This window comes from Trachypithecus francoisi, unplaced genomic scaffold (assembly GCF_009764315.1).
Source record: "Trachypithecus francoisi isolate TF-2019V2 unplaced genomic scaffold, Tfra_2.0 Lachesis_group8, whole genome shotgun sequence".
Classification (NCBI taxonomy): Eukaryota; Metazoa; Chordata; class Mammalia; order Primates; family Cercopithecidae; genus Trachypithecus; species Trachypithecus francoisi.
The window spans coordinates 86,378,227-86,450,315 of NW_022681473.1; the positions used below are offsets into that span (position 1 = coordinate 86,378,227).

A 72,089-nucleotide genomic window follows, 5' to 3' on the forward strand; every position below is an offset into this window, starting at 1 on the left:
TTTCCTCCACATGACATCAGAGAAAAGATAATCTCTGAAGCCAGAGATGACATGGAACCACTTATCTACTCATCCTAGCAATACAATCTATGCAACAGAAAAAGAGCTTGTCTCAGGCAAAAGGGAAAGATTAATAATGTACCACAGAAGCTCTAAACCTTACTGTTCCATGGACCAGCAATTATTCAGTTTTACAGTTCATTCAAAGATTCAAACATACTTCGCCAGAAAATGAGTTAGTGCCTAAAGTCTGCTCCAAGTGGTTAGAAATGCAGATCTGCTCAAAGCCCTATAATCCGGGCCCTCTGAAAGGCCCTGTTCCTGCAGTCTCTGCAGCACTGGGGCTTCCCCTGAACTTGTACTTGAGCTAAATGAAGAAACTGGCTGAGTAAGGGCTGTAGAATTAGGCTCTCAATGTGGACAGAATTAGAACTGGCTTGGAGGTTATTCTTGCATTGTTTTTGAAACTTAAGGCTATTGAAAGGATTCAGACATTACATATTCCTTGCTGTATAACACCCATGAAAGTCAACATTATCCCACCAAACAGAAGTTGTCCTTTCACCTTCATTCAACAAATATTACCCACTGTCTTCAAGGCATTGTACTAAAAAGTATGCAGGATACAAAGCTTTCATCTGAGGACACAGCACATATTTGATTTTAGATGATCAATATTCTCTCCCTTTCTCCAAAGGACATTTATGGCCACTTATGGCATACGAATTAACTATTAAAGTTACACATTCAACACACCCAAGCCACATAAATCTGGTTATAGACACAGTAGCAATAAAATTAAGAAAAAATTCTGACACCCTGAACAAAGGCCCTTTTAAAATTAATAGCATATCTGAAAATAAGAGGAGCCCGAGTAAAGTAAGACCTGCCGATGTAATGGGCTTGGTGAATCACTTCCAAATGCCCAGGCCTCCCTTTGGACACAATGTTATCAGGTTAATACAGCACTTGCATCACCATCTCTGAGTACCGTGCTGAGTAACAACGGGCCAAATTTAGAAGCTAAAATGGAGAGGGAATTTCCAAAAATCAGTGCAATGCCACATATTTTCAATGAAAAGCAACTACTAGAAATATACTATCTATCCCTTGCCCTCCTAACTTACACTGTGCCTCTCTGCATTATCACTACACCTGGAAATGGAGTTCCTCTAAGGGAATGTCTCAGGAGATGGCTGGTGGTTAGAAGAGAGAAAGATTCCCTCCTAGGCCAGGGGTAGCACAGCAGCCAGCTCTGGCTTCTGCAGCAGTAAGCTTTCAGTCGGGAAGGGCCAGACACTGCTCCCTTACTTCCCTCCCAGCATGGGTATTGCTACTGTAAAGTTACAATGACCACTAAAGTTGGTTTCATTTCCCATCATGAAACACCCTAGAAAAAAAAAGGCTGCCTTAGCTTACTTCCAAGTTGGACAAAAGCAGAAGCTCAAAGAACAAGGCCAGAGGCAAACATGCCACCTTTCCTTCAGAGGCTGGGCTGTGAAGGCCACAAGGGAAGCCCACTCTGGCTTTTATGGCCCCCTCCGGTCTTGGCACCCAGGCCAGAGATCAGTCTTCTCCACTCAGGGTTGGGCTGGGTGCCTCACTCGCGGTTCCATCCCCAGAAACACTTACCAGGAGACTGTGAAGCACACAAAGCCGCATTATTGGGAGACTTGCAGACAGATTATAAATTTACTGGGGACAATCAAGGCATTTAGATACTTTTGGCTGCAGATGCTGGTGACACACACATACATACAAACCTCATTCTTCTCTCCATTTGAGCAATTCTTTACCCCCTCCTTTACCCTAACATCTTTTTTTCACAGAACAACCTCCCACTGCTTTCCTAGGGAATTCCAGGGACAAGTAGGAATAGAGCAGGTGGTAGAAAAGGATATTAGGCTTTGAAGCTTTAATATAACCCCACAAGCTAATGCTATTCAAAGGTAAAACTGTAAACCTTGTGCAGTTGAACTGTTGGTAGTTATTTTTCATCTGGAGCTGACGTCAAGGAGTCCCATTTCTAGGTAGCCCTAGTAAATGTGTTTATGGTTGGGGAGAAAAGCACCATTCTACTCCCCAGAGGTTCCCAGAGCCTTCATCACCATGGACCCAGGCCAGGGATTAAGGGAAGCCAGAAAGAGCCATCCTGAGCGCCTGGCCAGAGGATGTCCTCTCCCAAGAGCTCAATATCAGGCTCCTTTGGAGGAGCAGTTAGACACAATAGCACCATCTCCTTTGGGCTTTCTGAGTACTTTGGGGCTTGCATGGCCATTTCCTGTTGCTTTTGCTAGGGCTGACCTAGGTAAACTGGAGCAGACATAGAATCCAGAAGCCTCATGGAGCTCCAAAAGGGAGGAAACCTGCAGGGCCACAGGGCAGGGTTCCACCTTCCACGAGAGGCTACTGGCCCAGCAGCTTCGGGGGAAGCCTGAAAACAGCAGGCAGTCACCTGACCAGGACTGGCACTGAGAATCAATGATCCAAGGGATACTCCTCTGGGATGGGGTGTGTCTGCACCTCTGGGGAAGAACTTCCATCCAGAAACTTAATCAGAACTTTTGGGTTTGATATCCTTTCACTAGGAGTGGCTGAAGACAGGTATTTCCTAGGATGATGATCTGTGTAAATAGCTGCTTCGTGCCTGTCCACTTAACGAATGCTGGAAGTGAGCGTTACTGGATTGGACTGGAGTGCTTGGGAAAAGAATCAAGATGTCACTCAGGGGTGAGGGAGTCTAGAGGGCATCAGAGAGTAGGCCTCTTAAGAAACAGTGCCTCCCTAGTTTCTCTTTGGGATATTTTCCGCAAATTTTGTTTTTGACTGAGGGGACATTTGGGGAATTTGCTCTTTGTTACAGCTTACCATTTATGTTCTCTTAAGTGAAGAAGAAGGGGTCACTTCAAAAGGGAGAGGGGAAATGGGGCAAGGAGAAAAAGGCTTTGATAAAGGCCAGCTGGGCTGATAAATGCTTTGGGGCTGAAAAATGGCTAGGGGGCCTAATCAGGGTTGGCTGGCCAAAGCCGGAGGATCCATGAGATAGAACCTTCCTCAGTGGCTCAGATCTTGCCAGCTGGTAGCCTCTTCTTTTACAAGTTGTGGACCCCAGAGAGCCTCTGGAAAACTTGGGCGTCTTACCAGTTAAGGAATAGCCTATAAGTGAAGGAAAACTCAGGGGTGAGCACCAACAGAACATGATGAGTAGGCGCATGAAACCACCCAAACAACACACCCAATGGCCTTTGAGGTAGTCAGGTGACATCTTGGCCTTCTTCACTGCCATCCACTCTACCTTAGGCCAAAGCAACCTCTACCCTCACAAAAGGCCACAGGACCACAGCCAGAACCATGAGAAAGCCAGGTGCTTACCGCAATCAGGGCTGAGTTCCTCTGGTCCCCTGGGGTTGAAGCAGGTGGCTGCTGCTCTCCGTTTATCCCACCACTGCCACCATTATTGCTACTGTTCAGCAGGTGCTGCTGGTGGTGATGGTGATAGTCTGGTGGGGGCGGTGGGGCTGCTGTTGCTGCTGCTTGGGAGGCCGCAGGAGGGGCAGCAGGGGGCGGTGGAGGGGCTGTAGTGGTGGCAGCAGTGGCGGTGGCCTTGGTGTGTTTGCCAGCCTTCCTTGCCCCCTGGCCATGCTGTACAAGGCTCAGGAGTTGCAAGGTGCTCTCTCTTTCCCGGTCTGAGCTCTCGGCCCTACCTCGTTCATAGCGTCCTTCACAGCTCAGGTGGTGTTGGCGGCAGACAGCGATCCGAGCCCGGAGGCGCTCCACGATAGCACTGTGCACTCTCGGGGTGACTGAGCCCCCTCCAAGGAGCCCCGCCCCAGAGGCCCCCCCTAGCCCTCCTGCGGGGGCCTGCGGGGGCGCTGTGTCCCCCATCTTAGTGGACACAATGATTGCTGCCTCTGGGATGGTGAGGTGGAAAGAGGCTACTGCTGGCTATTGCAGGCAAGTCTGTTTTTGACAATGTGAGCTCAGTGTTCAGGGCCACATGAATAGAGGTCTTCAGAGGTTGTGGGGGAGCCGTGGAGAAGGTGTGGGGGAGGGGAGTTAGTAAAAAGAGGGTGGGGAGAAAGAATAGAAATCAATTGGGGGGAGGATAAGTTGGAAACAAACCCTGATTAACTTACTCTAATTGCATTTGACAGCTCTGGAGAAGTTGGACAGAGTTGGTGGATTTTTTTCCCCCCACCAAGCTGATAAGAGCCACTAGGTACTTCGTAAACACACGATCTGGGGGTTAGATCAAGAATTCAGGGATTGTCCAGCAAGAGACAGAAACACACAGCAAAAGGAATTGAGAGAGGTATTAATAGAGAGGACTCCCCCTCACCTAGTTGTTTCCGACAATTCTTTATGGAGATGTTTCTGCAGAGAAACACATTTCTACCATGTCTATGTAACCGGCAGCCTTGACTTTTCCTCAGGTTAAATAAAAAACCAAAACAAAACAAAACAGTGCTGTTTCAGAAGATGTTTAAGTCACTGTTCAAAATGTGCAAAAATCAAGGGAGACTGTCTTTTGGCTTTTAATTTTTCCTCCCTTTCCTTTCGCTCCGGTGTTTTCTCCTCTTTGGGGGTACTGTAGGATGTTGTCTTCTCCCAAAAGAGGGAGACAGCTTTTCAACTGTTAACAATGTCAGTAATTGGACTTTTGGACCATGCTTTTTTCTTCAGCTAATCCAATCACTGGTAAAAGCCTCACTCCCTCTAAGGTTTCCTAGCCTCAAATGAAAAGCAATCTTAAGTCGCTAGCCACTGAGAGAGATCCTTCAACACATTTTTTTCTTTCCCGCTTACGTTTCTATTCCTCACTCCCGGCTCTATTCTAATACAGTATCAAGAGAGACAAACTCTTCCGAGAGTAATTTACAAACGATGGTCAAACTTACAAACTTCCAGCAAATTGCACCGAGTCATGTCCAGCCACTTTTCTGTCCACTTTTGTACATTCCATCCCCGGCCAGTGGATCTGAGGGTCTGGACTCGCAATAAGCAATGTGGTTCTATCTCCTGTATTCGCTCCGCTTTATGGATTAAAAAAAAAAAAAAAAAAAGTAGCTTGTATTTTCCTTTCTCTTTCTTGTCTGTTGTTAGCCGCTTTGCTGACACTGGCTCCCGCCCGGAGTCACGGCGATACACAGGCTTTCATTGTGCTCCGATAGGAGAGGGAGAGAAAGAGAGAGAGTGAGACAGAGAGGGAGAAAGAGAGAGCCAGCAAGCTGCAGATGGGGGTGGGGGGGCGGGGAGAGGGCGGGAGAGCTCGTTCGAGGCTCCCTGGTGGAAGGCTGGTGCCACTGCGCGAGTGAGTAATCGCAGCCAGGCACCGGGGAAAGGGGAACGCAGAGGGCCTCCCAGTGGCTGAAGAGGTAAATCCCAAGGCCTGCGCGTCTCAGCTGCCTTCGCTCAGCTCAGCCTCAGACTCCGTTAAGTGGGGAAGGCTGGGGAAATTCCCCAGCCTCTACACAACCATTTCACCAGCTCTAAATGTTTAAGAAATTCCGGGCCAGGAATGTGTTTTCCCTTTCAGCTCTACATTACGCCCTCCTGAGGATGTAATTTTCATTTTTCAATATATTGTAAATGACACCACTGAGCAACCTAGCACGAGTTGTGTGAGCACCGAGGAAATGTTCATTAATAGAATAAGGAAGATATGAATGTGTGTGTTGATGGCGGAAGGGATTGCGAGTGGAGAGGAGAGGTAATCACACTGTTAGCTCCTAAAAGCCAGGCAGGTGTGGCGTTTGTCTACCTGCTTGCCCATTTGTGTGTCTCTGGATAAGTGAGTCTGGGTGATCACAGGCAAATCAGTTGGAATAAATAAAATATTTTATGACAATGATACCATTAGCGATACCAGTTCTAGAAAAAAAGGTTTTTATTTGACAATGCATGACTGCCTATGAAAAACCAAATATAAGACCTGAGGTATCCTTATCTACCTGGTGCACATATATAATGAGGAAAGTCAATGTGTAGCAGCTGAGTTTCAAAAAGTTTTCTTTGTTTTTTTAAATGGAGTCTTATGTTGCCCAGGCTGGAATTGAACTCCTGGGCTCAAGTGTTCCTCCCACTTGAGCCTCCTGAGTAGCTGGAACTACAGGTACTCACCACTACTGCACCTGGCTCTGAGTTTCAAGAAATTTAATAATAGAAACCAAATAGATCTCACACAGATCATTGTCCCCTCATTTTCAAGTGATCCAACCTTTAAAATATCCAATCTTGGCCAGGCACGGTGGCTCAAGCCTGTAATCCCAGCACTTTGGGAGGCTGAGGCAGGCGGATTACCTGAGGTCAAGAGTTCAAGACCAGCCTGGCCAACATGGTGAAACCCCGTCTCTACTAAAACTACAAAAATGAGCTGGGTGTGATGTCACATGCCTGTAATCCCAGCTACTTGGGAGGCTGAGATGTGAGAATTGCTTGAACCCAGGAGGCAGAGGTTGCAGTGAGCTGAGATCACGCCGCTGCACTCCAACCTGGGCGGCAGGGCAAGTCTCTGTCTCAAAATAAAAAAAAGCCCAATCTTATTCTGGATTGTGCTTGTTGTTTTCAGTTATGAAGATTAAATTAAGGTGAGCACAATACTGCAACAGTTAGGACGAAAAATATTCTGGGTATCCTAATTTGGAAGTCATTTAGATTTGAGGTCTCAAATAATACATCTTCAATAATCTAAGTGCACTCTGGCATTTCATTAATATGGTCCTGTTTCAAACTGAGCTATGGATAGAAATAGGCAAAATCAAGGCAAACATCTCAGTACTGGATTTATTTGCAATTTAGTTCCCTATAGGTTAGCCTACTTTAGTCCATTTTATTTTCACCAATCCTGTTAGCTTGGAAATAAGGACAAATACAGTCAGAATTTTTTTTTTTTTTTTAAGACCTAGTCTCGCTCTGTCACCCAGGCTAGAGTGCAGTGGCGCGATCTCAACTCACTGCAACCTCCACCTCCCAGGTTCAAGTGATTCTCCTGCCTCACCGTCCCAAATAGCTGGGATTACAGGCGTGCACCACCACGCCTGGCTAATTCTTTGTAGTTTTAGTAGAGAGGGGGTTTCACTATGTTAGCCAGGATGGTCTCAATCTCCTGATCTTGTGATCCACCCGCCCGGGCCTCCCAAAGTGCTGGGATCACAGGCGTGAGCCACTGTACCCAGCCTTCATTGGAACATACTTCTATCTCTATCTGTTCCTTCCAAGGCTAAGTTCCTCACTATTCAAGAGAAAAGCAGAAATATATATTTGTTAGATAAGGAAAATTTGAATGGAGAACTGTCATGAGGTGTCATTAAAGAGGACAAAAATAAAAAACTTTTATTTTTAAAAGTTTAGTTTTAAAAAGTTGTCTTCATCAGACAATATTTTCTTTATACTATAATGAATATTTTACATTTGGCATGAAAGAAACATGTAATAATTAAACTGAAACCATTCCATTCACTCTGTAGCCCTTCAATAACATGGGATTTGATTAATAACATGCAGTCCTTAGTCAAATCAGCTATTACTAAATGATGTAACTTAACTTTGCTAGACATGGACATATCTTAAATTGTGAAGCAGGAATTTAATATTCATACTATATTCCAGTGGTGTAGGACACTTCTTTGGAGGGTCTTTTCTTGTACACATTTACCCTTAAATAGACATTTAATTTCAAGTTGACATTATCATCAACATCTTCATTTCTGTTCTCGTCAGTTACAATTAAAAAATTACTTTTAATTCACAATAGCAAAGACCTGGAATCAACCCAAATGTCCATCTGTGACAGACTGGATTAAGAAAATGTGGCACATATACACCATGGAATACTATGCAGCCATAAAAAAGGATGAGTTTGCGTCCTTTGTAGGGACATGGATGCAGCTGGAAACCATCATTCTTAGCAAACTATCACAAGAACAGAAAACCAAACACCGCATGTTCTCACTCTTAGGTGGGAACTGAACAATGAGATCACTTGGACTCGGGAAGGGGAACATCACACACTGGGGCCTATCATGGGGAGGGGGAGGAGGGAGGGATTGCATTGGGGAGTTATACATGATATAAATGATGAATTGATGGGTGCTGACGAGTTGATGGGTGCAGCACACCAACATGGCATAAGTATACATATGTAACAAACCTGCACGTTATGCACATGTACCCTAGAACTTAAAGTATAATAAATAAATAAATAAATAAATAAGTGATCAAATTAAAAAAAAATTACTTTTATAGCCACAGCACGTCTCATATATTATCCCTCTTAATCCACAAACAATCCTGAAAGATACTATAAGCCCATTTATAAATGAGAAAAACTAAGCCTCATGAAAATTAAAGTACTTGCTCTGGTTCACATAACTAGAAAGTAACAGATGAGAACTCTAATTCAAGACTGACTTCATGGTGTAATGAAGGTGTCCAGTTTCACTTTTCTGCATATGGCTAGCCAATTCTCCCAGCATAATTATTTAGTAGGGAATCCTTTCTCATTTGGGTGTGTTTGTCAGGTTTGTCGAAGATCAGATGGTTGTAGGTGGGTGGTCATATTTCTGAGTTCTCTATTGTTTGATTGATCTATGTGTCTGTTCTTATATCAGTACCATGCTGTTTTGGTTACTGTGCCTTGTAGTATAGTTTGAAGTTGGGTAGCATGAGGCCTCTAGCCTTTTTCTTTTTGCTTAGGATTGTCTTGGCTATTCAGGCTCTTTTTTGGTTCCATATGAATTTTAAAATAGTTTTTTCTAATTCTGTGAAGAATGTTAATGGTGGTTTAATGGGAATAGCATTGAATCTATAAGTTACTTTGGGCAGTATGGCCATTTTCACGATATTGATCCTTTCTATCCATGAGCATGGATTCCATTTGTGTCCTCTGATTTCTTTGAGCAGTAGTTTGTAGTTCTCCTTGAAGAGGTCTTACACTTCCCTTGTTAGCCGTATTCCTAAGTATTTTATTCTTTTTGTAGCAATTGTGAATGGGAGTTCATTCATGATTTGGCTCTCTGCTTGCCTGTTGTTGGTGTATAGGAATGCCAGCAATCTTTGCACTTTTATTTTGTATTCTGAGACTTTGCTTAAGTGGCTTATCAGCTTAAGAAGCTTTGGGGCTGAGACAGTAGGGTTTTCTAGACATAGAATCATATCATCTGCAAACAAAGATAATTTGACTTTTCTTTTCCTATTTGAATACCCTTTATTTCTTTCTCTTGCCTGATTGCCCTGGGCAGAACTTCCAATACTATATTGAACAGGAGTGGTGAACTCTAGATGGATTAAAGACTTAAATGTAAAATCCCAAACTATAAAAACCCTAGAAGAAAATCTAGGCAATACTATTCAGGACATAGGCATGGGCAAAGAGTTCATGATGAAAACACCAAAAGCAATTGCAAAAAAGCAAAACTTGAAAAATGAGATCTAATTAACTAAAGAGCTTCTGCATAGCAAAAGAAACTGTCATCAGAGTAAGCAGACAACCTACAGAACGGGAGAAAATTTTTGTAATCTATCCATCTGACAAAGGTCTAAAAACCAGAGTCTACAAGGAACTTAAACAAATTTATAAGAATAAAACAAACAACCCCATTAAAAAGTGGGCAAAGGACATGAACAGACACTCCTCAAAAGAAGACATTTATGCAGCCAACAAACATACAAAAAAAACCCAACATCGGTGATCATTACAGAAATGCAAATCCAGACCACAATGAGATACTATCTCATGCCAATCAGAATGGCTATTACGTAAAAGTAAAAACAAAATAAACAAGCAAACAAAAAAAACCCAAAACAAAAATGACAGATGCTGGCGAGGTTGTGGAGAAAAAAGGAATGCTTTTTACAATGTTGGTGTAAATTAGTTCAATCATTGTGGAAGACAGTGTGGTGATTCCTCAAAGACCTAGAGGCAGAAATACCATTTGACCCAGCTATCTCATAACTGGTTATATACCCAAAGGAATAGAAACCATTCTGTTATACAGATATGTGCACATGTATGTTCACTGCAGCACTATTCACAATAGCAAAGACATGAAATCAACCTAAATGCCCATCAATGATAGACTGGATAAAGAAAATGTGGTACACATACACCAGGGAATACTGTGCAGCCATAAAAAGAAATTAGATCATGGCCTTTTCAGGGGCATGGATGGAGTTGGAAACCATTTCCTTCAGCAAACTAATGCAGGAATAGAAAACCAAACATCACACCATCTCACTTATAAGTGGGAGCTGAATGATGAGAACATATGGACACATGGTGGGGAACAACACACACTGGAGCCTGTTGGTGGTTGGGTTGGGAAATGGGGAGCATTAGGAAGAATAGCTAATGGATGCTGGGCTTAAAACCTAGGTGATGGGATGATCTGTGCAGCAAACCACCATGGCACACATTTACCTATGTAACAAACCTACACATCCTACACATGTACCCCGGAAGTTAAAATAAAAGTTGAAGAAAAAAAGACTGACTTCAACCTTAATTACTAGTCTGGCTGCCTCAATAGCAAGTATGAAAGGAGTTATGGGGGAGCCAAACTATCTTCAAAGTAGCTCAAAGCTGCTCAAAGGCTGCAGTTTAATTATCCCTCAGTGAACACTCTGGAGTCTAAGTAAGCCCTATTATACCTCCTAGGAATGAGTACTACGTAGATCTACTCATCTGAGTATGAGCAGACAAGTCAGGAAATACGGCCAATTGCATCCAACTGCCTGTACAATAGACATTTCTTTTCCCTTGTGTTTTCTGGTCTTACGGTTTTGTTCCCTGTCTTCATAACCCTAAAGCTTCTGTATAGCCCTGTGATTTTCTTCTAGAATTTCTTCCCTTTTACTTGTCCATTTCTGTCTTCCTCATCATCTCTGCTATCAATAGCTACCTAAAACGAAAGCACCTAACACTGTAGTAATAAATGCCCAAATCTAAAAAGTTTATAGTCATGTGAAATATGTGAAATAAATGAGCTTAAAAACTGTTTTTGTAATTAGCTGGGCGTGGTGGTGCACGCCTGTAGTCCCAGCTACTCGGGACGCTGAAGCAGGGGAATCAGTTAACCGCGGGAGGTGGAGGTTGCAGTGAGTGAGATCGCGCCACTGCATTCCAGCCTGGCGGCAGAGTGAGGCTGCGTCACAAAAAAAACAAAAACAAAAACAAAAACCTGTTTTTGTGTTGTTATTGAATCAATGATATTGATGGTGATGATAATGATAAAATAATATGTCCTAATACCTGTAAAGGTTAATTCTATTTTTCAACATTTCCATTTTCTTATGAACTACTTGCTTTTTACCCCCTAATACATGTTAATTCTCACAATAGCTTTTTTGCCAGTCTTTTGATGTTACCACAACCTAAAAGCCTCTTGTATTTTCCAGATTCCTACAAAGTAGCATGCTTGGTTGCAATGACCTTAGACATCAGACAAACTACCTATAAGCATTTTATGATCAACAGGGATCTGTTCCAATAGGAAAAGTGCTTCAAGCCAACAAGATAGTTGATCCAGGTAAGTCCTTGGAATTATTAGTACCTTAATTTACAAATTAACTGCATGCTGTTAAAAGTAAGAGATATATTTTAAGATTACTCTTCAGTCATCTCAAGCTTGTTTGTAATGTCCCATATGATAACTGATGCTTCTAGGTAATTGGAGATACTTTAGAGATCATTTTTTTTTTTTTTCATTTCTTCTGGCCTTCCTTTTTATAAATCATTTGTGATCTTTTACCATTCCTCCTTGACTATCACTTCTAACTCTGCCTTGCTTTTTTTGGGGGGACACTGTCCCTTCATCTTCACCTTTCAATAATGGCTTTATTTTTATTCCCTGGAATTTAGTTAAGAATTATTTTGCCATATGCCAGGGAAATACGAATGAGAATACAGCTATGTAGGGATGTAGGGCAGGCATGGTGGCTCATGCCTGTAATCACATCACTCTGAGAAGCCGAGATGGGTGGATCACCTGAAGTCAGGAGTTCAAGACCAGCCTGGACAACATGGTGAAACCCCATCTCCACTAAAAAATACAAAATTAGCCAGGTGTGGTGACGCATGCCTGTAATCCCAGCTACTCAGGAGGCTGAGGTGGGAGAATCACTTGAACCCAGGAGGCAGAGGTTGCAGTGAGTAGAGATCATGCCATTGCACGCCAGCCTGGGTGAAACTCCATCTCAAAAAAAAAAAAAAAAAAAAAAATACAGATATGTGAAATTTCCATTTCACAATGTTTGAAAGGTATGCACTCCTCATTAAACATCAACATCAGTACTTTCAACACATTGTGAGTTTTTTCCACCTCGTTTACAATAATAATATGGATAATTTCAGGAAATGAATTGTAGAAAATATTAACTAATTTCTATATATGAGCTTAACGTAGCTTTTTATGGATACGTACATTACGGTCCGTGCCATGAGTCACATAATAGATGAATCCAAGTTCAACCAATACTTCCATTAAGAAAAAAGTATCTAAAGTTCCACAGCAGAATAGATCCTACTAGAGTATCACTTTTAAGAATTAAAAACACACAACAGACAGGGTTCATTTGTTCACTCTGCAACCATTTTACTTCATTACTTTATGGGAAAATTTAGATGTGCAAAGCAATGCAGATACCAAAATATGCTTTCCAAGTGCTTCTGGCTGAGTTTGTCTCTTTTAGCAGTTCTGACCCTAAGATATATATTTATATGGAAAAAGCTATGGATAAAAATAAATAAAATACATCTTAATCATCCACATATAGACAAAATTGAATAAAAAAGTAAGAACATTATAAAGCATGAAAATGTATATAAAATTATTCCTGAATGTGAGCGTTGAAAGACTCTGGAGGCCTGAAATCTATTTGAAAGAGAAACTTTCAAGAAAAGGAAAAAAGCATTCCTCTACTTCGAATAGATATGCTATGATCTGATTCTGAAGCAAGGGGACTAAAGTGAATGATATATTGAGGTTTCTTCCACAGTCCACTGATTTAGATGATAGCAGTAAAAAATATATCAATGGAAATCATTTAATACTGTAAAAGGACAGGAATTCAGTAAAAGTACATGTAGATGTTAGTCTAAATACATTTTTAAAATACAATATATTTTGACTAACCTGACAGGATATGAACAGCTCATTCACTTGATAGTCATCTGTTACAAAGCCATTATTATGTAACTTTAAAACATATTTACAGACTTAAAAATTAAGACAATGCTTTTATGTACATCAGATAAAAGTTTAATTAGAGTGTAGAGTGCCATTTCACAGGAATTAAGATAATTATGTTTTAAACAAAATATTTTGCCACAAAGATATAGATAAAATGTATAAATACATCACATGATACAGAAAAACAAGAATCATGATCTTCACATTTACAGGAATTTAAAAAATCTTCTCTGATGGAAATGTGTTACAATTCAGTCAAACTTCTCTCCTTGAAAGTAATCCGCAGAATTGAGATATTCTTCAAGTTGACCATATTTCTGCATATACAATAGAAAAGCTAGTTATTTTTACTCAAAGCAATGAAAATAAACTGGGCCTTTGCAAACTACAGACACAATTAGGGTAAGTTCATTTCATGGTAATCATGAACAAAAATCTTTTTATGATAAACAGGAACTTAATTTCAAATAAGCATTTCTAACTCATAGAAAGCACTGGAAAGAGATCAAAGTGAATATTATTAATTTTGTAACTATGCTTTAAATCATAATTTTTCTTTCTTTCTTTCTTTTTTTTTTTGAGATGGAGTATCGCTCTGTCGCCCAGGCTGGAGTACAGTGGCCAGATTTCAGCTCACTGCAAGCTCGGTCTCCTGGGTTTACGCCATTCTCCTGCCTCAGCCTCCCGAGTAGCCGGCACTACAGGCGCCCGCCAACTCGCCCGGCTAGTTTTTTTGTATTTTTTAGTAGAGATGGGGTTTCACTGTGTTAGCCAGGATGGTTTCGATCTCCTGACCTCGTGATCTGCCCATCTCGGCCTCCCAAAGTGCTGGGATTACAGGCTTGAGCCACCGTGCCCGGCCATAATTTTTCTATTATTATGCTTAGAGTAGAAATGTAGTAACCTCAATAACTTAATAAAAAGTTTGTTGAACATACATATCAAAGGCTCTGCTAATGACTGTCTGGGTACAATATTTTAAAAAGATACTTTCCCTGCCCCTAAGGAGAATAGAGTTCAGTAGTAATACACCAATAATAATCAGTAATAAGTGCCAAAGGAGGTACAGACACTGTCATGAGGGTTCAGAAGAGAGGTCATGGTTAGTTGAGGTAAGCAGCAAAGAGTGGCATTTAAATGGTCCTGGAAAAAGAGATTTGGTAGGCAAAGAGTTGGTGGCAAGAGTTTTCAGTAAGAGACAATAGTCCATCAAAGTGACTCGACAAGAAAACATGGGATTTGACTACAACCCGGGTATTTTTAGGAGAACAGAGAGAGCTACGACTGAACCAAAGAGACTGAGTTCAGAGAATAAAAATTATAAAATACTGGTTAAAGAATTGAACTCATCATTTGACAGGAAATGGAAAGTTGCTAAAGGTTTTGGAGCAGGGGACTGAACTGATCTAAGGTGTATTTTAGGAAAATTGGTAAAACATTCATTCTAGAATAGTTCAGTAACTAGTTATGGGTCTATGACAACAATTTAGGTCATGAGGGCTCAAATTTGAGTGATAGCAATGAAGATGAAGAGTAAAGAACAAAGTAGAACAAGTTAAGAGAGGAGTCAAGAATGATTTAGAGATATCAAAGTTGACAGAGTAGAATAATGGCAGAGTTATTCTGCAGGCTGTGGGAGGGAAGGAGATACATGATTTCAGTTTCAGACATATAGAGTTCAAAGTATTTACTTCAGTGAGGGGATTAATGACATACTAGTTTCTTGACTCTGTTTATGAACTCTGTTTCTATCTTCAGTGAAATGAGAGAGGATCCTGGTGACCCTGATTTTTGTGGTGACAGGGACCTACAGAAGGGAATGTGAGAAGTGCATTTTCATTCTAGACATTGAAAGCCATGAAACTCTTTTTTACAACCCTATGATATCTCACTGGATCTCCTTCTAAGGGAAGATGGAAGCACATTAACACAAGGGGAAATATCCTAGGGACTACTTAGGAATTTTCTTTGACCTAGTACTTAGGTAGGTTTTATTAGATACAAGTAAAGTACTCTAGGATTAGAAACCTATACTTGAAAAGTTTGACTGTTTTTATGCTTTTCATATTGCCTTTCTTCATATCCTCTTTATTATTTATTAAATTACTTTTGGAAAATTAAAAATTAAAAAAAATTATTTTAAGAGGCAGGGCCTCACTATCTTGCTCAGGCTGGCCTTGAATTCCTGGGTTCAGGCAATTCTACCACCTCAGCCTCCCAAGTAGCTGCAACTATAGCTGTGTACCACCACACACACCTAGGACACAATTAAAATCTATCTCAGTTATACTAAGATAGGAGGAAGGAAACCCTCTCCTTGCTTTCATTGCAAATAACAGCTAAGATTAATCAATCACTTACTAATTGCTAGGTCCTATACTAAATGCTTAAAACGTGTTATACATCTAATCTCCACAATCAAAACCCAATTATTATTACTGCTTTAGTTCCTACTTTCCAGATGAGAAAACTTAGGCTTAGAGAAATAAAATAGTTAGCTCCCAAATTCTACTGCTAGTAAGTGGCAAAGCAAATACTTAAGCCTATACTTCTAAGCAGTATAGAGTATGCTGTTTCTGAGATTTAAATCGTGTGACTAGGACACAGCTTTGGCAAGAAAAAAATAAATAAAAACTTGAAAAGGAAAGTGAAACTCACAGACATTGCAGTTAGTATTACTCTCCCATCCTCTCCACCTAAAGATGCTGCCCTCATAATTCTTTACTAAAAATTTGGAGGGTTTTAATACTGAAGACTACTTACTTTAATAGTGAAGACTATTCTCTTATAACACCTGATGAACCTACTGATGAAAACAGTTGGAACTGTGGAAATGAAGTGTGGGAAAGAGGTCAGAATATAAGAGAAGTTTGGAATCTTCTACTCAGAAGTAGCAACTAGAACTCAGAAGGTAATTGATTTGCCAAGGAAACTTTGAAAGGATGAGGACAGAATTCAGTGTTAACAGGTACTTTTTAGCAGTGATCCTCAAACTTTTATTTACTTAAGAATCACCAATGCTAAAAATATTGGATGTTTAACATTCCAAGGATTGTCATTCAATATATCTGGGATGAGGCTAGGGCATTATATAGTTTTTCAAAAACTTCTAGGTGATTCTGACATAGGTAGATTAGAGCCATGTTTTGAGAAACATCAGTTTAAGGGGTGGGGGAAAAAAAGGGCAAGGGAAAAAGTTAAAAAGGAGGGGAAAGAGAAGAAATGAGAAGCGTTTAAGGAAGGCAAGGAATACCTAATTACAATTTTAAATTATTATGTATATGACAATATTTATCAATACATTTAAAATGTACTTTACATATAACTGTCACTTGTAACAGTTTTACATACAGTATTTACAGTATGAATGGGCCCTTGATACTTCTATTGACATGCTTTCTTTAGTACCTGGTGTTCATGCATCCACCAGCCAATCCCAACAATCCTATCTTCAACTTTCCAGGAAATCCCATCATCATATACACTTTCTTCTTAATGAACAAATATTCATTGGAATTTTGCCAGTGTCATATTAGAGTATGTTATTGAACTCTTCTTTAGAATAAGACATAATTATCTTTATCAAATATTTTGGTTTTATTATAATTTTCCTATTATTTGTCCTTTTCTTAAACTCAAATTGCTCCTACACCCCTTTAGTATCATTACATTAAAAACAGATCACCCTAGTTCAACCTTTAGAAGGAAGAACAAGAATGAAGTCAGTCTAGTTGGCATGTCTTTGGGAAGACATGCTGAGACATCCTGAGATAATTAAAGTAAAATGGCTGAAGAAGCAGGTAAGGGAAAAAGTAAGGTGTGGAATACAAGCTGGAGGCAGAAAGACAGGAACAAATAGTACGTGTAAGGCAAAAAAAGGGGTTGACATAATTGGGAAATATGAGCGGAAAGTGCCATGGAGATGGCATTCAAGTAACACTGAGCCCCAGGCATTCTAAAGGGTTAGAATAACTGTGACTACCAGACTGTAGCTAAAGGCAGCACACATCACAAAGCACATGCAGTGCTATCACTCAAAGGCACACAGTGAGAGGGACAGACAGAGTGAGGATGGGAAATGTCAGAGCACTTGACAAATTTTGAAATTTCATCACAGCACAAAAAGCTGCAAATGGGTTTATATTGGCTATAAACTTCCGTGGTTTCTAGGAAATCTTTTGAGAAAACCTAGGAACAAATTTTGTAACTGGAGAAATCTCAAATAAAATGAAGGTCTTTGGTATTTTCATGTGGAAAAAATGTGCATATTGTCCTAGACATGTACAATCTTGAAATATTATTTCAATGCTTAATGCTAAATATTATTCTTGATGTATAACATGATACTTGGTTTTCTTGAAAAGAAAGCCTAAGCTCCTTTCTTTTCCTAAGAAAAGAAAGCCAAGTGTTATATTATGCATAAAGAATAACGTTTTTTAAAATTCCAGGTCCTTCTGGTGTCCTAAACCTTGTTCAGCTTTTTCTAGGATACATGATTTGGAAATGCTTTTTTCTTCAAGAAGTTTAATGTTCTTCCCCACATATGATAGTATTATATAACATATATAGTATATGCACAGTGATTTTTCTGTACCTAGTATCCATTTCTTTATAACTGTGCTATCCCAATAGGTTTTGCAATTCCACTAGAGGATTGGCAACACTTAAAGGCATCAATAAAAGCATTTAAGAATTTAATGTCGTCTAGGAAAATGAAGACGAGAAGTTACTGAGTAAGTGATTCCTCTCCGCTAAGGCAAATGAAAAAGTATGGATAAGGGGAGAGAAACATTTGGAGTAGGAGAAGTAGAAGCAAAGTAAATGGCAAAAAGCTGAAGAAAGTAAAATGAGAGAAAGAAGATTTAAGGATCAAGATGTGGGAGGCAGGCAAGATCACTGGGTGGTGGTTTGTGGTGGGAGAGTAATTGTCAAAGGGAAACCAATAATGATGTCATTCTCTAGACTGGGAGACCTCCACTAAACATGACATGTGCTAAAAAAGTTTCTTTCCCTCTGCCTAAGCTCTCTTGCCTTATTTTTTATACTCCTCTTTCACAAATTTCCCTATGATACAATCCAGACAATGGATCTCCAGTCAGGCTTTTTTTTCTTTTCTTTTAAAGATTAACTGTTGATAAGAGTTGCCTGAAAATCTACTATTTGTTCTCTCTTATACATTCATGTAACTAGACTTGTTTTAGAAGACTGCAGTCATATTAGCATTCTTTCCATATACCATAAACAATTCTAAAAGCTCTGTGAGCAGACCAGAGCTTATGAGCTGCCAGCAGATCTTCGGGAATCCAGTGCACTCTTCAAAACCCCCACTTTACTCCTTGTATCAAATTTAGTGATCAATAGGATATGGGGGAATCAAAATCAGTGCCATGGCCTGAAACCTCTGCATTCCCCTCGACCTTCAGTTAGTGTTCACTGCTCAGTACCATGTCCTCAAGAAGAGGATGTGGGTGGTATTAGAACTGGCAGCCGAGATCCTTTCCTCAGACTGGCACCAGGTGCTTCTTCACTCTCAGGTCAAAAGAACTGTTCTAAAGAATAGGAAGCAGACAAGCAGAGGTAAGTCCTATACTCTGTCAAAGAAAAAATCAGGGGACTTAATATATATGTAAGCAATACATACATAAAAGCAAAAGGACAGAGGTCCTTCAATAAAGGACAGTATTAATGCTTATTAAAATTTATCTGATGGGCCGAGTGAATCCTTAGAACATCAGGGCATCTATTCAGAAGGACAATGATAAGCATGAAAGGAATGAGTGGAAGAAGAGAAAATACAAAGGAAAGAAAAAAAGAGATTACCTTAAATTTCGCTATCTTCTAATCATTTGTTTCCTTTTGCTGATCACAATTAGGCTTCAGAATGTACATGATGAGATTGTCATATATTCACCTTACCTTCTTAATCCAGCCTCTTTCTTTTGACTGCTTGAAAATTCTTTCCACTGTTTCTTTAACTTGTTCATCTTTAACTTCTCTCTTTGCAAGAGAGCAACATTCCTGGTATAGTTTGAATTTAAAATGTTTCAGTTTATGATAAATTCTGGTACGGTCGGCACAAATTCTGCCAACAGTGAACACCTAAATCAAGAAATAAAGATTATTATCTGACAAATGAAGTGAATAATATGGTAATGAATATATATCCTTCTTGTTTCTGGATTTTCTTTTTTTTTTTTTTTTTTTTTTTTTTTTTGAGACGGAGTCTCGCTCTGTCGCCCAGGCTGGAGTGCAGTGGCCAGATCTCAGCTCACTGCAAGCTCTGCCTCCCGGGTTTACGCCATTCTCCTGCCTCAGCCTCCCAAGTAGCTGGGACTACAGGCGCCAGCCACCTCGCCCGGCTAGCTTTTTGTATTTTTTTTAGTAGAGATGGGGTTTCACCATGTTAGCCAGGATGGTCTCGAACTCCTGACCGCGTGATCCACCCGTCTCGGCCTCCCAAAGTGCTGGGATTACAGGCTTGAGCCACCGCGCCCGGCCTTGGATTTTCTTTAGTAGTAGAATCAAAATGCATTGTTAACTTTAAATGTTTACACAATTATTCCTTTACTTTCTCTTACTTATACAACTAGTCAAACACTGAGCACCTGTGAAGTTTCAAATATTGGGCTAGGCACTAGAGATATATAAATAAAATACTTATTACCTGTATTAGGGAGATTACAGTTTGAGAGAAAGACAAATGTTACAAAACAACAGGAAAAATGCTATGTCCAAGATGCTATCAAAATGCTAGCGAGGAAGGGCACTTTGCCCAATCCAGAGAGGAGAAAAGTCCCCAAGCAGATCAAGCTTGAACTAAATCTTGAAAACACAAGAGTTTTCCAAGTTTTGGAAAAACAGAGAAATGGCTTTAATGTAAGGCAGAAGGATCGGCAAAGTAAAAAAAAAAAAAAAAAAAAAAAAAAAAAAAAAAAGGCATGAAAAGTATTATAAGTCCATATTTACGAAGTTAAAAATGCCTGGATTATAATAATTTTCTAGGTATAAGCAACATGTAAAACTGAAAGAAACTCTTATACCAAAATTAAGTATTGGCATTTTTTTACTAGATACTTTTCTTCTCCCCCCCCCAAAAAAAATGATGTAAAGTAAAAAAAAAACTGTGTTTAGGCATACTGGTTGCTTTACTTAAGGTGTTATATATGAATAAGACATTAATATTTTGCTGTCAGCCAGCTATAAGAATTTTAATTCCTACGTTTACATGGCCTTCTATAATTAAAATTCTTTTTTATGAAATCAAACAACCAGAACCTTTCTCTTTCAGAATGTTTTGAATGTTTCAAGTTTGTTATGCAAACCTACAGCTAAAATAGGAAGACAGTCTCACTGCACTGACCAAATTATTTACATATGTATATATATATATAATATATATAAAGAGCAAAACTCCATCTTGGGAGGAAAATATATAATATATACGATACATATTATATATAATATATAATATACATAAAATATATTATATAAAAGATATATTATATATAATATATATAAAACATAATGTTATATATAATATATATAAATAATTTGGTCAGTGCAGTGACCAAAATATATTTTTTAATATAAAATATATAATAGTATTATATATAATAGTATTATATATATTTTATATATTATATATATATATATTTTTTCCCCCAAGATGGAGTTTCGCTCTTTCACCCAGGCTGGAGTGCAGTGGCGCAAGCTTGGCTCACTGCAACCTCTGCATTCCGGTTTCCCTGCCTCAGCCTCCTGAGTAGCTGGGATTACAGGCGCCTATTACCATACCCAGCTAATTTTTTTTGTATTTTTAATAGAGATGGGGTTTCACCATGTTGGCCATGGTCTCGAACTCCTGACCTCATGATCTGCCTGCCTCGGCCTCCCGAAGTGCTGGCATTATAGGCGTGAGCCACCATGCCTGGTCAATATATTTTTACCTACATTATTTTACCTACTGTAGAAAATGCATCAGAAAGGGCTCCAAACATGATGATGTGGTCAATCTTACTCTCATGGAGTAACCTAAGGAAACAGTAAACTTCTTGCTGACTTATGTATTTGTGTCTGTACCTAAGTTCACTAATGGGTTATGCTTTCATGAGTACAAGTGGTATAGTTTTATATTTATCTGTGTAACCTGTGTTCTGTCTGACAGAAAAATACACTTGTTTCCTGAAGCCACACTGCAAGGAAACATACAAGTGATGATAGACAAAACAGGAGTGTGTTTCCAAAAATGAACAGAAGTTATATCACAACAATTGGCAACAATCCGGTTTAATGAGTTTTCTTGTGGAAAATTGTATTTCGGACATTTTACTACCCTTCTTTAAATCTCCAAAAGTTTAAGAAAATCATGTTCAGATTTCTGTTCATGGCTCCGTAAAAACCTCCCTGTTTTTCAGATCCTTAGAAGTAAACAGTTATTACTGTTCATGGCTTGCTTATTAAAATTAACTTTTCCAATTCAACCTTATCATCAAAGCAGTCCTGGTAGTAATGACATTTCAGCAATTCAGTTGCTAATACTTCCAACTTCATGTAAAAAGACAACACAAAAGTTGCAGTGACTATAAGGGTACCCTGTGTGTCTCCATTTCTGCCATCAAAGTAGACTGTGTGGGAGAACTCAGCTACAGCTATTCTATATGAAGTATAGGCATATGATAAAGTCATTTGTATTTCTATCACACATATTCTGTATTTCCACAAAACAAGAGGAATTTATCTGTATAGCATTTTTAAGTTGAAATGAGAGGGAAGGAGAGGTGTTTAAAAATCCTATTTTTTTTCCTGTATGAAAAACAAGTATCCTTTGAAAATATTTAACATCATGGTTTACTTCTTTCCACTACTAATTCCTACCCCTCTTGGCATCTACTTATCATCATATAGATCTATAAATTGAAAATTACCTTAAAATGTTCTTGTATTATTTTTTCCCAAAACATGATCACATTTTATACGGAAGAACCTATATGGAAGGGCACCACTGCTGTAAAGTTTCACAGAATACAGTAGATGCAAAGGATAGGTGTAATACTCCAAGTGAACTTAACCCCTCACCCATTCCTGTTTTTAGTATATTGTTACAGTCCATTGTATTTCTTTACCATATGAATTGCAGTATACAGTACAATACAGCTTACACTGTAGGAATCAATTTGTATAAAGTACTAAAACAGGTAACATTAATCTATGGTGTTAGAATAATTTCCTTAAATGTCCAGAAAAATATATTTAGAACAACTATAACTATCTAGTTCAATTTCCATACATTAAGGAAACTATTCTAACAAGAAAATTAGTATAAAAAATACCACAGATAGAAAAATAAGTGCTGTGGTGAGTGTTCACAAAGCAGATGAGGAAGATGACATATAAATGATGACTGGTCCACTATGCAGGGTTAAGCACGGTTATATGAACTGATAAATATGAGTCTGAGTCAGTTCAGTTATCAGTATGAACCAACTGATCATACATATGTAAAAATTGGAAATGGAGCTAAAAATTATCACTGAATTTTCCTAAAGCCGAAGAAAGAATCTCATTTCTAATTTAACAGCTATATCATATAGAGTGTAAATTAAATCTGGATAACAAACTGAGGCAAGGAAATATAATGAAACATGCACTATGCAGACTTGGTAATATTCAGCTAACTGTAGGTAGCTTTTTGAAGTATTTCTGTAAGCTCTTATTTATATGCAGAGGAGCCAGCTCCTTATGGAAGTATGAAGAACAAAGAAAAAAGATTCTCAAGGAAACAGTAAGTCTGGGGAAAAGTTTGTTTTCTGTTTCAGGGTCTTCAGAAACAGGTAGTACAATACCAATCCAAACAGTTCTATTTGCCCCTGTTTGGTTGGTTGGTTGTTTTTTGCACGGACATATTATACAATGCCATTTGCCTCAAAAATTATTGCTTCTTCCCACCTAATCCTAAGCATCTTAATGAGTCTGGATAGACTCTGGGCAAAACTAAACATAAATCCAAGATGCTTTTTAGTTCTCCCAAACTACCTTTCAGATTTCACAACTCTCTTTCATCCAGGTGATTTCCTTCTCATCTGTGTCCTTAAACTTTATCAAAATCTGGTGGTCCAAGGCCTCTCATCTCAGTACCCTATCAATACTGCTATAACCAAAATTACTCTTCCCTCAATAATTTCACTTTCCATCAAGACATCCTTTCTTTCAAAGAAGCTGCAGTAAGGAGAAAAGTTTTCTTATGAAACAAATTTGATGTTAAGTGAATTCCTTAAGAGTATTATTTGCACCCTCAAAAATAACTCTAGTTAATCCTAAAGAGTCTCAATTTTATGTAACTACAAGCAGCAACACAAAATAAAGAATTAGTTTTCAAAATAACTTGAAGATAGGTGTGGGGTTAGGAACAATCTCTTTAATGCTCTGGATCATAACTACGTTTATTTTCCCTCCCTCCCTCCCTCCCTCCCTTCCTTTCTTTCTTTCCATATATGCATTTACATTGTATTGAAGTAGGATGTAAAATAAATTTTAAGTCATTCTTCACTTTAAAGAAAAAATTACTGAAAAAACAATTTCATTTAAAAACAATCACACTCTCTTAACATACACAATAACTAACAATGTTCACATACAGTTATATACGTATACACACATTTTTATCAGATGCCAAGACAGTGCAAATACTAATTACTATTATACTTTCAAACTAGCATTATTTATCAACTTCATGATTATACCATTTGATTTTTACTGAACTGCTTTGCAAAAGATAAACTTATAGACATTGAGTATGTATATAACTTTGTGACTCTAGCTCTAAAAATCTAGTATTTTTAAAAGATATATATTACCCCTTTTTTTCTCTAGGAATCTTACTTTCCATGAACTTACTAGTTTCAATGCAACCTTGATAGCACTGCATTTTATCATTTGATTTGAAAATACTTTGCCACTTTAAGAGTTATCAACTGGCATCTTAAGGTAGTTTTAATTATATATCCTTACATGCAGAATAAGCATTTTCCCATATATTTGTTAACTTTTATAGTTCTCTCTTATGTGACTGGCAATATTGGTGTTCTTTGCTTCTAGTTCATGCTTTCAGTTTATTCTTTGTTTTTTAAATATTTGAATAACTATTTTATATAGAATCTTTACTACTTCACAGGAATGTCAGAGCTCTAGAAGTGATTTTCTTACTCTACTTTCCTCTTCAGGATTAGCTACAGACAGCAAAGACCATGAATGTACAGCAATGTATTTGATCTGCATAACAGAACATGGTCCCTAATGTATGAAATCACTTTTGCTAGGACTCCAAGTATCTTATGTCATAAAAAGTCATAGATCAGTTTTTAAACAATGGGGAAATGTGCATATGACTATTAAATATATATATATTTATATTTTTATAGTGACATATCAAACAAAACATTACCGACCAATTCTGAATTCATTATCCCCATAAAAACCTTCTAAGTCATTCTTGCAACCCAGATCTCTCAGAGGGATCTGGTCAACTACTGCTCAATAATACTGAGAAATCACTACCCAGTTTAATAGAAGAATTCAGATAAATATTATATTTCCATCTTAATAATTGACTGAGAGGATTCGGAGCCAACTTTGGGTCTCTACCTCTCTAAACATACACCTCCTGCATAAATATGTAGACTCACAAGAAAAAGCTCTCAGTATTTTTGCATTTATAAACGTAATTTTCGCATTTGTAAATGCAGCAATCTTATAAAGATTGAAAAAATAAATAGAAGTTGCCAGCATCTGTGCTTTTTATCATTTCACATTATACTGCTATGCTCTTGTCTAAAAAACACTTACTCTTCAATTTTTTCTATTCATACAGAATTAATAGCATCTTAACTATGTGGTGATTGCTCTAGACTCAGACATACTTCTAACAGAGTCTAGTTGAAGTACAGTGTTTTTTGAATTCTCTCATATTAGATGAACAGCTATCTTCCATTATTTACTTGTGGGTTGCCAATTTGGTGGACTATATGCCAAAAATGTTTCCACTTGGGTCAAATTCTCCTTAGGATACTTAGGGTTATCTGTGCAAGTTTATGAACGAAAAATTTCTAAATACTGAAAATTAAAATTAGAGGGAAGAAAATACCTGCTTATCATGGGACATGAAATTATCTATTTTCATGGTCCTGGTGTTATACAACTTTCCTGATAAATGCACTGAATATTTACAGTAGCGATGCAGTCCACAAGCCTGGCAGGAACAGTTTTCAGGATTCTTCAAACGAATACTTACATTACAATAATTCTCCACCCGCTCCTGAAAACAAAAAATATAAAAAACGTTTAAAAGATAAGGAATAAAAATAAAAATAAGAATCTAATCAAATTAAAACATCTTAGGAATCACAATATAAAGAGATATAAGAGCAAAACACCCTGGCATTTCTTACTTTAATATTCAGCACACAGTAGGTATTTTACAAGATACGTTTAAATAAAAAAATTTATAATCTTGGCTATTGCATGAAAATAAACCAGACTAGGAAAAAACTAGTTTCATATCTCTTACACTTATGTGGTTGCTACTTCTTTTCCATTTCTCATCTCTAATTAGTGTTAATGAGGTATCAGTTAAAAATAGAAGCAGCAACAATGTAGGATGATATAAGAAAAATAATTCAAGTAGGCTAGTTAAAACTTGAGAAAAAGAATCACACTCACTTTCCATTGTATGAATTATATATTTTCCACAAAAATATTCCAGAAATAATTCAATCCTCCTATGATAACTTACTACAGTCCTGTGGAAAAAAAAAGTTGGCACTAGGACTGCCATGTGTCTGGTATTCATATGGACAGTTTAATAGCTCAGTTATCCATGAGTAAACAAACTAAGAAAACACTTGGTATTCACAAATAAGCTTCATTATTAAGCTATGAAGTTACTTGTCCCTGAGTATTTCTGCTTACGTTCTAGGCCTGTGCTAGATACTACTATTCTAATTGGTAGCACAGATTAGGTTTAATACAGTATTTGAACTGCAAACAATGAGCATATTAGCACGGTTACTAAATCACATTCATATCCTCTACCAGCTGGATGGTAATTAAGTATCCAATATACTGACAGTTTACTTTTTATGTTATATGATTGAAAACTATATTTTCTGGTGGTCAGCTTTTCATATTTCTCATACTTCATGGCACTTTATGACATGTATTACTTACAGGCTGAAATTCAGGCTGAATAAATAACTAATCACCTTCCTTTCCTGCTTCTGCTGTACTCCATGGAAGCACATGTTAAGATGAAACCTTTATTGACCTCTATCAGCTCAGTTCTCTGAGTGACTACCATCAGCAGAGCACCCCGATGACTAACACTGGATATATAAGTGAAAATAAACTTTGTTGGGTTAAGCCATTGGGATTTTATTGTTGGTTTATTTTGTTTGTCATATTCTTTATCTTTTGTAGCATAACCCAGCTTATCCTAATTAAGATCTTACTGAATCATCTGTGTCTCAATTTTTCAGCTAATACTTCTTGGTATCTTACAGTTATTATTCCAACATCATATTATCCAAGTTCAGTATAACCCACCACAATATGGTATCATAAGAGGTAAACAGGTGTTTCATAAACAGAGCTTCATAGAGTAAAACACGAATTTAGGGAATATTGCATTACATATCCCCCTTTGAATATTTATAGTATAAATTCACATATAATGCTTGGGAAGAGTCTTCCAGTAAAGAAACCAGCTTACATTAAATCCACTGGTTCTCAAATTTCTTTGGCTATGGAACTCTCTTTTCTGACATAACAACACCCTGTGAGACAATCTCCTCATTTTAAAAGATGGGCTAAGCCCTGGATATATTCTAAAGTTATTCATCATTTGGAACCACTTAATTATTGGATAGATATAGTTAATGTGAACGATTAAAACAATAATAGCTTTTAGAAGATGTGAGAAATAATAAGCTGATTATTTAACAAAGAAATGCCAATATTTTAAAAGATTATTCAGTTTGGATTTTAAAATCCTGAGAGGTTTGCTGCCTCCACCCCCAAGAAGAGATTCAAAAACAAACCATATACCTTATATTGCTCTTTCCAACGACTTCTAGATACTAAACTCTCTAGACGAGGCTGAACAAAGCGGTTATCCAAATAATGAAGAGCTGTTAGCATATCTTTTGCATATGATTTTTGCCTTGTGCCATCTGTTCAGAGGATAAACAATACAAAAATCATTTTGTTAATAGGAAATATTTAAACAATTTAATACTTAAAAATTTCTTCCCAACTTGGTCGGAAGCATTTAAATTAGGACAAAAAAAATATGTAAAAAATCATTCCATCAGAACATTAAGAAAAAACAGGACAGGCCGGGCACAGTGGCTCACGCCTGTAATCCCAGCACTTCGGAGGCCGAGACGGGTGTATCACAAGGTCAGGAGCTCGAGACTATCCTGGCTAACACGGTGAAACCCCATCTCTACTAAAAATACAAAAAATTAGCCAGGCGTGGTGACGGGCGCCTGTAGTCCCAGCTACTAGGGAGGCTGAGGCAGGAGAATGACGTGAACCCAGGAGGCGGAACTTACAGTGAGCCGAGATCGCACCACTATACTGCAGCCTGGGTGACAGAGCAAGACTGTCTCAAAGTTCTCTTTGCAAGCATCAAGCTTTAACATTATTTTCTGATAACAAAAAAAGCCAGATGAAAAAGCTTACCAAATTATCTTTTATTCTCTTATACAAAACTGACATGAAATTAGCCCCTGAATTCCAGATAAAGTTCAAACTTCTGAATAGGCTTTCAAGGTCGTCTACAATTGACTCTATTCTACTGATCCCATGGTAACTCCTTGTATCAACAAATCAGAATACTCTTTTCTGTCTAGGCCTTTTCTCATTCTTCTTTAGCATGCTGCAATTGTTACTGCCTTCCTGATTTGGTTCATAGTATATTCTCTACATATATCTGTCATAGTATGAATTTAAGCCTTATTTTTCTGTTTTATTTGAAGTTTTGTTAATTTATTTAGCTAATGAATTTATCATGTTTCTTTAAATAATCACAAATTCAAAAACCTTACCATGGCTTACAAAGCCCTTCTGTCCCCAGCCTACTCCTCCAAGCTCCTCTCTTTTCCTTCTTTCCCGTCTCATTCCACTTCAGCCACACAGGCCTTCTAGTTGTTCTTGAACACACCAAACTTATTCTTTCCTAAATGCCTTAGCACCTCCTTTGCCCTCTGCTAAGCAAGTAGTCCAAGTATTACTTGTTCCCTTTGTTTCATTCAGGTTTCTATTTAAAAGTTACCCCAAGAATTTTTGACTAATCTAACTAGTATATAACATAAACTTTACCTTCCCTTATTCTCAATCTTCTTACCCTATTTTACTCTTTTTTTACAAGAACTAATTACTCATTGAAATCATATTATGTTATATTTTGTTTACTAATTTATTGTCTGTCTCTCCTATTAGGCTATAAGTAACATGAGTGCAGGAATCTAACATGTCTTAAGTCACTGTCATATCCCCAGCCCTCAAATAATGCCTAGCTTATAGTAAGCATTCAATAAATATGTGTTCAATATATTGTAAATGAAATCTTATTTGGCAATTAGTTATTCAATACAATATATTTATAGTCTATTAAATGCCAGATTCTGTGCTAGATGCAAGAGAAATGGGGATATATATATCCCCATATATATATATACACACACATAAATTTGCTCCTGCACTATGACAAGGGAAGAAAGCAAAAATACATTTTCAATACAAGATGAAAAGTGCATATAAATGAGCACTGAGTACTACCATACTCAGAATGATGGTGGCACAAATGAGAATGACAAATATTACGTGACTGGGTCATAGATAAAATTCATAGTAGAAATGTTTTTATACTCATCTAAAACATCTGGGACAAAAAGGGATTCTATTCTAAGAAGAAACAGCATGGACAAAGGCACAAAAACAGAAAACAGCAAGGAACTTTTAATGAAATTCAGAGCTCACGGAGGCTGGGTTTGGCACATGGGTATTAAGACACTCTGCTGTTTTAGGTGTTATACTGTCAAATTCACTGTTAACTCTCTAAGGGCAAGGACCTGTCACAAACTTACCTTCCACATATCTCAGATAATGAACACTAAGAAGCATTTTACATGAATGGAGTTTTGATGTAGTTGATCCTACAGGGAAAACATTGGAAGGTCTTACAAATGATCATCGATGGTTTTGTTTAATCTACATAGTTTTAAAAGTGAGGTTGTTTTAAAATTGGAAAAATAAATAAAAACCAATTGTTTCATTCATAGTATTAACTTACCATATAATGTTCCCAGAAAAGATTCATCTAAAGCATTGATCAGAAGAGCCTTCACAACTGTTTCAAAATGAGTATAGTGGTCACTAAAAGAATCTGAAATTAATTTTAAATATATATTAGAACAGAGAAGACAAAATAATTTCTTGAATACAATAGGTTCCATTCTCCAATGCTAAGAAATTAAAACTATAGATAGCAGAAACAGCTTAATCATCCTAATTTTATAGCCTCCTCGATGACTTGTCTAGTCACAGAGCAAATCTCCATTTTCCAAACTTACTGGCTTCCAATCCAAACTGTCTAGTTGTAATTTCAAATCTTCACTTCCTGAACTTAAGAAAACTGTTCAAAGAATATTAAAATATGTTGTAAAAAAATAAAAATTATCCCTTGAACACCTATATTTGTCAATTTGACACTTAGAAAGAACAAGAGAGAAAACCTCCAAAGACAGATTAATATGTCTTATTCTTTAAAACACGTTACATATGAAATTGTCCAGGGAACTGCTACCTTAGCCAGAACTCCAATGGCTACAAAAACTTCATTTCCCTTTTCATGCTGCCCCAGATTTAGGATTTTCTACATCAGTTTAGAAAACCTGTCTATATCCTTCCCCATACCACATATTTAAGCCCACTTTCTCACTAACCAAATCTCATACATGACATCATCTGTTGTGACAGGTCAGGCAGTGGTAAGAGAGAAGATTCCTACTGTTCTCATTACTTTTGGATCAGAGTTTATTATGACTGTGGAAATGTTCTCTATCAACCACGACCCCTTCCTTGATCCAACAGTAGAATATATGCCCTGCTCGGGGCACCTGTGAGGACATATTAAGGGCAGACTGAGTATTTCAAGAAATATAGAAGATGTCTGACAAGGGATTAAAGCAAAATAAGACCTATCATTAGCAACCATGGATAGATTTTGACTCTCCTTCCACTTGAAGTATAAAGAAAGATGGGATTCAACATGGAAAACCCTCTTCATTTATATTTTAGTTACACAAAGGGCCGTATAACTCTCTTTCAGACTTTAGGGTACATGAATATAATATTTCTTAAAAATCAGTAAAGCATAGTTAAAAAATGAAATAATACTTCAATAGAATTTAAATTTAAATGACCGATGCATTTTAATCACAAAATCATGCATGGGGAAATGATCTATTTAAACTGCAAGACAGACCAATGGCTGTAATGCAAGCACTAAAAGTTCATTTATATGGTTTTGAATTCCATATTACCTTTAAGAAAGCAGTATCATTTGTCAAATTTTGGCACAGTATCAAATAAGAATATCAACAATTATTTTTAAAATACTATTAAAATACTCCTCCCTTTTCCAGCTACCTGTGTGAGGCAAAATTGTTTTCACACACTTCAACGAAAACAACATGTTACAACAGACTGAATGTAAAAGCAGATAAAATAATCTAGCTGGCTTCTACAAGCTAGACATTAAAGATTTACAAGAATTTGTAAAACAATGTAATTTATTACATTTTGAGAAAAAACATAGTTACTTTTCATAAAACTGTTATTTACATTAATGTAATAAATTTACTAAGGGTTATTTTAAATGAATTAATAAATATATTTTAAATTTCTCAGTTTTGATTTCTACAATGGTAAATATTGACAGGCATAACTCATTGAAGTAAAGGTGTGTTGGGGGTTAGTAATTTTAAAAAATGTAAATGGCTCCTGAGACCACTGGAATAAACTATTAAACTGACAAGGTTATCTGAAAATGAAACCACAGTTCCTAGTCAATGATTCAGAACATAATATTAAAAGGCTAATTTGATACTTGATATAATATAATAAGAACAACTCATGAAACATTTTCTTAATATTGAACTTACAAAGAGAATTCTGTTTTACTAATTTCAGTTGTGATGTAGTTAATTTTTCTCCTTGTTGGTTTTTATTCTCTTCATCACCCTCCTCATCTTGCACTACAAAGTCATCGATACTATTATCATCTCCATCTTCATCAGGTTCATAATCATCCTCTTCTTCCTCCTCATCATCTTCATCACTGCTTGGGCAGGATTTCTTTTCAGAGCCCTAATTAATTTAAAATAAATGCTTCAGTAAATTGTGCCATTAAAATGGTAAGTTGGATATAAAATTAAAATACTAAATCTGACAGCAAAAAATGATCCATAGAAATTAATTCATATTTTAAAGTTAAAAATAATTTTGTCATATTAAATGGTGAACTTTTGAAATTATTAATAAGAAGAATATACCTTGGTTAAGTGATGTAAAATGTTTAAAATGGACATTAGAATTATAAGAAGTTAAAAACAGGAAAGATCATATAAAATAACAAATAGTCTTTCAATTTTAAAAAAGGATGGACTCAGGCTCATAAAATAGTATATTACATACAATAGTGTAATCAAACATGTTCAAGAATACTTATGATTAAAGAATAAATTCTACAATTATTGAGAAATGGAACAGACTCAGCACTTTGATTTATATATAAAATACTTTAAGAAAAAAACTGAAAAACAATAACAAATCCAACAAAATATAACACACCTCAAAATCTTTACCACTATTGCGTCTCAGACGAGATCTTTGTTTTGAGAGTTCTTTGAGCTTCTGAAGTTGTTCTCGCTTTCGTGCAGCTAATGTTTTTTCAGGAGTTTTTGGCTCCATTTCCACTGAAGAACCTTCATCTTCAACCACTCTACGTGGACGTTTAACACCTACTTTTCTAACTAGGATATCGCTGTCATCACTCTCATCACTGTCACACATCACAGAGGACAGCCTTTTTCTTCTTCCTCGCTTGATGTGTTCTTCTTCTAAATCATCCTCTATTATTTGTCCAGTTTGTTTGTTGAGATCATTATCCTCTTGACTTACAGGATTGTCCTGATCTTGTAAATCAATATTCCTATGTTTGGTTTTGTTCGTTTCTTCTTCATATGTTGAACTGTTGCCAGTGTTAACGAGACACTTACTGCTGTTTCCTTCACTTTCAATTTTACTTAAGTTAAGCTCTCTTTCACTTCCTGGTGTTTTATTACAATCAAGTCCCTTGTTACTATCAAGCTCTTCATCATTTTCAAAACTTTCGTAATTATCAACACTTTCACCACTATCAAGCTCTTCACTATCAAATTCTTCACTATCAAGCTCTTCATCACTATCAAATAATTGTGAGATACTAATTCTTTTAGTTCGCCTCCAATCAACTCGAGATTTCTGCTCAGGCACGTGACTTTTAGAATTTTTCCTTGTTTCATGTCTTCTAACACGTATCATTTTCACTTAAGCTTCTACAAAATAAAGTTGTTAGGAATATAACAGTGATAACCAGATTAGAGCAATGAATGCATTTATGGTACAAATTATATTTATTTGGCTTTATTTAATGGTCCACAAAGGTAAAATCACATGAAATACCTGAGTGAAGATGGTAGAACATTAATTTAACAAATAATTTACTGAATGCCTATGAAATAATTATATGAACATCTATTCTGAATTATGTTGTATGTTGTGCTGAAAGGGATACATAGAAAAATCATGGTCCTGTCCTTCAGAAGATTATAATCTATGTGTAGAACTAAAATATCTAAAACATATAATAAGTAAGAAAATTTCAAAGTAGTATTTGGTATCAAATGAATAACATAAATAACTGCAATAAAAGTGGAAAGATGCAGGGAGATCAGCAAGGCAAGTGCTTCACTTTATCTTGAACAGATGTGATCTGATAGCATTCTGAAGGATTCATTGTATTTGAACAGAAAGAATGAAAGAAAAAGGGATGTCAGGCAAGTAATCTGGTAAGGGCAAAACTCTGGCTTTAAGAAAGAAGATGGTATGTTCAGTAAATATGTGTGGCTTAAAAGGTATACAAAAAAGAGTTTTATGCTGGAAAAAAGGAGAAATGAATAGAAAACTGAATGGGATTACCAGGATGACTCACCCTGTAGGCAAAGGATTCTGAATAATGATATAAATTATAAAAGATCAATTTACACGAAGACAGTTATAAAGTAACAAATGACATAAAAAAGAGAGCAGTGCAAAATTGAGAGATAATCCACTAAGACTGCAGCCTCTTTATACCTTAGTAAAATGGGAGTGGCTTTCCCCTCAAAGTTAAAGATACAATATAACCAATAGAAAACTTAACTAGCAATCCAATAATGTAGTTAAGTGAATAAAACAAATAAGTTTCACGGCAAAGCAGAGCATGGTATTGGGAAGGAAAACAAAAGCTCTCAGTATATCATTTAGAAAAGAATGAACTCCATTAAAATTATCACAAGTATATATTAAAAGAACAATTAGTGACAGGTAAGATAACTAGAAAATAAAGTAACATATGTACTTCTGTGGTTGTCAAGGAATAGAAATATGACCATGTAATGAGACTGACCTCATAATACATGTGTTAGAGGTACACATTGAACTGACAGCTATCCCCACCAAAGAAATCACCTTATGAGGCTGATTATTCCAATATTTCCACCACAGCACAGAATATTCCTGGAGTCTTTCTACAAACCACACACTATAAAAAATCTAAAAATATGAAAATAATCATACTTCATTTTTTTATCCCAGTGACTTTAACACCCACTTAATTCACTTGTCTCGGTTATAAAGACCTGTTAGCAGCTTGCAGAAATGAAATTCAACTTAAGAAGATGAGAATTAACTATCATTAAAAATATTCAAAAATGTGCTGCAAATTCTGAAGGTAATTACAAAAATTCAATGCCAAAAATTTTTTGAGCAATGGGATGGTGTTTCTAGCTTTCCAAGAGGATTACTTTTTTCCTATAGATTGTGGAAGAGAGGATATAGCTCATTTAATTGTAGAAATTCTGGTACGTTTATACGGCAATAACATTTTCTGTATAATGGTTTAACACCTCATGTAAAACCAGAACGGGGCTGCCAAGATTATACAGCAGAAATTATAGGGTGTAGGATGAAATACAACTTTTATTTTTTTAAGAGATAGGTCTCGTTCTGTTGTCCAGGCTGGAGTGCAGTGGCATGATCACAGATTACTGCAGCCTTGAACTTCTGGGCTCAAGCGATCTTTCTGTTTCGATTTTTAAATTTTTTGTAGAGATGAAGGTCTCACTATGTCCTGATCTCCTGGCCTCAAGTGATCCTCCCACCTTGGCCTCAGTGCTGGGATTACAGGCATGAACCACTGCGCAAAGTATAACCTTATGACAGTAACTGCTATAAAATATAACCAACATTGTAATAGCAATCTAACAAATTCTGGTCAACTGGGCAGTCTGCTATTTGAAATTATCCTTGGGTTGCATCTTACAAAAGGTTTATATTAAAATCAGCAAAGATGAAAATTGTGTGTAGTCAAAATAACCTTTTAAAAAAACCTCTATATTACTCTTAAAGTATGGTTTTGTGTACACTATACTGCGTTACAATACGTGCACCCAGTTTCTCCTCCAGGTTTTAAACAGCTTACTGTTTCTTTGGTTAAGCACCACATGAACCAGGCATCTTATATTTTTAAGCCATATAGTACAAAAAAAGTATTTGTAAACACATAAATTTGCATAAGCTAAGTGTGCATATGTGCACGTGTAGTATATCACATTGTAATAATAAAGTATGGTTTTCTAATAAACATGTTTGAATTGGGAAAAACAATGAAAAAAATTTACGAAAACAATGACAAATATGGTTGCAGTAGATACACTAAAGCAAATATGGACAGTAAAGAACATTAAAGTGAAAGATGATTTTCATTAGTACCTAAAAGCAAATTCATATACAATAGATGATGATCTTACAAAACTATAACATGCCCAGAATGTCAGTTATTTATCATGAAACAGGTGATTCCTATGACAATGGTGGAAATGATTAAGAATGTCACACTATTAAAAACTTAATGACTGCACAGTTAAGCTGTAAAAGAAACTTTAAGTTTTTAGTGCATTTTCACATTGATTTTTAAATCCTGACAATGATCTTAGAAGGAAGATATCTATATTTATGTATAAATATCAAAGCCAAGGGCATACAGTTTAAATGACTTACCGAAGATCATGCAGCTTGTTGGTGACAGAGCAGGGATTAGAAACCGGGTCTCTTGATTCCCCGTCCAGTGCCACACAATGACTGCTGCCAATATCATATTTGTACAAGGTAGTAAAAATTAAGCTTTTAAAAATCATTATTTTATCTCTCATGCTATATTTTAGTTTCAGAAAAATAACGATTAAAATGTACAAACATGCTTTTAAAAAAAATTATGTAACTGAATTTTACTGCACATGAGTTTGACCAGAAACTTCTGGAAATTATTATCCCCTAGGCAAGAAAAGAATACAAAAGAGATGAATATTTGCAGACTTCCCTCTATCTCTTATTAATAACACCAATCGCAAAATTCAAAGGAGTCCCCAATGAGCCCAAGTAAAATTTCGAAGAAAGGCAGTCTCTGATGAGAAAACTATTTTGGAAAACTGCAGAATTTGAATGCCCAATGCAGCATCTTTTATTTAAACAAAATAAATCAGGTTTCATTGGGCCAATTGCCAAATTGCCAGGGTCTCTCATATTTCAAAACGATCATTTATATCAGTAAGATCAAAAAATCTGTTACTGAAAAGGAAAGATAATTTGAATATGTTTGGCTCTTCTTTTTAAATCGTAGGTAGCTTTACTATATTAGCTGTGAAGGGAAGAATGATAACGAAGGGAAAAGGTGAGTGAACCTCGGAAGGGAATGTGAAGGAAAGCTAGTTTGATGGGTAAGATACCTCTTGGTCTTTACAACCTACTCAAAAAAGAATCCATGCAAATGAATGTTACTTCTGTATATGCTGAACATACACTTAATTTCCTGAAATGAGAATTTTATCGAGCTTCTGTAATGATACCTTACCTTTAAGCAAAGAGAAAAACAGAGACTCCAAACAGCATTAAATAAGTGAATGAAGACGGATTAATACTATCACATCTTTGTGTTTCATGGTTAATATAAGATGCACATACATAGCTATGTTATCTGCCAAAGAATAGATATTAAAGGCAATAATCCATATTGCTTGTGTTCTTTCTCTAACACAGTACCTTTATAGCTAAAATAAAGTACTTTGATGATGCCATTTGACTTTCTCATAAGAAATATACTTCCTTCTAAACTTTGAGGTTAATTCATACTCAAGAAAAGATTCATTCTAGAAATCACCTACTTGCTGTATAAACAATGCAGGTGGTAGTTAACACTTTAGTGATTTGAAAGGCAGTGGAACCCGAGGTCATTATTTGAAATTCCACCGGGAGGGATCCATTTTGTGTGTAAAACATCACTCGTCTTTGATGTTTTCTTTTATATGGCAGTTTGGAGAACAAAGATTAATAAGCCAAAAAATAATTATTGAATATCTACCAAAATGCAAGGACCTGCTTGGAACTGTGCTGCCACCAGATCAAATAAACATGGTCTCTGCTCCCAAGGAGCTCACAATCTGATGAAATTACTAGGGACACCAAAAACAAGCCAGCATAATACATGATTTGAGGGCTACAGTGTATGATTAATGATCAAGTTCTTATCACATTGTTATAAATAAATTTATCCTGGTTCCTCTATTGGCAGGAAAACAGGACAGCAGAATATGACAGAAATAGGATATGAGAAAATAAAGAGAGGAAAGCCTATTTCCTCCACTCAGAATCACAGCCCAACAGTCCACAATTTCGCAAAGTGGATCCTGCTGGAATGGTCTCCGGGATAACTACATTATTCATTAAAATCCGTTAACAATGGAGGTTAATCCAGCAGGAATGAGCGGTACCCAGAGGAATAGATCCTCTCAGGAATTAACACCCGGAAGGGTGATTTTCATGATTACAAACCTCTTTGGCGGGACGCAGGAATGCAGCGCCTGCTAGCCCACTAGTCCGTCACTGGGCTTCCAGGAGGGAGGAGCACAGTAGCTAGGAAACGATACAGGCCCAGCTTCGCGATGACGTGCGCAGGACGATAGAAACCCCCAGACCCCAAAAGTGCTCCGCACCGAGAAAACAATTACAAGGGTCTGGAAAGGCCAGAAACCCGAGAAATCACCAACCGAGCTCCCCACATCAGTTTCAAGCACCTCCCCAAAGCGGAAATAACGGGCACCGCGCCCACTGCAGCTCAGCTGAGGAGTGCTAGAGGCGCAAAGAGCTGAGGGGAGCGCTCTGACCCGCGCAAAGGGCTGACGGGCGCGCTCCGACCCACCCAAAGAGCACCCGCGGGAATTTTTCCTCTTGGCCCGCCAGGAGGCACGGCTTCCCCCGCCTCTCTAATAAACCATTAGCGGTGGGAGCTCAAGCAAGTCCCAGCCGGGAGACAGGCCCGCACAGCACTCGCGCTCTCACCTTTCAAAGCGCCTCCGCCTCTGCCTCCGCCTCCGCCCCCGCCCCCGCCCCAGGCACCAGCACCTGGCAAGCGATGCTCCGCCCACTTCCGGGAACCAAGGGAAGTCCCGCCTCTGGGTGGGGAGAGGGGCGTGGCCGAGCGGCGGGAGGGAGCGTCTTCCGGGAGCGTGGCTGGGGCGGAGCGACTGCCGCGCGGTAGTCAGGGAGCTGTGCGGGTCCTGGTTGCAAGAGAGGTGGGGAGAGGGGCCTGGCGGGCTTTGAGGGACTGGGAGGACTGTCCTGGCTAAAGCAGGCGCGGGAAACTGGGGCTGCGGGGCGGGAGGGCCCTGCTCCTGGGGAAGGAATCTAACATATCCGTCCTGAGGAAGGGTGCCAGTCCTTGACTCCTTGGCTCTTCCGCTCTCTGCCGTAACTTTGGGGTGTGGCAGGGGTTAGTGACGGGCGGTTACCTGGGATCTAGACGTGCAGGAGGTTCATGGCCACGATGGGGCTATGGTGTTTCTCGCGGCTGCTGGGGTAATAAAACACATGCCTTTAATCCGGATTATCCGCGGTGACATGGGGCCTCCGCTATTGCCCGTATAAAGTTAAAGGCCTGTTCTCTCAAACTTCCTCCTCTTTCACCTTCTTCTGCAGTCTGTTTGCCAGCCAACCCCAGCCCGGGAGGGGATCAGGGCCACCAGGTTGCTGGTAAGGTTGAAAGACTGAGTGTGTTAAGACTGTTAAAGTGAGCCTGTGTAAGAGAAGGAAGGATTTTGTGGATTGCTACTTTGTGAGTGTGGGGTGAGTTCCAGAACCTCGCTATGTCAGGGAAACGGAAGCGTGTGGTGTTGACTATTAAAGATAAGCTTGATATAATAAAGAAACTTGAAGACGGAGGTTCTTCCAAACAACTGGCAGTGATTTATGGAATTGGTGAAACAACAGTTCGGGATATAAGAAAAAATAAGGAAAAGATTATAACTTATGCAAGCAGTTCTGATTCCACAAGTCTTTTGGCCAAGAGGAAATCTATGAAGCCATCCATGTATGAGGAATTGGACAGGGCAATGCTGGAATGGTTCAACCAGCAAAGAGCAAAAGGGAATCCCATATCTGGACCGATTTGTGCAAAAAGGGCAGAGTTCTTCTTTTATGCTTTGGGAATGGATGGTGATTTTAACCCCTCTGCCGGCTGGCTAACTCGTTTTAAGCAGCGGCACAGCATTAGAGAGATTAACATTAGAAATGAAAGATTAAATGGAGATGAGACTGCGGTGGAAGATTTTTGTAACAACTTTCGAGATTTTATTGAACGAGAGAATTTACAGCCTGAGCAAATTTACAATGCAGATGAAACTGGACTCTTTTGGAAGTGCTTGCCTTCTAGGATTTCAGTAATCAAAGGTAAATGTACTGTCCCTGGGCACAAATCAATTGAAGAAAGAGTCACAATCATGTGTTGTGCCAATGCAACAGGTTTACACAAACTTAAACTTTGTGTTGTGGGGAAAGCAAAGAAACCTCGCTCCTTTAAATCAACTGACACCTTAAACCTGCCAGTCTCTTATTTCAGCCAAAAAGGTGCATGGATGGATCTTTCCATTTTCCGACAATGGTTTGATAAAATTTTTGTGCCGCAAGTTCGAGAGTATTTAAGATCTAAAGGCTTGCAGGAAAAGGCTGTGCTCTTGTTGGATAATTCACCAACACATCCAAATGAAAATGTCCTAAGGTCAGATGATGGCCAAATATTTGCTAAATATTTACCACCTAATGTGGCCTCATTGATTCAACCTTCAGATCAGGGAGTCATAGCAACAATGAAGAGAAATTATCGTGCAGGTCTTCTCCAGAACAACTTGGAAGAAGGTAATGACCTGAAATCATTCTGGAAGAAGCTAACTCTGTTGGATGCGCTTTATGAAATAGCAATGGCATGGAACTTAGTAAAACCAGTGACCATTAGCAGAGCATGGAAGAAAATTCTCCCTATGATAGAGGAGAAAGAGAGCTTGGACTTTGATGATGAAGATATTTCTGTGGCTACTGTGGCTACCATTTTACAACACACCAAAGGATTGGAAAATGTGACTACTGAGAACCTTGAAAAATGGCTTGAAGTAGACAGTACTGAACCAGGCTATGAAGTGTTAACTGATAGTGAAATCATCAGAAGAGCACAAGGCCAGACAGATGAATCCAGTGAAAATGAGGAGGAAGAAATTGAGCTAATTCCAGAGAAACATATTAATCATGCAGCTGCTCTTCAATGGACTGAAAATTTATTGGATTATCTAGAACAACAAGGTGATATGATTCTACCTGATAGACTGGTAATACGTAAACTTCGAGCCACCATCAGAAATAAACAGAAGATGACCAAGTCAAGTCAATAATGTCATTTCAGTTTTACTGTTCTGCTCATTGTGTTTGTGACAAACTCTGCAATATGGCTTAGTTTTCTTTGTATTCTGAATTCTCAGACTTGGTCCTGTGAAATACAGGCACAAAATGTATCTGAAGTGGTTTGAGGATTATGTGTTTTCATCATCTGCGTCTTTTGTCCTTTTATTTGTACAGCTACTTATCAGAAGATGATACCGAATAGATATAAATTACATGTACACATGTATTCACTTTTTAGAATATGCAATTATGCCTTCTGTAACAGTGGCATTCCCTAATTTTTCTAGTGAAAGTTAGAGATGACAGACTGAACACTTTTCTGAAATCTTTTGCTTGATTTATGAAGGCTGCCATAGTTATCTTTTCTTGTGTTAACCATTTTAAATGATGTTTTGTATATTTTAATAGACTGACAGGATGAGAGATTTATATTATTGGATTTCAGGATGATTTATAATAATTCAAAAATGAAATTCAATAATGGGGAAGTAATTATGAATTATAGAAATTATTTAGAAATCATGCCTCAGTTCTCTTACATTTGTGTGGTTTTCAAAAGGGGGAGATTATTCTGGGAAATAAAGTAAATATGGGAAGTGATTGCCAAATGAAAGGGAAACTATGGGAAAGCTGATCTATAAAGAGGCATTGTGATCATTTGTAGGAAACTGGGAAATAAAAATCTGAGGAACTTTAGGTTATTTATACAAAGGGAATAAATAGGCTGATTTTAATTTGGTAAGTCGATCCTTTTATGAATTTGGTAATAGTATAGGTTTATTATTTATTCATCTAATTTTATAATACAGGTTTTGTAATGTTACATGTGATGATATGAGCTCCCACCTTATATGGGGGAACATCTTGGGAATTTGAGATTTAATAAGTTTTTTTAGTTTTTTTTTTTTTTTTTAGTTTTTTTTTTTTTTACTGCATACTCACAAATGTTGTCTATCATTTGAAAAATATTGTCATATCTGGCCCTTTGATGAAAAAAGGAAATTACAATAATAAAGCTTTTATGATTTTAAGTAAGTCATATGTTTGTGTCCTATTTTATAAAGAAAGCAGAAATAATTACAGAAAGTGCCATACACTGAGGAATATTATTGTTTATTATTTTGATACATGTAAAAAGGGATTAATCTGCTAAAATGTAATCTAAATCAGAATTTCGATAATTTTTTTGGTAAACTATGTTTATTCAAGACATTGAAACTACTTTGCACATATTAATATTAATGTAACTTGTAATTTAAAAGTAGAGTGTTTCCATGCCATTTCATGTTTTGACCAAACATTTTTAAAAAGTAAATTAGAATTGTTGTCTATTAGTCATTTTTTAAAGGTTTAACATTTTTTGTTAAAATACTTAACATTTTATAGTGCTTTCTGTAGAATACTAATACTTCAAAAGTATTTTTAGTTTTCCATAATTTCTCTTATTTTCATGATAGATATCTACATTTTTCAGAAGATGTGTGATGAAAGTGTTTAAAAATTAGGTTTATTGCATGAATTTCCTCAGTGTAGAGTGGGAAAAACCATCAGAAGTTAACATACATATTGAATCAGATAATGACATGTTCTGTTGTAAACTAAACTGTATATAAAATAATTTTTCTAAAATGAAAATATGTACTACAAATATTGGAATTTCTGTCTGGATTTGCACAGTTTTTAAACTTAATCATGTCAGCCCAATGCAGCTGTTTCATTGCCACCTAGTGGTAAAACTAACATTGCTGTTAAGCTGTGTGATTTTAAACTTGAATCCCCAGTAAAAGGTTCACTGTTTTGTGGCCATGGGTGTGAATCTTGTGACTCTCTAGCCTGTAAGAGACTGCTCTTCTTTGGTTACAGCTTTTCTCTGAAATCTGCCAGCACTGGTACTCTAGCCCTGTTTTGGATCCTTCTATCCTTAATTATAAAGGCTGATCAGTAGTTGTAGCAGATGATGCCAAAAGCTATTTGGGTTCTGTATCTGCCCCCAAAGTTGTATATCCTTAGCTCCTAATTCCTATTCTATCAGTGCCTTACGAGAGTCTGTGTTTGGCATTCTATTTATCCATTAAAAAATTTGCCATTGGCTCATATTCTCTCACCAGTTTCACTAATTTTTTTCTCATTGATATGACTTGACACAATACTCTCAGAAAGCCAATGACAGTGCAATGTTTCTTACACTTCCGGTAAAGAATTTTGTGAGAGTAGATATACCTACACAAGATCATGTAGGTAATTATAATGTTGCTTTTTTTTCTGAGAGATTTGGGCTTTTTTGTGGTAGGGCCGTTGTAGAAAGTTGAATTCTTTGTCATGGTGAAATTCAGTAAATCAAAAATGTATTGAGTTTTACTATATGCTGAGGACTGCCAGCTGTGGTGGGTCTAGGAAAATATAAAAGAAAGGGAAGAGGTTGCTTTCCTTGAACATCTTGAAATCAAGGTGGAAAAACTATACATATTTGAAAAAAGAAAAACCCAAAACCATCTGGCTCAATTGTAAGCTCATGTAAAAGAACCAACATAACAAGATGTGAACTATGTAAAAAAACCATCAAGATTTAGTTGCTTATTCATTTCTCCACTGATTTCTATTCTGTATACCCTTTACATTTTAAGCTATGCATTGGTTTTGATTTTTGCTGTCCCTGAGTGACTTCATCCATTTCCCTTACCTGCATGTGATCCAGTCACCCTGTCTGGCTCTATGATTTATATATTCAATTGATAAACAGGACTTAAGTCTAGAAGGGAAATTAAAATTGTTGCTTTGGTTCTTATCTATAGTGAACTTTCCATTAGCATCCTAATGTCAGAGCTACCTAGATGGGTTTTAAGAAGTTCAGATAATAATTTAACTCAGTGTCAAAAAATAGCTCAGCTACCTTGGTCTAAAGTAGCAAAATACATCATTATTATCTGTATCTGTTCTTAGCCTTTCCTAATGTATACACATGCCGTTTCTTCTCCCCATTTCCTCCAATGAGCAGTTGTAATGGTTTCTTTTTTTTTTCTTTTTCTTTTTCTTTTTCTTTTGGTATCCTTATTGCTACTTAAGTACTAAAATTTAGTTTATGATTCAGCCTTACAAGATCGTCACTCAAATTCTTTAACTTCACTTAGATGTGTACTCTTAACTGTTCTTCCTATTTAAGTCCATGACAACTTTTCTTAGTAATTAGTTTCAGGCAGTCCTGTGCAATTAGAAGTTGGGATGGAAGCCGCGGGACTTGGGGGCTCACGCCTGTGGTGCCAGCTCTTTGGGGGACTGAGGTGGGCAGATCACGAAGTCAGGAGATGTGGACCATCCTGGCTAACACGGTGAAACCTGTCTTTACTAAAAATACAAAAAAAAAAATGAGTAAAAAAATAAAATGGTCAGGCATGGTGGCAGACGCTTGTGGTCCCAGCCACTCGGGAGGCTGAGGCAAGAGAATGGTGTGAATCCAGTAGACGGAGCTTGCAGTGAGCTGAGATCCGCTGTACTCCAGTCTGGGCGAGACTCCAGTGTGAGACTCCGTTTCAAAAAAAAAAAAAGAAGAAGTTAGAGTGGAAGAATGACCAATAGGAGTTGCTTCCCCAGTGACACCTAATGTGAAAATGAGTGTCTGTAGTGCCTCAGATTCTATAAGAATTGCCATATTGTAAAGTGATTCTTGTGGTTGCGTCTCTTAATACTGGAATATGAGCATCTACAGATCAAAGACCATGGGATCAATGTTTTGCAGAGTAGTATATATTCAATAGACATATACTTAAGAAACACTAATTGTATACCTTGTCTAAGACATGTTCTAGGTCATGTATGGGATACATGGCTAAGACTATCTGCATTCAAGAGATTTACAACGGAAAAGAGGAAACATATAAGAAAGGGAGAATGAGTTAAATGTTACTGGAAGAATGCAAATGAAAGACTAATTCTGATGAGTGGCATAAGGAGGTATAAATAATTTTGATATGAGAAGTAGAGATGGTAACAACTGAGTTGGCCTTTGAAAATAGTATTTTCATGATGTTTTGTAATTCTTAAGCTATTTTTGTAGACACTGGTTCAATGTCCAAGAGATCATCTAAAGGATACATTTGGTTGGAAAAGTAAACCTTAATTTAATCTTAGCTGCAGGGATAAATCCATTTGTTTAACTGAGAAGTCTTACTGAGGCTTTGCTTTTTCAGTCTTATTTCCTTCCTGCTGTTTGTAGTTAGGAGAAATTGTTTTTGAAACCTACAAAAGCCCCTAAATTTTTGGACTTTCTCTTTGGTATTTAACTGAATGCCAAAATAAAGATATGCTTTATTTTGCTTATAACTGATTAATTATTTTCTGAGCTCATTTCTTTCTTGTATTGTTTGCTAAACATAGCAAGGAGCAAGTAACATTAATTTTCTGGCTCTTTCCAGCCACTTCCTCTAGAGAAGGGCTTCTTAACTTCAGGGTTATCATGATGCAGATAACTCTGTTGTGGGGGGCTGTACTGGATATTAAAGGAATCTTAGCAATATCTCTTGTCTCTACCTTCCTCCCTGCTCCAGTATGGCAACCAGAAATATCTCCAGGCATTGCCAGATGTCCCCTGGGGGGCAAAATTGTGCCTGTATGAGAATCACTGCTCTAGTATCACAAGCTTAGAGTCAGTGTGTTTTCCGAGTTATTGAAAGTAATATTTACAACATGTTTCTTACCACTATTCCATCTTTCCAGTGCCGGCTAGTTATATCCTTGATGCATATTTCCTACTTGCTAATATAATGCCACATATTTGATTATCACAACAGCACCCCACTTCAAGATACGTATTTCTCTGTTGATTTGGGTAACTGTAGCTGATGAAACCCCCAAATTTTAGAGGCTTAACACAATAAGTGTTGTTTATCTTTTTCTCTTAGTGGTCTTATGATATAAAGCTTTGTCAATGCATGACTTTTTTCAAGTGATTCTTGGACCCAAGTGCTTTCCATCTTGTGATTTCGCATCTGCTAAACACTTAGAATCCTCTACATCCAGTTGGCAGTGGGGAAAAGAGAGAATACAGAGCACACACTTGTTCCTTAATGCCCTTCCTTCAGAAGACATATACATTCTTTCAGTTCACTTGCTATTGGTGAAAACTAGTCACCTGGCCCTACCTTGACGTGGGATGGGGTGATGGGAATGACTCCCTAACGAGGCAGCTGCTTTACAATGACAACTTTATATAATTGAAAGGGAGGCACAAATGGTGTTGAATAATTAGCCCTTTCTGATACAAAAATAGGTACATTAGAGCAGTTATTCTCATAGAACCATTCAGGGAGCTTTTATAAAGAATATCAATACATGAGTTTTACTCGGAGAGGATCTGATTTACTTGGTCTAAGGTGACTATGGTGTATCTTTTATTTATTTTTTTAAGTTCCCAGGTATCTCTAATAATGCAACCGGAGTTGAGAGCCACAAGATTACCAATTTTCAGGGCAAACAAAGTAGATGTGGGAACAAGAGAATAATGGGTTTCTTTGATAGATCATGAAATCAAGACTATGTATAAAATAATAATGGGGAAACTAATTAAGTGCTGATTTACTAATGTTTTTCCCCTCCAAAACTCATGTTCAAATTTAATTGCCAATCTGATGGTAGTGTAAGTTCTAGGTGATTAGGCTATGAGTGCTCCACTCTCGTGAGTGAATTAACACTATTATAAAAAGGACTTTTGGGGGTGAGCACTCGCTCACTCTTCTATCTTCCACCATGTGATGACTCAGCAAGAGGGTCCTCACCAGATGTCAGGGCCTTAGTTTTGAACATCTCAGCCTCCAGACTGTGATGAAGTAAATTTCTGTACTTTATGAATTCCCAGTCTCAGGTATTCTGTTATAGTAGCACAATGGACTAAGACAGAAATTGGTACCAAAGGAGTGGGGTGTTGCTATAACAAATATCTGAAAATGTGGAAGCAGCTTTTGAATGGTTTTGAAGTGACTGCTGGAAAAACCCTGTGTTGCCATGAATGGAGCATTAAGCGCAATATGGGTAACAGATCAGATGGAAATAAGGAATATCTTATTGGAAATATCTCAGGAAAAAACTTGCCTGAATTGTGTCTATATCCAAGGGCTTTATGGAAGGCAGAAATTAAGAGGGATGAACTAGGATATCTGGCAAAAGATTTCTAAGCAGCAAAATATTGAAAGGACTGTGAGGCTTCTCTTAAGCATACATGGTAAAATGCAAGAAGAGAAATGATTTAATAATGGAATTTATAATCAAAAGGGAAGCAGAAGGTTGAGAACTGGAAAATCCCTAGCCTGGCAATGTAAAGAATGAAAAAGCACATTTAGGAAAAAAAACCAAGGCTGTGCTCAAGGGACAGTTGCTAAAGAGATTAGTATGGGTAGAAGGAAGCCAGACACTATTAATCAAGACAATGCGATAATCACCCTAGGTGGCATTTCAAAGATCTTCAGGGGTGCCCCTCACATCGCAGGCCCTGAGCTCTAGGACTTTGAGGGCAGAATAGTTTGAAGGGATTGGCCTGAGGCACCTTCCAGGAACTTACCACCCAGGGCTCCCTGGGCTCCCCTTTCCCTGCATTCTGGCTTACAGCAGTCTTTGGCTATCCCAGCTGTGGCTCAAGACCCCAGGTTGGCTTAAGCTGCCACTTTAGAGGGCACAAGTGATAAAGCTTGGCAGTGTCCACGTAGTGCTAATTCTGCAGGCTCACAATGCAAGAGTTGTGGAGGCATGGCTTCCTCCATGCCTCAAAGGTTTCCTTTGGAAACCTTCCTAGGTTTCCAAAGATGTCATGGAGAGCTTTAGGGTGCAGGCAGAGACTTACCACCAGCAAAGGGTTGTCACAGAGAGTCTCTACTGGGGTAATGCGTAATAGGGCTATGGGGGCAGTGTCATGCTTGAGATCCAGTAGAGCCACCAGGGTGCGGTACCAGGCTGGGAAAGCCACCGGCACTGACTCCAATCTGTGAGAGCTGAACTTTGGGCTGTGTTTGGTTGGGGTGGGGCTGCCTTCAGCTTTGGGGGCCCATATCCACCCTAGTATGTCCAGTCAGGACATGGAGTCAAATATTTTTCTCAAGCCTTAAGATTTGCTATTGTTTACTCTGTTGGGTTTCAGACTTACTTGGTGCCTGTAACTCCATTCTTCTTGCCTATTTCTCTTTTGCAGCGGGAATGTCTATCCTATGCACGTTCCATCATCGCACTTGGAAGCATATCATTTGTTTGATTTCACAGGCTCACAGCTGGATAGGAATTTACTTCAGGATAAATTGTACTTTGAGACTCACCCTTATCTGATTTAGCTGACATTTAGATGAGACTATGGACTTAGACTTCCTTTTTTTTTTTTGAGGTGGAGTCTCGCTCTGTCGCCCGGACTGGAGTGCAGTGGCCAGATCTCAGCTCACTGCAAGCTCCGCCTCCCGGGTTTACGCCATTCTCCTGCCTCAGCCTCCTGAGTAGCTGGGACTACAGGCGCCCGCCACCTCGCCCAGCTAGTTTTTGTATTTTTAGTAGAGACTGGGTTTCACTGTGTTAGCCAGGATGGTCTCGATCTCCTGACCTCGTGATCCGCCCATCTCGGCCTCCCAAAGTGCTGGGATTACAGGCTTGAGCCACCGTGCCCGGCCTAGACTTTCTTTAAAGCTGATGCTGGAACAAGTTAGGACTTTTGGGGGTATTGGGATGGAACAAACATATTTTGTTTATGAGAAAGACATGCATTTTTGTGGGGCTAGAGACAGAACACTATGAATTAAATATTTGTTCCTTCTATAACCCGTGTTAAAATGTATAATAATTACCAATCTAATGGTGTTGGGAGGTGGGGCCTTTAAGAAGTAATGGGCTATGAAAGCTCTACCCTAATGAATGGGTTAATGCTGTTATCAAAAGGGCTTTTTGGGAGTGGGCACTCTGTCACCTTTTCACCTTCTGCCCATGTGGTGACACAACAAGAGGGCCCTTGCCAGATGCTTGCACCTTGATTGTGGACTTCTCAACCTCAAGAACTATGAGGAAAAACAAATTATAAGTTACCCAGTCTTAAGTGTCCTGTTATAGCATCACAAATGGACTAAGACAAAATAAGCATGTGCATGTTTCTGTATATGCATTTGTGTGTGTGTGTATGGGGGTCATGTAACTGTGGTATCAGAGGAAAGAACGTGGGACTCAACTATATTTGAGTCCCAGTTCTACCAATTTTCATTTTGAGATTTTTCCATATGGTTCATTTTACAAGTACCTATCTTGTTTCTTGTATACAATAATCTTCTTTTATTTGATCGTACTAATTTTACTTATTTAAAAGTTATTTTTTGATTTCTATATTATCCCTGTCCTTCTCTACCATTTATTGAGTTTGCAGTCTTTCATAGAGTTGATACTCCAACATTTAGTAATTTTTGATTGTGCACTCCTAACTGCAATTGCTATACCATGAAAGACTACGGTCTTCACTTCTACAGCACATATTGTGGGAAGTATAAAAACATCTGCTAAGGTTTGCTTGGAGCCACTTATAGGATAAGGAATGGATATTATATCTTGCCAGATGGAAAACTTAGGATCTGGTCTTCTGTGCTTGGGTGCTCCCCATTTTTTCTGACTTTTTACCAGCTACAAGAGGTATCCCCCTAATAATTACACCAAGCTCTACTCCTTCCTGAATATAGACACCTTTTTTTTTTTTTTTCTCTCATGCTTAGTCTGGAAGGTGGGGTTATGTGTCTGAATCTTTCTGCTAGGCCTCTAATTGGTCTTGTTTCCAGCTTTCACGACTTCCATATATGGAACACAATTTTGTTGCACACAGTTTATGGTCTTCTGAAAGTTTATCTACCTATTTTAAGGATGTCTGTATTTGCTTCTTTTAAAAGTGTATGTATATATTTTGTATCATTTATATTATTGATGTAAGATGAGAATGAAATATCTGCTCTCTCAACCATTTATCTGATATCAGAAGTCCTAGCCATGTATCTCAGGTGAATCTCTAAATTTTTTTGAGTCTCATCATCTCTATGGGGATACGAATAGTCAAAGCAATCCTAAGCAAAAAGAACAAAGCTGGAGGGATCATAGTACCTGAACTTATACTACAAGGCTACAATAACTAAAGCAACATGGTACTGGTACAAAAACGACACATAGACCAATGGAACAGAATAGATAACCTAGAAATAAAGCCACACAGTTAAAACCATCTGATCTTCAACAAAGTCAACAATAACACACAACGGGGAAAAGACTCTTTTTATTCAATAAATGGTGCTAGGATAACTGGCTAGCCACATGAACAAAAATGAAACTGGACCCTTTTTCGTATACCTTTTATCATATACAAACATTAACTGAAGATGGATTAAGGACTTAAATATAAGACCTAAAACTACAAAAATCCTACAAGAAAACCTAAGACATTCTGGACATCAGCTTTGGCAAATAATTTATGACTAAGTCCCCAAAAGCAGTTGCAACAAAAACCAAAAATAGACAAATGGGACCTAATTAAACTAAAGAGCTTCTGCACAGCAAAATAAACTACCAATAGAATAAACAACCTACAGAATGAAAGAAAATATTCACAAACTGCATCTGACAAAGGTCTAATAACTAGAATCTATAAAAACCTTAAATAATTCAACAAGCAAAAAACAAATAACCTCATTAAAAATGGGCAAAGGACATGAATAGACACCTCTCAAAAGAGGACATAACGTGACCATCAAATATATGAAAAAATACTCAGTATCACTAATCATCAGAGAAATGCAAGTCAAAACCACGATGAAATACCATCTCGCACAAGTCAGAATAGCTCCTATTAAAAAGACAAAAAAAATAACATGTTGATGAGGTTATGGAGAAGAGGAAATGCTTATACACTGTTGGTGGGAATGCAAATTAGTTCAGCCACTGTGGAAAGCAGTTTGGAAATTTCTCAGATAACTTAAAACAGAGCTACTGTTCAACCCAGCAATCCCATTACTGGGTATACAATGGAAAATAAATTGTTCTGCCATACAGACACATGCATTTATATGTTTATCCCAGCACTCTTTACAATAGCGAAGACATAGAATCAACCCAGATGCCCATCAATGGTGAACAGCATAAAGAAAATATAGTACATACATATACACCATAGAATACCTCACAGCCCCAACAAAGAACAAAATCATGTTCTTTGTAGCAACATGAATGCAGCTGGAGGCCATTATCCTAAATAAATTAATACAGGAACGGAAAACCAAATACTGCACGTTCTCCCTTATAAGTGGGAGCTAAACATTGAGCACACATGGACATAAAGAGGGGGAACAATGGAGACTACTAGAGGAAGGAGGGTAAGTTTGTGGTGAGGGTTCAAAAACTACCAATTGAGTATTATGCTTGTCACCTGGGTTATGGGATCATTCATACACCAAGCATCAGTGACACACAATTTACCCATGCAACAAATCTACATACCTACCCCCACGTCTAAAATAAAAGTTGAAGAAAAATAGACATATGATCTAAGTAAACATTTATCTAAAGAAGATACACTGATGGCAAGTAAGTCCATGAAGAGATGCCTGACATCATCATGGAAATGCAAATCAAAACCACAATGAGGTATCACTTCACACCCACTAGAATAACTAGAATCAAAAAGTCAGATAATGATAAATGTTGCCAAGGATGTGGAGGAATTTGAGCCTTCATAAACTGCTGGTGGCAATGTAAAATAGTGCAGCCACTTTAGAAAACAGCCTGGCAGTTCCTCAAATGATAAACATAAAGTCACCATAGGACCCAGCAATTTTACTCCTAGGTATATACCCAAGAAAAATGAAAACATATGTCCGCATAGAAACTTATACATGAATGTTTATAGCAGTATTATTCATAACAGCCAAAAGGTGGAAACCACTGAAATGTTCACCTGTGAACAAATGAATTAACAAAATATGGTATATTTATGCAATGGAATGTTTTTTGGCCATTAAAAAAAGGAATGAAATACTGATACATGCTACAACATGGATTAACTTTAAAAATGTTATGGTGATGAAAGAAGCCAGTCGCAAAAGACCGTATATTGTGTGACTCCATCATGTAAAAGCAGGGGAGAGGCAGTCTATAGAGATGGAAAGTAGATTAGTGGTTGCCTAGAGTCAGGGGAGTGGAGAATGGAATATGAGAGTGACAGCTCAAGGATATAGAAGTTATTATTTTTTGAGGTGATGAAAATATTCTAAAATTGAATGGTGATGGTTGCACATATCTGTGAATGTAATAAAAACCATTGAATTGTACACTTTAAATTAGTGAATCAGTTAGTGTATGAACTATATCTCAATAAAGCTGTTTTCTTAAGAAAACTTAAAAATAAATAAAATTAGGATAATAATACATATTGTTAAGAGATTAAATAATGCATAACATTTTAGGAACTAATGTTAATTTTTATATTAATAGGAAGGATTAAAGGACTGGAGGGCATCATAAACATGAAGAAAAATGTGGGAGAGTATGATAATTGAAAGAAGAAGAGTTTGTGGTCAAAGGGAGAGATTAAAGATGTGCAACTTCAGGTATTTACAGTATGTTGAGCCAAAGTATACGATCAGTCTTTGACACTCTTTTAATGTCTAAGCTGCTTTCTCTTATTGTTGTAATAGGAGCCCTTATGCTTTTATTTGCATTCTGAATCAGAAGATAACGTTTTTCATATTTTAATTATATGATGTTTGTAGATTCTCAATTCAACGAGATCTCTAAGGGGAGAAAAATATTTCTATAACTTTTGGAAGTATCAAGACAAGAAAAAGATTAATTGTGGTTGAAAATTCCTTGTGGTGATAAATCTAAGATTTTATGGAAAAATAATAACATTTAAAGGAAAAGATAAGAGAAACCTGAAAAAGAGAGATGAGCGAATAAGAAAAGGGATATTGAAAAGATTAGTAATCAGCATTTGAATAATGTTTTATATCTTTCTGAATAAGGAAAATAAAAATTATGGTTATAAACCTGAGCAGTAATGATGGGAGTTTTAAAAAAGTTACTTAAAAATATATTTTATATTGGGATGATTTCAAGCTGACCAAGAGCAATTATGTAGTTTTAGTTACCACCTAAATGAAATTGTGTAGCAGTGGGAATCTACTTTTTCACTAATAGCATTTTGGTAAAAGATCATAAAGATGATTGATATTTGATGCCATTCTGAGATTAAGATAATTAATGGTATTAAGCAGCCAAGCTCTCCTATTTAATCCCGTTTTTAATACATATTGTCTTATCGTCCAGTCTAATGGAATATATGCCTTCTTAGCAACCTCATTGTTGTCTATAGACTGTGCCCCAGCTCGTTCTCTCTGTATTATGTTGTTTGATTTCTGTATTATGAGGTTGGCAAGGAAAGATCCTGAGTGGATCTCAAATTGACACAAATAATAGGGAATTGTCTGTACATATGTAATGCAAAAAATGTACAAATTCAAGTTTTTATAAAAGATTTGTTTGACAAGGCACTTCTTGTTGTATAAGACATACAAAGAAGAAAAATCTTTGCTACAGAAATGTATGAGAGCTCCATGGCAGCAACTGATAACAAGATGCTGCATTTGGTCATACAATTAAGCACCACTATTATTTTCTATTTTCATTTAAGTATTTAGAACTAATCTATTTTTATTCTATTACAGACATTTTAACAAATAAAACTGGATGCAACATGGAAAGATCAATTTTCCATGAATTAATTTTGTACGCTATATTTGTACCTTAGTAAAATCTCCTTTATTCTCATCTTAATGGGGAAAATTGCTTTTATATATTAAACGATAACAAGTGTCTTAGATAAACACTTACTTCTTTTAGTTTAAGAACTGTTTTTCCTTTCATGTGACTATATAACTTTGTTATTCATTCATCTCAAATATTTATCTACCTACAAATATTAACCTACTTCATAAACAAAAAGTTGAAAAAGTCATCCTCCAATTTCTTCCTGCAGATTTGTGAGCATGAACTTGACATTAAATGTTTAGATATTTTTGTATGTTAGAAAAATGACTCTTGTACTTTAGGTTGCTATAGTACTTTTGTGAGCAATGAGATGATAAAGAGATTCCCAGAAAGCTTGATTATGTTTTATGCATTTTAGCATAAGAATTGGCTCTTAAAACTAGAATTATTTTGTGGTTATCATTTAGAAATATTTACAATGAGAATATTTATTGATTACTGTAATCACATTATACAAAGAATCTATTTTGTTGACACACATTCCAGACATTTATACATAATACCCATTTTATCTTACTTAGAGATGATTTGTTAGGTTAAAAAAAACTCAAAAACAAAAGTAGAGAGATAAATGCTTAATAATGATTATACTCTAAAAATGCTAAAATATCTAATATAAGGGTTATCTTAAATGAGTTTTCATAAAATCTTTCCCTAGGTAATGAATATTTTATTAAATTGCAAAAATGTCTGGTCTTTAATACATGTCTTTTATTTTTACAGTCATCATGACTGATGTGTTAACATTAATCATATATTCCACAGCTTTACAGAGTTGACTTCTAATTAGGCTATTGCCATCATCTTTGCTAAAACAGCTGGAATATATGAATTTAGACTAATTGGGCTAAACCTGATCTGGGTTGACCAAGACTCCTGCATATATTCAAAACAGGAAATTAATTTTCAAGCATGCACCATATTTTTTGTTAGTGTGTGGCAATATACAAAGTTACATAAAATTTTTAAAAAGTGTAATACACAAAAAGCTTTAAGAAGGAGGCAGAGCAAGAACAGCCAAATAGAAGCCTCTACCAATTGTCCTCACCACAGGAGCACCAAATTTGACAACTATCTGCACAAAGAAAGCACCTTCACAAGAACCAAGAATCTGGTGAGCGATTGTGATCACTGTACCTGGTTGTAACTTCATATCACTGAAAGAGGCAATGAAGCAGTTAGGAAAGACAGCCTTGAATTTCCAACATGACCTCTGCCCAATCCCCTGCCAGTGGCCATGTGGCAGGGAGAGAGAATCTGTACTTTTGGGAGAGGAAGAGCACAGCAATTAAGGAACTTTGCATTGGAATGCAGTGCTGCTAACACTTGGTAGAACTCAGCTGGCACTCATGGAGGGAACATTTAGACCAGTGTTAGTCAACGGGCAATCACCCATTCCAGTGGTCAGAACCCAAATTTTATCAAGCCATTGTGGGCTAAAAGTGCTCTGGGGATCTGAAAAAAAAACTTGAAAGCCTGCCTAGGCCACAAGGACTGCAACTGCTAGGCAAATACTATTGCTGTGCTGGGTTCAGAGTCAGTGGACTCTGGGGGATTGGGGTGGGGAACGACCTAGAGAGAAACCAGCCAGGGCAGCTAAGGGAGTGCTAGTATCACCCCTTTTCCAACTCCAGAAGTAGAGTTCATGGTTCTGAAAGAGACCCTTTCCTTTCACTTGGGGAGAGGAGAGGGAAAAATAAAGTGTACATTGTCTTGCAACTTGGATACCAGCTCAAACACAGTAGGATAGGACACCAAGCAGAGTTGTGAGGCCCCTACTTCAGGCCCACCGTAGCTCTCAGACATTTCCAGACACACCCTGGGCCAGAAGGGAACCCATTACCTTGAAGGGAAGGACCCACACCTGGCATGATTCGTGATCTGCTGAGTAAAGAGCCCTTGGCTCTGAATAATCATCAGCAACAACTAGGTAGTACACACTGTGGGCCTTGAGTGAGACTCTGAGATGTGCTGGCTTCAGATGTGACCCAGCACGTTCACAGTTGTGATAACTATGGGGAGAGACTACTGCTTGAGAAAAGAAGGAAGAGTAAAGGGGATTTTGTCTTGAGTTTAGGTACCAGCTCAGCCTTAGTGGAGAATACCACAAAGTGGGCTCTTGGGATCCTCAGTTCCTGGCCTTGGCTTTTGGATGTCATCTCTGAACCTATCCTGGGCCAGAGGGGAGCCCACTGGCCTGAAAGGTGAGTCCCATGCCTGGCGGCATTCACCACAAGCTAACTGAAGAGCCCTTGGGTTTAAAGCGAACATCAGCAGTAGCCTGGCAATACTCCCTGTGGGCCTGTGGTGATAGTAGACATGGAGAGAGACTCCTCTTCATGGGGAAAGGGGAGGAAAGAGTGGGAAGGACTTTGCCTTGTGGCTTGGGTGCCAGCTGAACTGTGGTAGAATGGAGCACCAGATAGATTTCTAAGGTTACTGACTTCAGGCCATGACTCCCTGCCAGCATCTCTGGACCTGCCCAGGTCCTAGGGGGAACTTTTCACCCTTAAAGGAGGGACATAAGCCTGGGTGACTTCACCATCTGCTGATTGTAGAGCTCTAGGGCCTTGAGTAAACATAGGCGGGAGCCAAGGAGTGGTTACAGTGGACCTTGGGGAAGACCCAGTGCTGTGCTGGCTTCAAATTTGACCCAGTGCAGTCCCAATGGTGGTGGCCACAAGGGTGTTTGTATTACCCTTTCCCCAGCTCTAGCAGCTCAGCACAGAGAGAGAGGGAATCTGTTTGAGAGACAGCAAGGGAAGAGAACAAGAGCATCTGCTTGGTAATCCAGAGAATTCTTCCAGATCATATCCAAGACACCAAGGCAGTACTTTTATGAGTCTGCAAGAACCACAGCATTACTGGGCTCGGGGTACCCCTTTATGCAAATATGGCTGCAGTGACCAAAAACTTAGATCACAACACTCAAGTCTCTTCAAATAACTGGAAAGCCTGCCCAGGAAGGATGGGTTCAAACAAGTCCTGATTTGAAGACTACAAGAAATACATCACTTTTAAATGTCCAGACATTAACAAACATCCACAAGCATCAAAACCATCCAAGAAAATGTGACCTCACCAGATGAACTAGACATGGCACCAGGGTCCAATCTTAGAGAGATAGAGATATGTGACCTTTCAGATGGAGTTCAGAATAGCTGTTTTGAGGAAACTCAAAGAAATTCAGGATAATACTGAGAAGAAACTCAGAATCCTTCAGATAAATTTAACAAGGAAATTGAAATAATTAAAAGGTATGAAGCAGAATGGAGTTAAAAAATGCAGTTGACATAGTGAAGAATGCATCAGCAGAACTGATGAAGCAGGAGAAAGCATTAGTGAGCTTGAAGACAGACTATTTGAAAATATACAATCAGAGGAGACAAAAGGAAGAAGAACAAAAAAGAATGAAACATGCCTACAAGATCTAGGAAACAGCTTCAGAAGGGCAAATCTAAACGTTATTGGCCTTAAAGAGGAAGTAGAGAGAAAGACATAGAGTGACTGAATAGATGAAAAAAACAAGACCCAGTGATCTCTTGCCTACAAGAAATGCACTTGATTTATAAAGACACATGAAGACTGAAAATAGGGGGATGAAAAAAGATATTCCATGCCAATGGAAACCAAAAAAGAGCAGGAGTAGCTATACTTAGACAAAATACATTTCAAGACAAAAACTATGAAAAGAGACAAGAGTGTTATTATTATGTAATGATAAAGTGACAAATTCAGCAAGAGGATATAACAATCATAAGTATTATATGCATCCAACACTGGAGCACCCAAATATACAAAGCAAATATTGTTAAATCTAAAGCAGGAGATAGACCCCACTACAATAATACCTGGAGACTTCAACTACTTTCAGCACTGGACAGATCTTACAGACAGAAAATCAACAAAGAAACATCAGACTTAATCTAAAGTATAGACTGAATGGACCTAATAGATAGTTACAGAACATTTTATTCAACGGCTGCAGAATACACATTCTTCTCCTCAGCACATGGATCAATGTCAATGATAAACCATATGTTAGGCCATAGAACAAGTCTTAAAAATTCAAAAATTTGAAATAATATCAAGTGTCTTCTCTGACCACATGGAATAAAACTAGAAATCAATAACGATTAATTTTGAAAACTATATAAACACATGAAATATAATATGTTCCTGAATGACCAGTTTGTCAATGAAGAGATTAAGAAGAAAATTGAAAATTTTCTTGAAAGAAATGAAAATGGAAACATGACATACTCAAAACTATGAGATATAGTGAAAGCAGTACTAAGGGGGAAGTTTATAGCAGTAAGTGGTTACATCAAAAAGGAAGAAAAACTTTAACAACCTAATGATTCATCTTAACGAACTAGAAAAGCAAGAGCAAACAAAACCCAAAGTTAGTAGAAGAAAAGAAATAATAGGTCTGAGCAGAAATAAATGAAATGGAAACAAAGCAATACAAAAGATAGCAAAACAAAAAGTTGGTTTTCTGAAAAGATAAACAAAATCGACAAACCTTTAGTTAGACTAAGAAAGAGAGACACCCCAAATAAATACAATGAAAAATACATACATAAATACAGATGAAAATGGATACATTACAACTGATACCGCAGAAATTAAAAGGATCATTATGGCCACTATGAGCAAATATATGCAAATAAATTGGAAATGCTAGAAGAAATGAACAAATTCCTAGACACATAAAACCTACCAAGATTGAACCAAGAAGACATGTACCCCTTGAATAATCAAATAACAAGTAATAAGATTGAAGCTGTAATTAAATCTCTCAGCAAAGAAAATTCTGGGACTCAAAGGCTTCACTGCTGAATAATACTAAACATTTAAAGAAGAAGTAATACTAATCCTACTAAACTATTCCAAAAAAAATAGAGGGAGGAATCCTTTTGAACTCATTATATGAAGCTCATATTACCCTGTTGAAACCAAACAAAGATATTTAAAAAAAAAAGAAAACTACAAGCCAATATCCCTGATGAACATCAATGCAAAAGTCCTCAACAAGATACTAGCAAACTGAATTCAGCAACTAAAAAGATCACCAATTAAAAAGATCATTAATCATGACCAAGGGAGATTTATCCCAGGGATGCAAAGATGATTCAACATACAAAAATCAATCAATGTGATACAGCATATAACAGAATGAAGGACAAAAACTATGTGATCATTTCAATTGATATTGAGAAAGCATTTGATTAAATTCAACATCCATTAATGATAAAAAGTCTCAAAAACTGGGTATATAAGGAATGTACCTCAAAGTAATAAAAGCTGTCACAGACCCACAGCTAATATTATACTGACTGAGGGAAAACTCAAAGACTTTCTGCTAAGATCTGGAACATGAGAGGGATGCCCATGTTTACCACTGTGATTCAACTGGAAGTCCTTGATAGAGCAGTCAGACATGGGAAAGAAATAAATGATATCCAAATTGTAAAGGAAAAAGCAAAATTATCCTTGTTTCCAGATGATATGATCTTATATTTGGAAAAACCTAAAGACTTGACCAAAAAAACTCTTAGAACTGATAAACAAATTCAATCAAGTTGCAGGATACAAAATCAATGTACCAAAATCAGTAGTATTTCTATATGCCAACAGTGAACAATCTGAAAAAGAAATAAAGTAGTACAATTTACAATAGCTACAAACAAAAACAAAAACAAAAACAAACAAACAAAAAAATAGGAATTAACTTAACCGAAGAAGTGAAAGATCACTACAGATATGGTCTAGCTCTGTGTGCTCACCCAAATTTCACCTTGAATTGTAATTCCCATAATCCCCACATGTCAAGGGCAGGACCAGGTGGAGGTAATTGGAAGATGGGGGTGGTTTCCCCTATGCTGTTTTTGTGATAGTGAGTGAGTCTCACAAGATCTGATGGTTTTAAAACCACCTGGCATTTCCCCTGCTTTTACTCACTCCGTTCTACTTCCCCGTGAAGAAGGTGCCTGCTTATCCTTTGTCTTCCACCATGATTGTAAGTTTTCTGAGGTCTCCCCAGTGATGTGGAACTGTGAGTCAATTAAATCTCTTTCCTTTATAAAGTACCCAGTTTGGGGTATTTCTTCATAACAGTGTGAGAATGGACTAATGCAGCTACAAAGAAAACTATAAAACATTGATGCAAGAAATTGAAGAGGACACACACAAAAAATGGAAAGATACTCATTTTAATAGATTAGAAGAATCAAAATTGTTAAAATGTTCATACCAACCAAAGAAATCTGCAGATTCAGTGAAATCCCTATCAAAATACCAATGACATTTTTCACAGAAATAGAAAAAACATTCTAAAATTTACATGGAACCACAAACACTATCCTGAGCAAAGAGAACAAAACTGGAGGAATCACATTACTTGACTTCAAATTATTCTACAGAGCTATAGTAACCAAAACAGCATGGTACTGGCATAAAAACAGACACATAGACCAATGGAACAGAGTTGAGGACCTAGAAACAAATCCATACATCTACAGAGCAATCACTTTTGATAAAGGTGCCAAAAATATACACTGGGGAAAGGACAGTCTCTTTAACAAACAGTGCTGGGAAAACTGGATATCCATCATACACAGCAGAATGAAACTGGACCCCTATCTCTTGCCAGATACAAAAATGAAATCAAAATGAATTAAAGAGTTCAATCTAAGATCTCAAACTATAAAACTACTTAAAGAAAACTTTGGGGAAACTCTCCAGGTCATTGGATTAGGCAAACATTTCTTGAGTAATACCCCATAAACACAGGCAACCAAAGTAAAAATGGATAAGTGTGATCAGATCAAATTAAAAAGGTTTGGCATAGCAAAGGAAACAATCAACAAAGTGAAGAGAAAACCCACAGAAAGGAAGAAAATATTTGTAAACTATCCATCTGACAAAGGATTGATAACCAGAGGATATAAAGAGCTCAAAAAACTCTATAGGAAAAAAAAATTGAATAACCTGATTAAAAATGAGCAAAAGATTTGAGTAGATGTTTCTCAACAGAATACACACAAGTGGCAAACAGGTATATGAAAATGTGCTCAACATCACTGATCATCAGAGAAATACAAATCACATTTGCATTTCTGGGGTGTGATATCATCTCACCCCAGTTAAAATGGCTTTTATCCAAAAGACAGGTGATAACAGATGCTAGTGAGGATGTGGAGAAAAGGGAACTCTTGTACACTGTTAATGGGAATGTAAATTAGTACAACCACTATGGAGAACAGTTTGGAGATTCCTTGAAAAAGTCCAAAAATAGACTACCATATGATCCAGTAATCCCACTGCTAGGTATGCATCAAAAAGAAAAAAAAAAAATCAGTATATCAAAGATATAGCTGCACTCCCATGTTTATTGTGGCACTATTTACAATACCTAAGATTTGAAAGCAACTAAAGTGTCCATCAACAAATGAATGGATAAAGAAAATGTGATATATATACACAAAGGAGTACTATTCAGCCATAAAGTAGAAGGAAATCCTGTCATTTGCAACAACATGGACAAAACTGGAAGTCACGGTGTTAAGTGAAACAAGCTAGGCATAGAAAGACAAACTTTGCATGTACTCCCTTATTTGCTGGAGCTAAAAATGAAAACAGTTGAACTAATGGGCACCGAGAGTAGAATGATGGTTACCAGAGGCTGGGAAATGAGTGAGGCAGGGGGAAGGGAGAATGGTTAGTGGGTACAAAAAATAGAATTAATAAAATTTAGTATTTGATAAAACAACTGGGTGACTATATTCAATCATAATTTAACTGTACATTTTAAAATAATTTAAGGTGTATAATTTGATTCTAACACAAAGGATAAATGTTTGAGGTGTCGAATGCCTCCTTTACCTGATGTAATGATTACACATTGTATACCTGTATCAAAATATCCCATATACCCCATAAATATATATACCAACTATTTACCCCAATAATTAAAACGCTTTAAAATAAAGGTAGACAGGGCATTTATTTTCTATTTACTAGATTAGAATACCTTTTTTCTAATCCTTAACACTTAATAGCATACACAAAAAAATAGCACTTAAAAATGCAAGTATGACTGTTATACATTCCATCCTCTAACAAAATAAAGTTTATTAAAATTACTGTTTGGTGATTTCCTTTCATCCATATCTGCCAAACTGGAAAGTGTAAAGAGAGAAGAATGTGGTTTGAGGGAGTCAATGTTAAAAAAAAGCTGCAAATAGTCTAGTGACAATAATTAATTAAGTGGATATTCATAATAACATAACATTTAGTGAATATTTACAGAAGTCTTAAATATGCCAGACACTGCTCTAGGTACTTAGAATTCAGCAGTGGACATATACATTGCATTTAGCCCATGGTATATATTGCTTTTACCCCATGGTAACACACAACAAATATGTTTTATTTTTCTATGGATCAATTGACAACAGAGAATTAGTTTGTGACTCAATAAAAGGGTCAACTTGACACTAGAGTTGTTGCCACATATAATGGACTTCCTCCAGAAGTATAGAGTTTTCCATTGCTAGTAGAGTTAAAAGATTGATTAGACAGTCAATTGGCTAGACTGTTAGAGAAAGGATTCAGTCACCACATGGGCTGTTTGATGAGCTGCTCTTTTCAACTTTGAGACTCCATGATTCCTTCACATTGAAAGTTGTGGGGACAGAGCAAATTACCAAAGAACAATACAAATGCTTTCAGAAACTTCCATTCACGCATTTAAAGAATATTTACTTAGTACAGTTGGCACTCCATGTCCTTGGATTCTGCATCTGCAGATTCAACCATTAGAAGTTTGAAATTATTCAGAGAAAACAACAACAAACAAACAAACAAATACAAATAAAAATGCTAACTAACTATACAGCACTGACACAGTATTAGGTATTATAAGTAATCTATTAAAGTATAGATATTATAAGTAACCTAGACATGACTTAAACTATATGAGAGGATGTACATAGGTTATATACAAATATAAAAGCTATTTTATATGATGGACTTGAACATCTGTAGAATTTGGCATCTGAAGGGGTCCTGGAACCAATCCCCTGAGAACACCAAGGATTGCCTAACTTACTATATGTCAGGCACTGTTCCAACCCTTAGGTATCTTGCTTTTACAATGGGAATGATGGTTATTGGCATATAAGCCTTTTATTTGATTCATCTAGTTTCAAAGAACTATATTTGGCCATCGAAATATACCCAATTATATAATCTAGAAAGTCAACCCAAATTTAGTAAGAATTTGTTAACAAATTTAACAAGACAGATAATGTGCTTCTCTTTCAATGACCTTTTGTATTGAATTTCATAGAGATTTGTGGCCATTTCTGTACTTGGGACAACAGATTGACCTTTTCCTTTTGTGTCCATTTAAAATGATTTATTAACTATGCTGCAAAAAGATGATGCAGAAGGGCTGCCCCAAAAGGCTATATTTTGTGCTTATTTTCAATTTGGTGTTATTAGCCATATGCCATATAACCTTTTTAGATAAGAGAAGCTATGCCTGGCACACTGATTCTGATTTTCTTATAATCTTTCAGTTTTAACTCTAGACCAAGGGAAATGATTTATAGTGAGATGGAAAAAGTAACAGGGGATGTTCCTAAGTGCCTTAACAACACTCATCTGGCTATTCTTTCTTGTTTTCCTCATAGACTCCTCTCTCCCTACTTTTTCATTAAAATGAAGGTATTTCTTAAAATTCTGTCTAGCTCTTCTATTGTGCTATTCCTCCTTGCAATGTCATTCATGTGTAATCTTAGCCCAGGTCTAGAATCTATCACTATTAAAAATTTTGGTAACTCTAAACACTGTATTTCCAAGCAACACTACTTTTCTATGTTTTAGATCAGTATATCCATCAATCTAGGCTAATTAAAATTTTGAATTGTATTATAACTTGTTTAACCATTTTCTTTTTTATCTATAAATTAATTTTGACAACTGTAAGTGACTTTTAGCAATTTCTCTAGTTTTAAGAAAATCTGCATAATCACTGTTATATTTGGTTTATTTGAACTATTTTAGTGAGGTGATAATAAGCTGATTATCACTATGGTAAAATTAACCTCTTATCTCAATACAGATTGCAATTTCAGTGAATAATCACATTTTTTTTTTACAATGAATCTTCACCAGAACTCTCTTCGTCTAATTCACAAGATGGAATGGTTTGTTGTGAGACTTAAATTCTTAAAATATCCATAACAATAGATCCTCACTTGTTTGAGTTTTTAATAAAATGATAACAAATTTACAGATTTTGACTTTTGTTAGTTTTTAGGAAAGATGAATTAAAGAATTTGCAGATGAGACTTATAATTCTTTTTGTTCAATGGAGTCCAAGAGGAAGAATAATAAAGAGTACCATACACTTCATTTATTTGCTGTAGATAAAAATCCCTAAATCAATGGAAAGGACCTATGTTGCTATACAACCCATGTAGAAATGTATTCATTTGTGACTGGGCATTGTGGCACATGCCTGTAATCCCAGCACTTGGGGAGGCCGAGGTGGGTGGATCACCTGAGCTCAGGAGTTCGAGACCAACCTGACCAACATGATGAAATTCCATCTCTATTAAATTAAAAAAAAAAAAAAATTAGCCAGGTGTAGAGGCTTATGCCTGTAATCCCAGCTACTTGGGAGGCTGAGGCAGGAGAATCGCTTGAACCTGGGAGGCAGAGGTTGCAGTGAGCCAAGATTGCACCATTGCACTCCAGCCTGGGTAAAAAGAGTGAAACTCTGTCTAAAAAAAAAAAGAAATCATTTATGCAGTCATTTACTTGATAAACATTTAAAAGGTATATGCCTAAGACTAGGTGGGATGAACTATGTTAACATAAGACGTAATTCTTATGAAATTTATGGCCATAACTGCATCTTTAATATTAAGGAGATGTTTACTAGAGTTTTCCCATCCAATCATAGAATCTTGGATCCAGTAGGTAATGCAAATGTCTTGTAATAAAAACTTTTGAAATGTAATAAATTACCTTGGATGACTAAACTATCTAGATGGATGGACCTTACACTGAATTTTCTTTGAAACTAGCAGTATTCTAATAGAGTTTCAATTAATTTGACAAGGCTACTTTGAGTAATAGCCATTAAAAGGTAGTATGAAATGTGGCATGATTACATTTTTAAAAATTAATAGCCCTTACTTTTAGAGCACTTTTGGGTTTATAGAAAAATTATACAGATAATACAGAGAGTTCTTATATACCCCCTCTTCCATATTCCTCCCCACAATTTAATTATTGACATCTTGGTATGGCATATGTGTTATAATTAATCAATATTGTTACTTTATTATTAACTAAGGTTCATAATTTACATGAGGATTCACTCTTTGTGTTGTATAGTTTTAGGAATTTTGACAAATGCATAATGTCATGCATCTACCATTAGAGTATCATACACAATGGTTTCACTTGCTTAAAAATCCTTTGTGCACCACCTCTTCATCATTCCCTACCTCCCTTTCTTTCTTCCCCTTGAGTTTCTGGTTTTAAGAGTTCTAGGTATATTTTGGATAACAGTCCTTTATTAGATACGTGTTTTGCAGATATTTTCTCCCAGTCTGTGTCTTCTTGTTTCATTCTATTAACAGTGTCTTTTGCAGAGTAGAAGTATTTATTTATTTATTTAGAGACAGAGTCTAGCTCTGTCACCCAGGCTGGAGTGCAGTGTGCCATCTTTGATCACTGCAACCTCCAGCTCCTGGGTTCAAGTGATTCTTGTGTCTCAGCATCCTGAGTAGCTGGGACTACAGGCATGTGGCACCATGCCTGGCTAATTTTTGTATTTTTAGCACAGATGGGGTTTCACCATATTGGCCAGGCTGGTCTTGAGCTACTGACCTCAAGTGATCTGCCTGCCTTGGCTTCCCAAAGTGAGCTGAGATTACAGGCATGAGCCACCACACCCAACAGAAGCTTTTAATTTTAATGAAGTCCAACTTACTACTTTTTCCTTTTATGAGTCATACCTTTGGTGTTTTACCTAAAAAGTCATCACCAAACCCAGGGTGACCTAGATTTTCTACAATTTTTTTTTTTTTTTTCCCTAGAAGTTGTATAGTTTTAATTTTACAATTAGGCTTATGAAACCATTTGAATTAATTTTCATGAAGGGTATAAAGTCTGTGTCTAGATTCTTTTTTTTTTTTTTTTTTGCACGTAGATGTTCAGTTGTTGCAGCATCATTTGTTGAAAATATTCTTTCTCAATTGAATTGCCTTTGTTCCTTTGTCAAAGATCAGTTGAGTATACTTGTGTGGGTCTATTTCTGAGCTCTCTATTCATTGATCTTTCTGTCTATTCTTTTCCCACCACAACACTGTTCTGATTATTATAGCTTCATAGTAAATCTCCAAGTTGTGTGGTGTCAGTTCTCTTGACTTCATTCTTCTGCTTCAGCATTGCACTAACTAATCTGGGTCTATTGCCTATTCATGTAAACTTTAGAATCTCTTCATAATCAATTCTTAAAATAACTTGCTGGGATTTTGGTTGAGATTTTGTTGACACTTTAGATCAAGCTGGGAAGAACTGATGTCTTGAAAATATTGAATCTTCCTATCCATGAACGTGGAATAACTCCATTTATTTAAATCTTCTTTCATCAGAGGTTTGTAGTTTTGCTACTACAGATTTGTATATATTTTGTTAGGTTTATGCCTAAGTATTTCTTCTCTCACTCTTCAGTGTTAATGCAAATGGTGTTGTGTTTCTAGATTCAAATTTCAATTGTTCATTGCTGGTATAGGAAAGTAATTGACTTTTGTATATTAACTCTGTATCCTGAAACCTTCTACAATCACTTATTAGTTTCTGTAGTTTTTTTTTTTGGTGTTGATTCTTTGGAATTTTCTACCTAAACATTTATGTTATCCATGGGCAAAGACAGTTTTATTTATTCTACTCAATCTTATGCCTTTTATTTCTTTATCTTGTCCTGTTTTATCAGCTAGGATTTTCAGTGTAATGTTGAATAGGAGTGAAAGAACATAGTTACTTTTTTAAAAGAAAATATTTTACGAATTTGATAGTAGAATTAGGCAATTTAATCCCATGTTAAATAAGAATATAAAATTTTGATTGGTAGGGTAACTGAGCTTCTTATAAAATAATAAATTGCTGAGAAAACCAATTTAAATTCCCCTGGAAACAGTGATTCTGACTGATGTAATGGATCAAAGGGAGATTTTCTCTTCTATTTAATACTTAAGTCAGTGTGCAGGGAGTACAGAAAACAATTGAATGAGGAACCCTTCTTATATGAAATACAAGGTACCCAGAGGAATAAAAAAATCAATAAACATGCACACATACACACAAGACACATCAGGGAGCATATGAAACATATAAAATATTTTCTTATTCCTAATTCAGTTTAATAATAACAACTAATTTTAAAAACCAGACCTTTAGTGACTTTTATGGAGAGACATAGCAGGTGAAAGGAAATAATTTTTTTAGCATCATTATAGACTACCAGATACCTTTAAGATTTTTTTTTAACGGAAAGACAGAAGAGATAAGGAAGAATAGAAACAGAAAGGATGACACAGCCACATGTTCACAAGACAAAGAAATGCAAACACACATACTCACTTCATACTGGAGTTGCAAATGTGAACTAGCATAGCTAAAAAGGAGAGACAGTTATAGGGACTCACAGAATCACTATGTAGGAGGCATTCATATGGATGAAGAGACAGGATAACGAGCACCTGCGGAATAAAACACACACACACACACACACACACACACACGCTCTGTAAAGCTCCATTCAAAATTCAAATGCATATAATCTGCAGAAAAACAAAGATATCTTCATTTTAAAGTGGATATCCCTGACACATTTTAAAGTGGATATACCTGTTACCATTTTGTTTTATAGATGGTTTGATTCTAACTTCATTTGGAAACATAGATGATACGAAATCTTAATTTTTGAAAAGACAGCCCAAATTAAGTCCTCTGGAGAGTTTTAAATGCCTTGAAACAAAACAGGAGTTGGAGTACGGGAGCAGGGAAATGGAGCCATTCAAGATGGGGTAATATCCCCATCTTGTGGTATATCAGAATATTGACTCTTCTTTTTAACACTATTCTGATTTAACATAGTTGTGGGTAAAAACATATCTAACTTGATTATGGGAACAAGGGAGACTAATTACACAGGAAATTGAATCTGCAATTTCTCAACCTATTAAATTGTTCATCAATGCTGAACTAATACAAGAGTTACATTAATAAGCGGCAGGTGCAATTACTTAGCAGATGGCTGTTCAGTGTTCACCTTAATGTTACCAGACTCAGAAAACACAGAGATGACCCACATTTGTATCTATCCGTTCTACAATATATTGTCTAGAGGTTTCATTTTTTATTTTATTTTATTATTGTTATTTTTGAGACGGAGTCTCTCTCTGTTGCCCAGGCTTGAGTGCAGTGGCACGATCTCGACTCATTGCAAGCTCCGCCTCCCGGGTTCACGCAATTCTCCCGCCTCAGCCTCCCGAATAGCTGGGACACGCCCACCACCATGCCTGGCTAATTTATTTGTGTTTTTAGTAGAGACGGGGTTTCACCGTATTAACCAGGATGGTCTCGATCTCCTAACATCGTGATCAGCCCGCCTCCCCCTCCCAAAGTGTTGGGATTACAGGCGTGAGCCACCGCACCTGGCTGAGGTTTCATTTTTTTTAAATGACAAACACTCTTTGTTACTCGTTACTTTCTTGCACTTTTCTTTCTTTCTCCTTCCTTCCTTCCTTTCCCTCCCTCCCTTCCTCCCTTCCTCCCTTCCTTCCTTCCTTCCTTCCTATCTCGGCTCATTGCAACCTCTGCCTCCTTGGTTCAAGCGATTCTCCTGCCCCAGTAGCAAGGATTACAGGTGCCCACCACTGCGCCCAGCTAACTTTTTGTATTTTTAGTAGAGAGGGGGTTTCACCATATTGGTCAGGCTGGCCTCCAACTCCTGACCTCAAATGATCCACCTGCTTAGGCCTCCCAAAGTGCTGGGATTACAGGCATGAGCCACCGCGCCTGGCTATTGCCTTGCAGTTTCTAATAACAAAAAGTGAAGACCACTGCCACCACCTTGCTTGCTTTGCTATAATCCTTTTCCTCAGACTGAGACCCTCTGGCCTATTTAAAATATGGGTAATGGCTCTAAAAATGCTTGCTTAGGATGCAAATGTATTCTCTATTTTGTCTTCTTTGACATTTTTATGTGGTTTTGGTTCTTTAGCACATGAAGTTTTGTTTTTAATCAATCCATGATTTGTCCCTAAGTTGTTCTGATGGGAATATGAGAATACATACAAGGAATATGAGACACAGCTCCTAACGACAACATACTTATGGTCTAGTTGAAGACACAGGCATACCTATAAGAATTACAATTTATAAACAAAACAGTGCCCAAGTAATTTTGAAATGCCACATCACATTTTGTAGTTTTTTCCATCTTCTGCTTTAGTCACTCAATTCACTTAATAACTCTTTGAGGAGGGATCCACTGGGTATTTACTATTTTCATGATATTGTACTAGGAGCCGTGAAGAATACCAAATAAAAGGTGCAGGGAAATATTAAAGCCTTTATAACCTAGTTTGGGTGACTAACCACAAAAATTTTTGGTGCCTACACCTATGTATAATACATTGACATAAATGGAAAGTGTGGGAGTTTTGGGTCTTAATTGGTAGGTCTCTCATTCATATATTAAACATGTTTCTAAATATAAAGATAAAGAAAATTTAGAAATGACAAAATAAAAGTCTGTAACACTGCTTCATTAAGCCAAGTATTTACTATTTTGATGTACAATAGATTTTTCCCCTCATCTCAGGGTTTAGAGTTCTTAAGAACCACTGTGTAGGAGACCATAACTGAAGCACATAGACCATATTTAGAAATTAGGACAGGATAACCAAAATAATTCTTTTTAAAAATGTAGTTAGAAAATATTTAGGAATGGCCGGGTGCGGTGGCTCAAGCCTGTAATCCCAGCACTTTGGGAGGCCGAGACGGGCGGATCACGAGGTCAGGAGATCGAGACCATCCTGGCTAATACGGTGAAACCCTGTCTCTACTTAAAAATACAAAAAACTAGCCGGGCGACGAGGCGGGCGCCTGTAGTCCCAGCTACTCGGGAGGCTGAGGCAGGAGAATGGCGTAAACCCGGGAGGCCGAGCTTGCAGTGAGCTGAGATCCGGCCACTGCACTCCAGCCTGGGTGGCAGAGCAAGACTCCGTCTCAAAAAAAAAAAAAAAAGAAAATATTTAGGAATAACTCTCATGAAAATATTCAAGTCTTTCTTGAAGAAAACTACAAAATAAGTAGAAGAAGAATAAGAAGAATCTTGATTAAGTGGACGTTCTTGGGTGTGAAATATTAATATTGTAAATAAGTAAATTCTTCTCAGGTTAATACACAAATATAATGCAATTCCCATTGAAATCCCAACTTTGCAAAGTGACTCTGAAGTTAATTTTAGTAATTAAATTTTAGAGAAGAGCTAAACCTTTTTTTCTGAGGAAAATGAAGAAAGAAGATGAGTAAAGACAAACACAATTAAAATTAAAATCACCTGATATTGGCAGAGGACGAAAAAGACAGTTCAACGAGATTAGAAGACTCATAAAAAATTATATATAAGAATTTCATATATGATGAGAATAATATTCTAAATTAGTGAGAAAAGAATGAGTTTGATACAAACTAATTTTGTAACAATTGATCTATCATTAAAAAAATTTAGATTCTTACCCTATTTCATATACCATCCAATTTCCAGATGGATCAATATTTTAGCTATTAAAAATTGAAATAATAAAATTAATAGAAGAAAATAAATGGTTACATAATCTTAGAAAGGTAGATTTTCCAAGTACGACATCAGAGACAGAAACCAGTAAGCAAAATTTGGTTGATTTTATTGCATACTTATTAATATTGATTGAATAAATCAATGTTAAACTATGGATCTTTTAAAAAAGGAATAAATGATGAAACCGTGTCAGCATATATAGGAAGGCAATATATTTTTAACATCTTTCATATAAAATAAATCTTATAAATCTATAAGAAAGTGACAAATATATGAAAAGTGGAAAGAGAATGCCTAATTTAGAAAAAAAGCAACAGAGTAACACTATGTCTCAAAAAAAAGAGAAAAACAAAAACAACTCAGAGAAAAGGAAAGAACAATGACCAAAAACAGCACCAGGCAATAAAAAAATAAGTCAAACAATTGGCCTACAATATAAAAAATTCAACTTTTCAAGTAATCACAGATAGCACATTATATATGAATTATGTGAAAAAGTTAGATTCCATATTTTTATGTATCAAATTATAAAATATTAAAAATCAAGTAAAACCCTATATTGGCAAAAGTGCTTAAATAAGAGTAGGGTAAATTGGATGAAGCTTGCTTGAAAGGATTTTAGCATATGCATTTTTTAAATTAGAAATTTACAGCTAATAGAAGATAAGAAATAACCCAAATCACAGCTGAACTGGAAGAGAATGAGACAAACAACAACAACAAAAAAAAACATTCAAAAGATGAGTGAATCCAGGAGCTGGATTTTTGAAAAAATTGATAAAATAGACTGCTAGCTAGACTAATAAAGAGAAAAAGAGAGAAGATTCAAATAAACACAATTAGAAACAACAAAGGGATATTACCACTGACCCCACAGAAATACAAATAACCATCAGAGAATATTATGAACACCTCTATGCGCACAAACTAGAAAGTCTAGAAGAAATGGATAAATTCCTGAACACTTACACCTCCCACGATTGACCAGGGAGACATTGAATCCCTGAACAGACATAAAGTGGGATCCAAAACTGAATCAGCCTAAAATAGCCTAACAACAACAACAACAACAACAACAACAAAAAGGAAACCCAGAACCAAACAGATTCACAACCTGAATTCTACTAGATTTGCAAAAAAGACCTGGTACCATTTCTGCTGAAACTGTTCCAAAAAATCGAGGAGGAGGGACTCCTCTCTAACTCATTCTATGAGGCCAGTATCATCCTGATACCAAAACCTGGCAGAGACACAGCAGAAAGAGAAAACTTCAGGCCAATATTCTTTATGAATATTGATACAAAAATCCTCAACAAAATACTGGCAAACTGAATCCAGCAGCGCATCAAAAAGCTTATCCACCACTATCAAATATGCTTCATACCCAGGATGAAAGGTTGGTTCAACATACGCAAATCAACAAATATGATTCATCATGTAAGTAGATCTAAAGACAAAAGCCACATGATTATCTCAATAGATGCACAAAATGTTTTTGGTAAAATTCAACATTTCTTAATGTTAAAAACTCTCAATAAACTAGATATTGAAGGAATGTGACTCAAAATAATAAGAGCCATGTATGACAAACTCACAGCTAATATCATACTGAATGGGTAAAAGCTGGAAGTATTCCCCTTGAAAACCAGCACAAGAGAAGAATGCCCTCTCTCACCACTCCTGTTCAACACAGCACTGGAAGTCCTGGCCAGAGTAATTAAGCAAGAGAAAGAAATAAAGGGCATCCAAATAGGAAGAGAGGAAGTCAGACTATCTCTGTTTGCAGACAAAATAGTCGTATCTAGAAAACCCCATAGTATTGACTCAAAGGCTCCTTCAGCTGATAAAGAATTTCAACCAAATATCAGGGTACAAAATCAGTGTACAAAAATCTCTAGCATTCCTATACAGCAACAACAGTCAAGCTGAGAGCCAAATCAAGAATGCAGTCCCATTCACAATTGCCAAAACAAACAAACAAACAAAAACAAAACAAAACAAAAAAAAACCTATGCATACAGCTATTCAGGGAGGTGAAAGATCTCTACAATGAGAAC

General features: G+C 36.9%; 3 protein-coding genes across 13 annotated transcripts in view; 1 reads left to right on the forward strand and 2 right to left on the reverse strand.

Annotated features, from left to right (window-relative positions):
* Positions 1-5,246, reverse strand: part of MAML2 (mastermind like transcriptional coactivator 2) — a 376,279-nt gene extending 371,033 nt beyond the window's left edge. The window contains exons 1-2 of one of the 3 annotated variants that reach the window (XM_033204259.1): positions 4,899-5,246; positions 3,373-4,009 (exon numbers count right to left, since the gene is read on the reverse strand). In XM_033204259.1, coding sequence (XP_033060150.1) covers positions 3,373-3,885 — 513 coding nt within the window. In that variant the 5' untranslated portion in view covers positions 3,886-4,009; positions 4,899-5,246. Of the gene's footprint in view, positions 1-3,372 lie in introns of all 3 variants that reach the window. The other 2 variants (XM_033204261.1, XM_033204258.1) reach the window with 2 other exon arrangements.
* A 7,323-nt stretch (positions 5,247-12,569) lies between these two features.
* CCDC82 (coiled-coil domain containing 82) lies at positions 12,570-38,040 on the reverse strand. Of its 9 annotated transcripts, none has more exons than XM_033207900.1 (9): positions 37,941-38,015; positions 35,607-35,690; positions 32,097-32,855; positions 31,409-31,613; positions 29,536-29,628; positions 27,285-27,409; positions 25,327-25,497; positions 19,104-19,286; positions 12,570-13,504 (listed from the first exon to the last, which is right to left on the reverse strand). In XM_033207900.1, the coding sequence occupies exons 3-9, from the start codon at positions 32,826-32,828 to the stop codon at positions 13,439-13,441; spliced, it is 1,575 nt and encodes a 524-aa protein (XP_033063791.1). In that variant the 5' UTR covers positions 32,829-32,855; positions 35,607-35,690; positions 37,941-38,015; the 3' UTR covers positions 12,570-13,438. The 9 variants fall into 9 exon arrangements, with proteins under 9 accessions (XP_033063791.1, XP_033063789.1, XP_033063795.1 ...); XM_033207898.1 differs by lacking the exon at positions 37,941-38,015 and adding an exon at positions 37,434-37,934 and having other exon boundaries at positions 35,607-35,687; XM_033207904.1 differs by lacking the exon at positions 37,941-38,015 and adding an exon at positions 37,434-37,934 and having other exon boundaries at positions 25,474-25,497.
* A 48-nt stretch (positions 38,041-38,088) lies between these two features.
* On the forward strand, positions 38,089-41,664 carry JRKL (JRK like). The gene is made up of 2 exons (XM_033207905.1): positions 38,089-38,173; positions 38,577-41,664. Exon 2 carries the CDS (start codon positions 38,744-38,746, stop codon positions 40,316-40,318), a length of 1,575 nt encoding a protein of 524 aa, XP_033063796.1. The 5' UTR covers positions 38,089-38,173; positions 38,577-38,743; the 3' UTR covers positions 40,319-41,664.
* The last annotated feature ends 30,425 nt before the right edge of the window (positions 41,665-72,089 follow it).

What these genes read in the sequence shown, in the direction of transcription:
- CCDC82 (XM_033207903.1), bottom strand. Translation starts at nt 32,828, where the DNA reads ATGATACGTGTTAGAAGACATGAAACAAGGAAAAATTCTAAAAGTCAC. An exon ending in GTTGGAAAGAGCAATATAAG is followed by an intron (nt 25,498 to 27,284) that starts GTATATGGTTTG and finishes TTTTGTTTTCAG; the next exon opens with GAGCGGGTGGAGAATTATTG. An exon ending in TCATGTCCCATGATAAGCAG is followed by an intron (nt 19,287 to 25,326) that starts GTATTTTCTTCC and finishes TTCTTGATTTAG; the next exon opens with GTGTTCACTGTTGGCAGAAT.
- JRKL (XM_033207905.1), top strand. Translation starts at nt 38,744, where the DNA reads ATGTCAGGGAAACGGAAGCGTGTGGTGTTGACTATTAAAGATAAGCTT.